This window comes from Thunnus thynnus, chromosome 20 (genome assembly GCF_963924715.1).
Source record: "Thunnus thynnus chromosome 20, fThuThy2.1, whole genome shotgun sequence".
NCBI classification, from domain to species: Eukaryota; Metazoa; Chordata; class Actinopteri; order Scombriformes; family Scombridae; genus Thunnus; species Thunnus thynnus.
The window spans coordinates 10,820,937-10,893,025 of NC_089536.1; the positions used below are offsets into that span (position 1 = coordinate 10,820,937).

General features: G+C 40.0%; 2 protein-coding genes across 4 annotated transcripts; one reads left to right on the forward strand and one right to left on the reverse strand.

Annotated features, from left to right (window-relative positions):
- Positions 1-614: 614 nt before the first annotated feature.
- On the reverse strand, positions 615-26,156 carry lhpp (phospholysine phosphohistidine inorganic pyrophosphate phosphatase). 2 transcript variants are annotated; one of them, XM_067576391.1, is made up of 7 exons: positions 25,998-26,156; positions 25,532-25,719; positions 24,233-24,386; positions 23,788-23,851; positions 23,589-23,681; positions 21,031-21,122; positions 615-1,414 (listed from the first exon to the last, which is right to left on the reverse strand). In XM_067576391.1, exons 1-7 carry the CDS (start codon positions 26,126-26,128, stop codon positions 1,318-1,320), a joined length of 819 nt encoding a protein of 272 aa, XP_067432492.1. In that variant the 5' UTR covers positions 26,129-26,156; the 3' UTR covers positions 615-1,317. The 2 variants fall into 2 exon arrangements, 1 of the variants encoding a protein (XP_067432492.1); XR_010924892.1 differs by lacking the exon at positions 615-1,414 and adding an exon at positions 21,512-21,651 and having other exon boundaries at positions 21,033-21,122.
- A 357-nt stretch (positions 26,157-26,513) lies between these two features.
- On the forward strand, positions 26,514-36,533 carry oat (ornithine aminotransferase). Of its 2 annotated transcripts, none has more exons than XM_067576388.1 (10): positions 26,514-26,645; positions 29,462-29,687; positions 29,837-30,061; positions 30,166-30,261; positions 30,565-30,692; positions 31,859-31,981; positions 33,799-33,927; positions 34,098-34,211; positions 34,482-34,626; positions 35,121-36,533. In XM_067576388.1, the coding sequence occupies exons 2-10, from the start codon at positions 29,474-29,476 to the stop codon at positions 35,279-35,281; spliced, it is 1,335 nt and encodes a 444-aa protein (XP_067432489.1). In that variant the 5' UTR covers positions 26,514-26,645; positions 29,462-29,473; the 3' UTR covers positions 35,282-36,533. The 2 variants fall into 2 exon arrangements, with proteins under 2 accessions (XP_067432489.1, XP_067432490.1); XM_067576389.1 differs by having other exon boundaries at positions 26,537-26,645; positions 29,456-29,687.
- Positions 36,534-72,089: the final 35,556 nt, after the last annotated feature.

The following is a 72,089-nucleotide window of genomic DNA, read 5'->3' on the forward strand; positions in this document are numbered from 1 at the left end:
TGAATCACTTGGCAATGGGCTTTTGTTCTTGCTGAATCTATTTGGTACATTGAAACCTTGGGGGCAGCGATGGAGAATCATTTGTTTTACGCCCCACTTCCAGAGGCCTTAATGATCCAGCTGGCACACTGAAGCCCAATATCCAATCCCCCCCAACCCCCCAATCATTTTATTTTAAATCACTGTAGATACTGCAGTGATTGTTAATGAGTAGCAGTTAATGATGTAACACTGACAGGACAGTCGCCAGCAGGAGCTTACTGTGACACAAATAAAGATAAGCAGCTGCAGATTTGCGATGCTTCACTCCGATGATGGAGAGCTCATTTCATTTTTGTTTACAGAGGGGGAAATGTGAGCTTGAGCACCAGCGTAATTCATCACACTCGGCTGGGTTCTGCATTTATCATCTCTCAGACCAGCTCACTTCCCATTTCCAACGATTTTGTTTTTGTAAAACAAAAGCTGCTCCGATATGAATTCCAGTTTCAACCAGAGCCAAGGCTATATTTTCCCCAGAGTTTAGAGACCTTGAGCCCTTGTTAAACTAAAAAAGTTCACAGACAATGGCTCAGATTTGCAAAACAAATCAACAAATTCAAGGAGACAAATGCTTTCAACAGATCAAACACAACTAAAATAGCTTTATTCATAATAATCAAAGTCAAATGCTTGACTTCTGTCTACATTAATAAGGCTTTGTGTAAAGGGATTACATTACCCACATATGAGAGTTTACTTACATCCATTAATATATGTTAAAATACTCTACAGCTACGTTTCAATCGTGCATTTCCAGTTGGACCGTCTTCATGCACAGTAGCTCCTAAAATTATCTGACTGTGTAACATTAGCAGGGAGTCTGAACACAGCGTTACTTATCCCCTCTAACTGTCAGTCAGCAGCTGGTTACAGACACATTCATGTTAGCTTGAGGTATCTTATCTATGCCAATCATGTACTGGCAAATCCACAGTACAGCTCTACAGTGTTCAAGTCTCTCTTGCAGACCTTGGTAGCAGTTCTGCAATTTTCATTTTAGTTTGTTTTACACTACAATATGTGGAACAGCAGATGGCTGGGTGTTTCCCATATTTGGCACTACAATGAGTTGTGACAGTTACAGGATATACAGTATTTGGACACTATTTCAGTATACAGTATATTTGTACTGTTTTGACATGTTACTTGAATTACCTCAATGTGGTACACCCTTCCCACTGGAAACAACTAAATGGAAATACTACTGGGCACCAGCCTGTATCACCTAGGGTGACAGTAAATGTGTCAGAGGTTCCACTGTCTGCTGCCTTGTTCTCAGTGCTTCCTCTGATTGAGGATCATGTCCGCAGCCTGGGCCAGGTTGTCTACAGTGCCGTCAGCTGTCACCGTTGGGTGCCTCTCATCACTGGGCCTGAGGGAGGAGAAGCAAAAATCACACGCTTTAGGACAAGTAGCACAGGTACAAACGGGAACAAAACACCAGCCACACAAGGGTCGGTAAACGAGAAAGACCAGCAGCTTGATGCTGTCAGAACAGAGCAGAACATGATGGTCTAAGAGGATTCAGTGTGAAGAGAACTGAGCAGAATTACTTTACAGGCTTGTCTTGTTTAGCTTAAGGGCAAAGCTTTGATAATAAATAGGCTCTATGTCTTCTCAGAATGATCATAAGAGCTCACTTATGATCAACAGAGTATGCATCATACTAGAAAAAAAAGAAGAGGTTTTCCACTGAATATTTGCTGTGTTGCTATCTCCTCACTTAAAAGGTGTCTGTGCTGCTGCTTGCCAAAAGCCCCTGCGGGGTAGTGCATGGTTTTTGTCTCTATCACCAGCTGTCACACAGTGTTCCAGACTTTTCTAATATATCTGTAGGCAACTAAAACAGACCAAAGGGGGCCTTTAATGAGAACTTCTAATGCCAAAAATACCCCTTTCTAAAAATAAAAGCGAAAGAATAATTTGAGTGACTTAGGCCAGTGGTGTACAAGCTGGGCGTTGGGACTCAGAAAGGACCCAACTGCAAGATACAGTGGGTCTAATAGGTTTTACAATATATCTGCTACTCAAAATTAAGTCTATTTTTACTAACATTTAGCTGGTCTGCTGGTCCAGCACTTTGGTCCAGACTGACTGGACCTACGACTATTGGATGGATTGGTGTGAAATTTGGTACACATATTCATGTGCCCTCAGGATGAATTACACTCCCTTTGGGTTTTCCCCTGACTATTCATGTCGTGCCAATATCACATCAAAATTTTAGTTTGTCCAATACATTTGGTTTGGTTTACGACCAAATACGGGCAAAACTACTTACATTTAATGCTAATTAGCAAATGTTAGCATGCTTATATGCTAAACTAAGATGATGTACATGGCAGATATCTGTCATTGTGAGCATTTTAGCAAGCTGATGTTAGCATTTAGCTCAAAGTACCACTGTGCCTGTGTACAGCCTCACAGAGCTGCTAGCATGGCTGAAGACTCCTAGCCTTGTTCTTTGTTGAATATTAGGACATTTTACCTCTTCAGGCATCAGAAAATTATTCAAATGATCTGAGAAGGGAAAAAGTTAAATATGACGAGGGGTTGCCAGTAGACATTTTTTCTTGTTAAAGGGTCACAGGCCATTATGTGTATTATAATTAGTGCTGGGTATAGGTTATGAGATATACAGTTTCAAGTATAAATTATCAAGCAGACTGTTGTGTTTCTACACAAGAAAGAAATAATCACAACAAAAACATAGGACACAAGCCAAAAACATCAGGGTCCACTGACCAAGCCTTCCTAGTGGAAAATCTTTAGGAGGCATTAGGCAGCCTTGCCTATGTGCCCTTCTTTGGCTCAGGGCCCAGTGATGGATGCAGATATGGCTGTTTAATCAGCTGGTAGGGAAATGTGATCCATTTGGCGTGGCACCAGGCCCAGGCCGGCATGCAGGACCCTTTTCCTCCCCATTACATCAAAAGACGGAGACGCCCCCTTCATTCATCTGCAGGTCTGCCCAGGACTCCTGCTCATTTATGAAGTGGTGCCTATAGATCCCCCCCCCCTCCCTGGCTGTCTTGACCAGCCTCTGTGTGCTGCCTCTGTTCCCCAGTCACGGGTTGGAGCGCCAGATGGGGAGGCTTTGTCTGGTCCGGGGTGTGCGGCACACACCACCATTAATCCTGCCCTCTCAGAGCTTGCAGAGGACCATGGCAAATATTTGTGAGCCGCCCAAGTGTAGCGACAGAAAGAAGAGGCCAGTGGGGGGGGTGAAGAGGTGTTGAATACTGAAGCCGCGGTGAATACGGGGAAGCGGTGCCATGTGTTTACGCATGTCTGTCAGCCGCCAGCTCTTGGGTTATGTGAGCTGGTCCGCTAATGGTCGGGGTGTTATGTCTCCTGTGCTGGATTGCTCCTGCACTCTTTTCTGACCGAGGACTGATTGGGTTCACATAAGCACGCACAGGCACAAGTACACAAGCAAGTAACCGCATGGTTCTTATGTTTCAAGCACTGAGTCCAACAGCGTCGACCACAGTGTCCCTCCAACCTGATGCTCCTTTAAATCTCCTGTGGCCTCTACCTTTTAGATATGCACGCATACATGCATGTGTGTATTCATTTTACTGCTTTCCTCCCATTGCCATGAATAATGGAGGAGTAACCAGGTCAATGTGACCATGCAAAATTCAGCACAATGCAGCTAGTGTTACCGATGAGGTAATGTACGGCTTGCTGCGTGTCCTTCAGGTCAATGCAATATCAATACACGTGAAGAGATAGGTTTGGTCCCCGAGTCTGATTGACACTGCACAGCCTTCACGTGGTAATGAGGTCAGCTATGAGGTAGGAGGTGGGAAGCAGCCAAGAAATTAGTTCAACACAGCTGCCACCACGGTGAAAGACCTAACAACTTCACTGGAAAGTTGGTAAATGATCACAAGTATGTAAGCAGAAGGGAAATGTAGATGGATTTTGGGCAGAAGTAAAACAATAAGTTGAGTCCTGGATTCACCATTTGACAGAAATAAATCAACATCAGTTTTTGGTGTGGTTTCATGTGAAGCAATCTCAAACATTATTCCATATACTTTAAAAACAGGTACATAGACCTCTAATCCCCTATAAAAGCTATGACATGACGGTGGATTAAACAGTTGTGCAAGCTGGACACGAGGACATGGGTATTATGTTTATACTGCTCAAGTAATATAAGATTATTGTGGCTTAAGGAGTGTCATATGGACAGATATATAACATGATACTTAGCACTATAAAACATGGAGATACATTTTTATAAGGACACACTGTGCCACCATGAAACGAAAGTGGATACGAATGACTCATACAGAAAGTGTGCTTGTGTGAAAGTCAGCTGTGCATCAAAGATAAGAGCGCAATGAGGTATGATACAGAAATAGAGTGGTTCAGCATCAGCATTTGAGAGTTTTTACTCCTTTGTTTTGTTCAGGTAAATCCGGTTCATTGTCAAGGTAGCTGACCGTGGGGTGAAAGGCACAACAACCTTCCCATCAGTTAATACTTAACACACTGGCACATACACAAAGACACACACGTGCACACAAAAGGAAGCAAAAGTGTCACATATGCCCAATTTAGATTTACACTTCTCCCTTAACCTCTTCACCCTTGCTGAGTAGGCATTTTGCTTGAAACTGTGCAGATAAAGCAGATAAGGCATACATGAGAACAGAGAAGCCAACAGTACGTGACACTCAGTGTTTTGGTCTAAAATCTGTGACATGCAGAACAGCTTTTGGGAAACCGGGCATCAGTCTGCTTCCCAGCAGCTGGATTTCAACACAGATAAATATTTTGTTTTCAGGAAACCTTGAAGCTTTGAAATGATTTGAATGCCTTTGACAGTGTGGATCATCAACTGGGTGTAGACAACATATTGTAAACTCCTCATGGAAAATGATTTACATCACAAACACTACTACAAAGATGGATCCTATAAGACTGAAGCTAGCATTTATGAGCAATGAAAGAGTTATAGCAATAAATTCTGTGAGGTTTAAAAGTAATAAACAAGTAACCAAAGAGCTCTTAAAAAGACAGATCACCCTGAACTGCAAATTGGCTAAAACGAAAGCAAAAGTTTTTAATATGTGAAAAGAAACAGTTTGAAAGTCACGACTACTTATGCAAAACACAGATCAACCGCATAAAAAAGAGGAACACTGATAACAAGTGTGAGATAACCAACATGGACACTGATAAATTCAAGTGGGCGTGCAACTAAGTAGGTTTACTTTAAAGCTTAAATCTTATTGTTTTTCAGGTTTTTAGTGTTCATGTTATTTCTTCTGTCCAAAATCCTCTTCCTCAAATAAATCAAAACTTTGACAGCCTAAGTTTTTTGTAAATATATGCTGTCACCTGGGTTTGCAGTGGGGAATCATATTTATTAGAACTACGACAACACTGAAAAGAAAAGAGTCAGCCTGCCAGCAAGGGACGGAAAAACACTCAAACCAGTTCATTGTGTAGAAGTACGTTTTTCATACCAGACGAGTGAAGGCACCATCAGGCAAAACACTGCCTCTTCTCACACACAAGAATACGATATAACCATAACCTGAAGCAGAACACATTCTGATGATGACTATAGCCTTTATGTTCAGTCAAGCCTTGTGGGCGACATAAGATACTAACACAAGACAAAAGGTTTCTCCCTTTGCCCTGGGGGAAAAGGGAAGGTAAGGCAACGTTATGCACAAGGAAGGTGTGTAACCATTTGTGTTTTCTGGTCCTCTGTGACATTGCAAGAATCTTAGCCTTAGGGGTGTAATCACAGTTTGACTGGCTCTGTTAATAAAAGGTCATGGGAGAGATTGATGGTGCATCAGGATCCTCAGAGAGAGAGAAAGAGAAGAGCCAGTTGAGATGTTCCAGCCTGGTTTTATCATCACCATCACCTTCAGCTTCACTTTTCCTCTCTTTTCTCTTCTACCTGATATTTACAGAACCCAACAAGACACAGATAACACCCTTGAAATTATACAGCTGCAGCCTCTTATGAAAAACAGCCCAACTGAACTGTGGAAACCACCATGTTACGTGCATGTTATGGCAACAGAAATGACAGATGCTACGCTGGAGCCTTCACATCCTTTACTGAGTTTGTCGACATGCAGCAGCCGTTATCACTTTACTGTACAAAGGCTGTATAATGTAGAGTCATGATCTGCAAACAGCTGCGGTATGGTTTTCGCACTTTACACAGATCAACGGTTCTTTCCAATCGAGAAAGACTCAAAGGGGATTCCCTTGTTGCAGCACCAAGAGCCACTTGATTTTTTCCATCCTGTAGCACTCTGAAAACCTCCAGTGAGAAACAAAGAGAGTATCCTGAACTGTCAAAACCACCCACTGGAAACTTTCTACTCTTCTCAACCACAAATACATCCGAAGCTAAACAAACAGGACATAAACCATAAACCTTCACTTTCTGTCTCTCAGAGACATTCAAAAAAGGACCATAGCAGTGTTTTTGCAGGTTCAACTAGAATACAATTAGAAGTAGCCGTTGCTTTCCATTCATACATGTGTAACTTAGCACAGAGAACATCAAGTCTGTATTCATTTTTGTCAGAGTTCTGTTATTGTTGCGGTAATGCAGTGCAGAGAAGACTGATTTGAAAAGTCTGTATTGCATTACTTTGCGACCATAATGTCACTTTGAGGGAAATAAACGCAGATTTAATAATCACTGAGATGGATTGCATAACTCAAGCAAGTTTTAAGAGTGGACTGATAGATTTTCAAGCATAAAAAAAGTGGGAAAAATCTATTAAAGGGGACCCATTATGCTCATTTCCAAGTCTATATTTTTATTCTGGGACTCCATTACAGTAGTTTTGCATGACTCACAGCTTGAAAAACTCCTTTTTTACCCTATACTGACCCTTTATGCAGCCCCTCAGTTCAGCCTCTGTCTCTAACAGGCAGTCCTGTCTCTTTAAGCCCCCATCCCGATGAGCTCACTCTGTTCTGATTGGCCATCTTTCCGGAGGCCTGCTGATGGGGCAGCTGTAACAGAGTTGTGTTAAGTTACCACCGATTTTCCTGCCAACATTTCCTGCTTTACTGCTTAATATTGAAAGCTTTTAAATGACTAAATACGGGAGAGAAAATTATTGTGAAGAATTTACAGGAAATTGTTCCTCACCGAATTAGCAGAGTTTCATAAGCTGCGCTAAAATCAGTCAAAACAACAACATGTGGAGATATTTGGAGCTCTTTGTTCAGCGGATCAATTAGTAATAATGCAGGGAGTAATAGTACAAACAAAAACAGCCCCAGTGATGATGTTTTTTGATGAAGAGCTGCAGATGACCAGCACACCTCCAACAGGTAAACAACTTTTTTTTACTTTGCTGTGCTGTGTGATGGCACTCACAGCGTGCCAGCTCGAGTCGAGTCATGGCTCAGCGTAACTACCCCCAAAACAACAGAAAAAGCCATAAGGTTAGCAGAGTGGAGCAGTGAACTGGCCATATAGAGAAATACAACGTTGGCTCGGGCTGAAAGTAGAGAAAACTGGTGGAAACCGAGCATTCAGAGCAGTCTGAAGCCGGTGCTTTTTGCTCACAGGGATTACGTCTACATACATTACCTCATTATTTGACACTTTGGCCATGTTTAATATGAACGTCTGATATTGAAACACTATATATATATATATATATAATGACATTAAGGAAAAGCATGTTAGATCTCCTTTAAACAATCTGAAACACAGCACAATGATTTGCAAAATGTTACAAAAAGAAAACAGTTTGTAGCAAACATGCCAAAATATGCAAAACCACTTATGTGGTCCAAAAGAGTGACTTCACACTCACACACTTTTATGGAGGAAAAGTATTGCTGCATTGACAGGTATAAATTTGACCAAAGCTACTGCAGGTGTGGTCAGTTGTGGTCTGTTCTGAAAAACATAACTGCATTGGCTTCTATGGGTTAAGACTTATAAGTGAACCTTCATGTAGAACGGTTAGGGAGGTGTCTGTGTGCTGATTGGCAATCAAGGGTCTAAAGATAGGTAGGTGTGGTACGCTCTACAGATTGTAAAGCCAGATTGTAAAGCAAATTAATGATTTGTGATGTTGATCTATATAAATAAAACTGACTGGACTTATGGAAAAAGCATGGTGTCGCAACTAGTTGGCATTGAAAGCAAGTTTATTAGAGTGGGTGCAGTTACTCTTTAATGCTCACTGTGATAGATTGCAATGATTTTCATGCTGTATAAAAAGGAACGAGAACCAATGGCTGCCTGGAAAAATACATTGAAAATATCTCAAATACAGCAACAAGATTTGCAAAACCAGTTAGCTGTAAAATTGTAAAATTGCTGGTGCGCCTTTAAAGCTCTATATGATTAATGAACTTGGCTCAAAAGTGGGGCACTAGATGATGGTGAGAGGTCACAACTGCAATTGATGACACTGCATAATAAATGTATGCTGCAGATTACGATGGATCAAGAAATGTGGATTAGTAAGAACACGAAATTCATATATATATATATATATATATATATATATATGCAATATTAGTGTGCTAGCCGCAGATTACAATAGTTCAACAATATGTTTAGCTAAATGCATTGTCACATTCTGTTGAAGTCGACTACATGACAGGTAAAAATTTAATAAAGTTGATAGTTCACTATTAAAAAAGTCATCACAGAAGTTCAAACAATTTCACCTGATGAGAATAATCCCTGTTTATTTGACAAAATTCACAGAATAGTAAACTCTCACTATCACTTCAAAGCTGTCCTGTCAGTGTTGTGCTCAATAAGCAGAGATCCATGTGACCCAGATCTAACCACACTCTTTTCATCAGCATGTTATTATTAGCAGTGCTGCTGATGACTTGCTGAGCCTTCGTTTGTGTGTGGGTATGTGTGTGTCTATATCTCACTGTGTATGAGTGTTTTGTTCGCACTAAGGGACTGCTGAGTCACCTGCTTCTGGTACAGAAGATGCAAACGCACATTTGCACCCACACACAAACACAAGAACAAACCATTAGGAGAAAAAAACTGTTCTAGCAGAAACCAGGCAAGGGCCCAATTCCCCCCCAGCAAAGAAGCCTGTCTATTGGTAATTGCAAGAGGGATTGGATCCCCATTGAAACGGCTAAGGGCCTGTGTTCATGTATTTAAGAGGCAGTGCTATGTTTCAGCCTGCCATCTGTGGGCTTTAGCTCTCCGATTCTCTCCTACTCTCACTTCTTTTTCTTTCTCTTTCGCTCTCTCTCATGGGTGGAAAAGTACTGTCGAAAGGCTCGGTGGCCAAGACCCGGCCAGCTCCTTTTGTCTCGCCGTGGGAGTCTAGTCTCACTGTGAAAAAAGCTCTGGTTAATTATTAATATCTCATTGACTTATAACGCACGGCAGGCTTTAGAGGAGCCTGCAGGCAGGGGAAGCTGTCACCCCGGGGTGGTGACGGATGGTAGGCCAAGCTCGGGCACCCAGCAGAGTTTCGCCGGGCTCTTTAACCTCTTTGTGCAGCTACTGACACATTCATCTTGGATCTGGACTCCATTACGATCTGATTTCTCTTCTTTTATAAACAGAATGTTAAAAAAATAGCTTGAGGAAAGACAGCAAGATACTCCAGATACAGATGGAAACAACTCCCACTTTACCCTTTTTACTCTCCCAAATTCTAGCTTTGTTGTCCCTCGCACAGATTCATTACTAGGTAGCCTGGGAAGACACACGTTTAAGGATTACTCCACTGAAAACCTATGTTTTTATTATTAAATACTAACCTCTGGTTGGCTTGAAAGGTGTTGTACCTTGCCCCATTGCAAAAAGTAGCAGTTCTTGTCAGCTTGGATTAACAGTAGTTACAATGGAGAACCATTTTTCTCAACTTTTCAAACTACTGCTGCAGCACAGTCCACTTTTCCACTGTACATTTGTATGCTCAGTTTGTTCTAAATACATTTTTGCCAACAGATGGCAAAATACTGAGCTTCTGTTTGTCACTAGTGCAATTAGATGTTTATCTTTGTTGAACACAACCGCATTTACTAGCGTTTGTCACAAATGATAAATGTTAAAAAGGCTAAATATGGATGTGTACTGTATGTAGCAGTATTTTGGTAAAAAATTGTGTTGGCAATGGAGAGGCATATTATGCTGCAAGAGTGGATACAGAAGTTTCTATGATTTTTTTTTTTGCCATGAGTATGGGTCACCACTGGAATCAATTGCAACTGTTTTGAATCCGAGCTGCCATCCTCTGTGAAAGCGCAATCAAACAAGCCTACAGGCAGTGAGGCCTGGATAATCCAAACTCACGTTTTCACTAATATTCTATTAAACGCATTGAAATACAAATGTAAATGTTAGGAACAGAGAGATGGAGGGAAAGAATGACAAAGCAGTGTTGGGTCCGTAGCCAACAACAGAGTGCTTCACTGGATGAGGAAATCATTCCCAGAATTGATTGTGTTTACATTCTCATCAAAGCTGCCGATTTCAATCCATGGGAATGGGATGAAAGATAGATTAATCTCTAAGTTAATTAGTGTGACCGCATGGAGTTGTGGTAAATGCCTCTCTTGACCACAACTCTTATGTAATCAAAGATATATGTTTACAGTGTAGAGAACTATAAAACATTGTTTTGTTTCTAAATTCATATGCATTTTAAACTCTACAAATATGATTTTAAAAAATGCTGCAGGCACTCTAAAAAGTGTTGAAACAAAGCTGAACAACTCAACAACCTCTGGATACAAAAGGATAATGTGTGAACATTTAGCCAGGAAAGACATCTCCAACCAACAAAACAACAGCTTTCATGTGTTATCTGTTAAAAAGAAGGGAAATCCAGTAATGGAAATAGAAACCTTATGCAACATGTACTTTTATGCAATGCATTCATGCAAATATCCTGCCAAGGCTCTCATGCTGACTGACAAAGGAGATGCAGAGAACTGTGAGAGGCTGGTCAGAAATTATTGGACAAGACTAAAATGAGTGATTAAACCATTGGAAAGATGAGTACACTTTAGCCTGCAAGATGTTATGCTACTATGACAATATGAGCAACACATCTCTAGAATATGTTATTCATTTCCTTCTTTTATTGAGCACTTTTTATCCATACACTAGATTTTTGTTTTGGACTTTTGATTCTGAAATCTGCTTCTGCTCTTTTGTATTTTCATTACATACTTATGTGCTAATTTATTATAATGTAAAATGTTATCAGCACTCTGGTATTTCTTGCCAGTATATCCTGTTTTGACATTGTATGCGCACTTAGAGTGTATTGTTTTGTGAGACACAATGAGCACATGGATTTATATGTATTGATGATCATGTGCGTACAGTATGTATATTGTGGCATCTCTATATTGCTCTGGGCCTTAAGTATTTCATTTTGGGGAACAGAAACACACCACACACTGTTTATTGAACCTTGCTGTTTGCCACAAAACAAACAAAATGCAACAGGTCACAACGCTCTTGATTTCAGTTCCTCTGATGATCTGGGGGGGACCTGAGCACAAAAGAGGATCCCTGTGGATTCTGCTTCAGTTCAAAGGCCATGTTGTGCACGTAGTGTGATTCCTTGGTTAAGGGTTTTTGTGGTGGCACAGAGGCAAACAGACCTCAGTGACACAATCAGAAAAAAAAACTGTTGCTGTAGGGTTTACAAGCTGTTAAGCTCACAGCCTCAGTGGAGAACGGTGAAATGAAATAACTTCACTTCCTTCCCCCCCACAATGACAAAACTAATGTCCTAACAGTGGTTAACAGGACAGGGTGTGGGTGTGCTGTTGTGCTCGACACTATAAAATGACTGCACACTTGCCCATAGTGAAAAACAGCTCATAAAGGTCAAGGCAGAGCAAAAGCACAGGGAAACTGCAACTTAAGTATAACCTGCTCAGGCACGATCACACATTGAAACTAGGTCTACAAAAGCGTGCTCCAAAAAGAGAATGAAAGGCATTATCATGTGTGACATCCTCTGGGCGATACATGCAAACAAGGCCTTAAAATATAGTAAGACATATACGTTCCAGACTATCACTCCCTGGCTGATGGGCACACACCTGAAACCATGCACATTATCACAGCCATTGAGGCTATAGGACACTAGTCGAGGACTGAAAGATAAGCTAGGGCTGAAATACAGTATGTACTTGAGAGGCAACCCAGGGACAGTGCTCAGTTTATAAAGGAGATTAAGCTGCAACCACAGCCATGCACTGAATACACAGTCGCCCTGTCAAGGTTCAATGTCACAGACCTGAAGAGGACAAAGCCCGTGCATACACCTAACACTGCTGTGCTGTGTTCAGTCTACTGTCTGTTTGCTTCACGAGAATGGAGATCTGATAGGTTGTTTATGTCAGAGGGGAAGAGCATCACCTTTCTGTAGGCTCACATAATGCAGAGAAATGTTCACACTTTCCTATGAAGCGTTCCGTTCAACTATTTATTCAGGGTGGAAAGTTGTGAACTCTGAAATAACTCTCCACAACAAGCTAATTTTGAAATGTTACGTAGCAGTATGATTTCCTGTAGAAGTGTACAAACAATGTATGGTGCATTCAAGATGTATGTGCAGTTTTCAGAAGCAGAAGAGCCTGTAGAAACTGAAGTACTGGGAAAACAAATATGAAAATATCATATTTTGACACAACATATTACACAAATTATTACACAAACCTGACAACTATATTACATTAAGCTGAAGATCTTCCCATTGTGGGAGCTGCCTCTCACTCTTAAAATCTGTTTGCTCAGGCTGATGGGCCGTTTGCTTTCCTAATGAGCAGTCCTTCCTTCTATTCGTTGTACTGATAATGGCTGCATTTGCATGACTTCATTATAGGAACCAGTGGAAATCTCTTCTGGATATCCCTACTAATCACAAGTTATGTCCGTCACCCAATCATCTCAGTCTAGCCCATGCTAAGCTGTGGATACTGGCAACTGATTCCTCTGGACCTGACCTGAACTTGACTAACAAGGACAATATTATACTTCCTTAGTACCAGGAAATATTAAAAAGGATCTATCTCTCTCCGTCTTACTGTCAACATAGTACTCTTAGCATTTGTGAGAAACGCACTGTACCATGCAATACCATGTCTGTAAAAAGAATTAATAGGTCACATTAATGGCTTTTAATATAGCATCAAGCCACATCCTTTTCACTCTCATTTCATATCTGTCTCAGGCCTGCTGGTTCTGATGACTCTGATTGCAAGAGTAGCAGTTACAGTGATAGCTATGAGCATTTGCATACCAACCATCTGGTGAGAACTGTGTGTTCTAACTGCTGCACACAACTGTGCACTGTTATTCAGTGCACAATGCTGTATGTGTGCATATGTGCATGTGTTTTTGCATGCATATAACAGCTTCTTTGATAAGGTGTGTTAACCACCGTACTTGATACTACATGTTGCACAGTTCACAGCAGTCATGAGATGAAAAAAATATGACTATGCACCAGAAAATGAAAGTGTTGGATTGATAAAAAAAAATGGAGAGAAGATTTATTCTAGCTCTTCTTAGATTCTTACTATGAGTGGGGCAAAAAAGTAATGTTTATAATGTGTGAAGTTTGGCTTAAGGATGGCGCCAGAGGAATCTCTCCTCTTGTCCTCTGTACTGTGGCCATTTTAAGACATTTTTGGATGTTTCAGGCTACACCATCAGGCTTCACTCAGCATTGAGCTCAAACCTGAGACTAATGAAAGCTATCTGTCACATGCCAACATTAGCATGCTAAAGCCACATTCATGTCACACTGTTGAGACCACAATTATGAGCACCAGAGTGGGAAAAACTGTTCATGTCAGCCTGCTAGTTGTAAGGTGTAGTCAAAGCCAAAGATTTCTGTCAGCTACGATATCTCCCAGTTAGCAAAATGAACAACAGAAAAGTCTACAAATCAGAGACAAAATGGCTGCAAATACTCAACTGCTAGTAGTTACATCAAAAGAAAAAAAACAATATTAACACATATACAATCAATTCAGCTAATTAAAAAGAAGCTACTGTTTGTTTATCTCTTCTCTGACTTGTTAATGAACTTCCACAAATGTGTAACATGATATGAAACAGCTAATTTAGGCTTGGCTTACATTATCTGGTGTGCCTACAAAGCTCAGAATGGAGGCATTTTGAAATAATGTGTGAAAGCTACCAAGGTGAGGTTTTCATGTTCTTTCTATTCTGGCGACATGGCATGAATGCAGCATTACACTAACCCTTGCATGTTCTCTCACATGTTTCTAAATGGTGTGAGCTTGGAGTAGCAAGTGCAAATGCATCCCACTCAGCACAGTAAAAATACTTAAGGAAAACTAATCTGCATGGTAATCACATGGCTACTGACCCCCTCTCCCCCCCCCCCCACAATGCTCACTTCCCGTCGAGTCCCTCAGTGACAGCCACAGACAGAAAGGGCATGAACCAGGGTGCGGTTTCGGCAAACTAGTTCATAGTTTGTACCATCAGGGAGTAGTTTTCTCTGGAGAGGTATAATCTGGCTCAGCCTGCTTGGAAAACAGTTTCCTCAACACTCACATTAGCAGTCAAGCGTTGGCCACAGGGAGAGGTTTACAATGTAAACCATTTTGAAGATGGTTGCTGCTGTGTGAAAATGTTTGCTGTGTGCTCTCTGCCAGATTCCAACGGGAATCCAGAAGGGCTTCCTCTAACTCTCTGGCCCTCATTCAAAATACCAATCAATACAGCGTTGCAATCTGACACATCATTACACTATTTTCTCTTCACTAGAAATACAAATGTCAATACAGAGGGTGTGTATGTTTAAATCAAACGCCTGAAATCCAACTTCAATGATTAGGTTCAGAAAGTAATTCTGTCAGCTACCTAGCAGTAGCAATTAAACCGGTTTACACGTAGTGCATGAAGAAACAGCACGATGTTAACCTGCACATCTGAAGCTTCAAAGCTGCTCGGTTGTGTGTTGATGTAGTTCCTTTATGATAACAGAACAGAAACAAGAACAGAGAACCAGTCAGTTCTAAGGCCACAGACCGCAGGAGATTACTATTTAAAAAGACAACATACAAGTGTGAGCCGCAGGACAAAATAGAAGCATCCTTGTAATATGACTGCTCAGTATCATACACTGCTAACATTTTAAACATTAAGGTGAAATAACGCAGTGCTGTAGGGCTTAGTATCATTGCATATTTTCTGATACTGCTACCAAAGTTGATACCATTTCTATACCCCGTCCAAAAAACACAATATTAAGCTGCACTAATCATTAGTTTTATATTAACAATGGATCAACTGACTATGTGAAAAGGGTTGCTCATAGTGACAAACTGTACCTCGTTTTTCTTTCCATAGTTTTTGGGCATTTTATGTCTTTATTATAGCGACAGTAGAGAAATGACAGGAAAGGAAGGGAGAAAGAGATGTAGGGGTGACATGCCACAAAGGTCTGCTGCCAGATTCGAAGCACGGATGTTGTGGTTGTGTGGCGTGTGTCTTAGCCAGTAGGCTACTGTGGCACATCAGAAATAGAGTTATCAACATATTCTGTAGTTCCGCTCAGCGTTACAGAGTATTTTTGGCAACTTTGAGCATATTATTTTGGTTTTACAACCCACAGTGTTCACCACTGTCATCAACCTCATTACCACTTGCAACAGGCAGCTATTTTCAGCAAAAAAGCCCTGATAAACCCACTGTTGTTACACTACCTGCACAGCACCAAACAGCTGACAAGTTAGCAACCAGTTGGTGAACATACTATAGTGCTGTAGTACTGTACTGTACTGTGAGAGGTCCTGGGTTCATTCTCCGGCATCTCCACTCTTTATTTTTGTGATGTGCTATTGTGTGTAGCTTAACAATTTTGTATTATGTGTCCTGTGTGGGTTTTTTTTATTTGTACTGTTTGTTACTGTGCTGTTATATGTTTTAATTGTGACTTGCCTAAGGGACTGCAGATGAAGCTACTGTATGTACTGGTACAGTACATCAAATGGTAACATTTATGTTTAACACTGTACATGGTCCCAATAAACACATATATAAATAAATAAATATTGTACTGTACTGCAGTATTTAGTGGCTAAAAAGCTGGACTTCCCTCTGGAGTTTAGACCAAAACAGAACTAAGAAGGAGAGTGAATACTGGATTTACATTTGTCAGGTGGCCAGAGACTTCATTCCAAATGTCCAAATGGATGCTAATGTTGCTCCTCGTCTGCTAGATGTGTAAATAAGCAACTGTTTGCTAACAAGTTTGCCATATCACAAGGATATAATATGTTAATGTTGTGCATACAGCTTGTTCCACTGCCTGAAGTGGCCAAAATGTATTAATAAAGCTTTGATACAAAGATTTTGCTTACTATAAACACGTTTCTACAGAAACCTTCCATTTTTGTTTCATGAATTTCTGTTTTTCTGTTTAATTCAATCTTAAAACTAACATCTGTCCAAGAGCAATATAAATGAAGAAATATCTGATCAAAGATTAAGCAAAGACCACAATCTGACCAAGCATTTGGTACTAATTGTTGGTACACAACAGCTTTCAATACTATGGTATTTACGCACTGAGATTTTTATATGCAGCTCTACTGCTATGACTACCATTCAACACATAACTACAGAGCTGAAAGTGCGAGCAGGGTTTGGACCAGAGCTCAGCGTCGGCAGATTGTTCCTATGCAGCTGATCAACATCTGCAGTCAGAACTCCATACTGCCAGTCTAATTTCCAACCACTTCTTGGTGCAGGCCCCTCTTTGGAAACCTGTTCTACATTAAAGAGCAATGGGATCTCCGGCTCCCCTGAGGAAACAGTGCTAACTTTCGCTCATTATTCTGAACAAGGGAAGGCTGACTGCTAGCAGAACACTCCCCTATTACAGTTACCCCTATATAATGCCTATACTGTATTCTCAACAGCCATAATTGGTATTCACTGTAATATCACTTTGCTTGGTCCACACTTTTGAATTTAAACTGTGGGAGCTATCAAAGTATAATAACAAGCACATTCGTACAGTGCGAAAAAGTAGTGTGAGCATATACATGTGAAACCCTCCTACATGATTAGGACAATAGGTATCCATTTACCCATTTATCCTAACACATAGTATTTTTTTTTACCTTTCTTTTTGGAGAAACAAAGGTGAGAAAACTAACAGTAGAAACACACACAAGACAAAACCCCAACTTTAAAGGACTTAAATCAAGCTTAAAGATTTTAAGCTCTAATGGGACACTAAGTAACAGTATGTCAAGTCAAAATCCTTTAAATACAGGTTGATATGATTAGATTTGTCTGTGATTTGTATCTTTTTCCTTTCCTGTCTTGTCACCGGACCTGGGGTATTTGAAGCAGTCTTTTCTCCGAGCCTGATGGGAACTGGAGGCCTGCGCAGCATCTGGTTGACTTGGAAACAGCTGTGTTTTCACAGATCTGACTGAGGGTTTATAGCTGCTCCCAGCAAGCTTGGGTTCACGGGGCCTGTTTGGCTAAACAATGTTAAATCTCACGTCTCCCCCTCACTCACAGTCCCACAGAAACGTTAAGGTTACTGTCACTGCTTCTCTTCTTGTTCTTGGGGAACGTATATAGTCTAATAAATCGGGAGAGGGATCTGGAATATTATGGAGGTGTCTAATGAGTGAATGACAGTTCATTTTAGAAACATAAATTCTAATTTGATGCACAACTTTTATTGCTTGTTATTGGCAGTCATTCAGAGGCAAAGTTTCTTCTGTTACTATTCCTACACAAACGTGAACCACCAGTTATTCAAAGCAGGTATTGCAGCAATAAATTCAAAAACACGACAGCTTCTTCAGCATCATCATAATATCAAAAGGTTCTTTGTTTTTGGTACAAACTGGTAATCTTGTGCTACCCTTAAAAAAAAATCATACAGTGTGACTAAAAGTATGAAACTAAAAAAACTGACAAAAACTGACAAAGGATGATGTAACTTCAATGCTTTGAGCACAGTCCTCAAAATACTACTTTAGGCTTGATACAGGGTCTACAGGGTCATTTTAATGTATTGTTCTGAAAAAAAAAGGATCTTGTTATGTAATATCTCTTAATACACTATGCTGTAGTATGTCTGTATATGCATGTGTTTCACTATATAAACTCCATTCAGCAATCAGTCCATAAATCTAGACCCCCACAGCTGAAACACAACACGTCATGTAACACTATACTGATTCCACATATGTGCCTCTAGTCTAACCAGTTGCTCTCTCCTCTGGGATGAGCAGTGATATCATTCAATCAGCTTTATCCTGTGTTTAGTTGACTATCTCAGACACTGCTCATAGTGTCAGCACGCTGGAGCCGAACTGAGCTGCTGGGAAAAGATTGTGAAGTCACATAAACAAGATGGATTCTGTTCAGTCTACTGAGAATCTGCATTAGATGAAGTTCAGTCTCCTATATTTGTGCTGACTGAAACACTGCATGCTGTTGGCTTCAGAACACAAATACCAGCACATATACAGTATGTACAGGCTACACATACATGCACATATATGCCAGCAACATGCAAATAAGCACACATGAGTGCACACACACACACACATACTGTATCTCTGTCACACACGGGGGAATAATTCCACACAGACAGAGAAGAGGTTTTACAGTGGGTGACTGTGCTCTTAACGACAGGATTAGAGCTGACTGATGCTCAAGAAGATTACTCAGCGTTCTCTGGTCACATGACCACGACCTCCATGCCAGTCCACAGCAGTGGAGCAGGTCATCATGTGTGGTACAGACTAATCGCTGATTCATAGCCAAACCAAATGGTAGCGATATTAGCAAAGAGAGGTTTCATGTCCTACACAGCAGAGGCGGAAAATAATAGTTTGTTCTGTTCCGTGAAGTACTATTTTTAAGTACTCTACTAAATTCTGGGGAGAAATATTGCACCTTTTACTCCACTACATGTATAGAAGAAGTTAGTAGTTATTGAGGTTTTGCATGCTACACATATCAAAACTCAGATAATACAACGCAATGCATTACTTTAATGTACTTAAAATTACAAAGCAGTACAGAGAAGCAGTTTGTAGATGAAGACGAGTTTAATGGAACACCACCAGGACCAGCTATAACATTCAAATGCCCCTTATGAAGTATGAATAATTTATGATACAATTGTAAATGAGCAGATTTTGCTGATAATACTTTGGACTTTTATTTAAATATGTATGTATGTATGCAAGACTGGTGGTAGTGCTACTTTTAAATATTTAAATAAAGAATTTGAATACTTCTCTTCACCACTACTTCATAGTAATTTGTGCTGTGCTTGAGATGAGAAAATTGAAAAGTGGTTGTCTAGACCATCAGGATTCCCCTTTCATTTCTAAAAGGATTTACATACACATATAAGACTTAAGGCAAAGTAGTATTACATATAGAAACACCATTTAAAACATCAGTTACCATGTGACTATGAACATACATTATCATGAATAGTATATACTGTATATGATATATCGTGTAGTTCCATAAAAGCTTCCCCTCCTACTCCCAGTCACTCTTCTCTCTTCTTCTAGCCATAAGCACCACATATTTCTTCTAAAATAATCAACCATATGTTTCTGTAATTACACCATAAGAAAAGGCGCCCCAGCAATCTCCAGATACAAGATCGTAAATCCTTCGGTGACTACGACCTTGTGGGCGACTAGCATTCAACATGTGGAGAGAATAAAGCTATTTTCAGCAGATTCTCAATCAAATAAACAAATCTGGAGAGCTGAAAAATGAGGTGGTAGGCTCACAGGAAGCCTGTGCATTATGGTGGAAACTTTGAATCACAATCCTGGTGTAAGGGCGCCCTCTCCTGACAAGAAGTTGAATAGATTTTCCTGATTTCACTATAAACTATAAATGTATATAAAATGTGGGAATTTCTTTGGTAACAAATATGTAACATGGATTTTTTTCTTCGAAAGAGCTAAACCTTAAGTAAAAAAAATAATTAAATAATGATATACAGTATGATTTATGTGCTACTTCATGTTATCCTCTAAGGAGGCTGTCTTCACATGTTTAAAATTCCAGGTCTAAAAGAAGAGATTAGCTAGAGAACAACCGAGTAGGGAGTTGGTATCACTGCAGATGGGCAGATACTGACATGGTTAACCTCTTCCACTCTCCCCTCCAATCATAGACCCATTTTTGTCTTTTTTTAGGGGGGCGGGGATATTTAGAGGGAGATAGCAGGTCAACAGTACATGCCACATAGAAGTGGTACACATCATCTGAAAGCTGGGAACTTGAAGATTAATTTGAGACGCAGCTCGGCACTGTGTGTCAAGTTTGGCTACTATGGGGACTAACATCATCACACATGAACACAATTGGGCTCTTTGAATGCACAAGATTCTCAGTTTTCCAGTTATACCCAATTTATGCAATACCAAGACTGTTTAGGGACTGTTTATGAAGAAATACTCAAATACACCTCTTTTAAAATAGGCGAAAATAACACATTTATACTGCATTCAAAAAACTGCATGGGAATTTGAATAAAGTGGGCATGTCTATAAAGGGGAGACTCATGGGTACCCATAGAACACATTTTCATTCAGATATCTTGAGGTGAGAGGTCAAGGTACCCCTTTGAAAATGGCCATGCCAGTTTTTCCCTCGCCGAAATTTAGCCTAACTTGACAAGCTATCATGACATGGTACCAATGGATGCCTTAGGTCTTCTAGTTTCATATGATACCAGAATCATCACTCTCACTTTAAAACTTTAAAACTTAGTGGCTACAGCCTCTCAAAGACAGCAATGTTGGCTGGCGTCCTTGTGGGAGTTGGGAGTAAGAGGTTAAAGGATACTTTACTAACAACCTGTTGCCCGGTGGCGACCAATAAGAAGTCATGTTCAGGTTTGAGTAGATAGACACAAGGAGGCCATAGTTCACTCGGAGTACTTGTGGATTCAGCATGTCACTGACCTGTATTTGCCAGTTCTGACTTGTACGCCTTTCATTCCACAATGTTGGGCCCCACCTACATCATTCACCAAATCGTCCCCAATCATCACTACCTGCAAATGAGGAGAGAGGAAAAAAAAGAAAGAGAGAACATTATAATTTAGTTGAGGATTTTTTTAGATAATCTTGTGCAGGTGGAGTTACAAAAATGCTTCAGAACTGAAATATCTTCCTTCATCACTTGTAAATGTATTCGCATTGGTTTTATATATACTGGGGATACATACTGTGGGACATGAACCCTTGTTTGCTAAAGGGGTTGTGATTGGGGTTGCCATAAAATATACTTGTGGTTTGTGTGAAGGGTCAAAATTGGCGTGGGATGTTAAGTTGTGGTACCTGGTGGAAGAAGACTTCGCCACTGGTGACAGTCTACTAACTTTATCAGTCGGTGACACCAGTATATTATGTGGCTGCATAATTTTTTAAAAATATGACATACATCTTTACTGAGTATAGTGGCTATCTTCCTGCTTCTTTCCTCAACATCATTAGCACTTGGTGGATCCATTTCAGCCTGCTCTCCTGTCTCCTCATGTTTCTTTTTAAATCTGCTCAGCTGTCCTCTCCACTGACCTGGAGCTTGTTGTTACACAACCATGAGTTCGCACCATTGCCTGTTAGAATGAACTTCTTTTTTTTTTTCAAAGAAATTGTAAAAATGTAAACAAGTGGCAGACAGGACAAAGACATGACCCATAATAAGATATTTCATGCATGACTATACAGTGAAGAACAAAGCGTTATCAGAGAGTTATAGGAAACTGGGATTATTAAAAATGAACTCAATAGGCTGCATTATTCATGGTAAGCTGCAAGACTGAATGCAAGGAGGTTAGTGATATGATAAGAAGACAGGATGGCGCTCCTAGCATACCACAGAATTAACAGGAAGCATTCACCATTTTTTTATACACTTGTTAGCATTATGAGATTATAAGAAAGCACAAATTAGTTTTAAGCACAACTAGAGAGCAAACAGGATTGTGTTTTCTCTCAGTGTGATTGTGTCAAGTGTGCATGGTTAGGTAGTAAGAGATCCATGGGAGGTTGATTTTATTAATGCAACAGGCACATAAGCAGGAAGAGGATCATAGTCAGAGAGACAGCGACAGAGTGCAGTATGAATTAAGTGTGCCAGACTGAATCCTCTGACTCGGGTCCAGCCAGTTGTTGTGATAGAACTCAGACCTCCGATTAGAGAAGATATTCTCAAGTATTTGGTAGATGAATGAAAGGAATGACATTGGTCTGCAAGAGGGAGCAGACTCATTTTGATTATAATCAAATGACTCAATGAACAAGAAAGTTCTACTTTGAGAAAAAAATCTTATCCCTGCATGAAAGCCCGGGTGAGTGACTGAAGGCTTTGGAAAGGGCAGCAGTTATAGCTCAGGATACATCCATGTCAGTGAAAGGAAGGAAATCCAGAGAATGGAGAGAGGCTTAAACTGAGATGAACCCGTCGTTCTTGGAGTGACAACTGCCTGGTTCAAAAATAGATAAGCTTAGCGAGACTGTGGTGATGGAGTGGATTCCTTGGTCTTGGGATACACGAGATGTGCAGATAGCATGGAAAGACATTAAAACACATGTTCAGTCACCTGCTGGGGAAATAAAGAGCATGCAACCAAACAGGCACTGTTTTGGCTTTCTTCTATGATAGGTTCCAACACATAGACTTTATTATGAACAGTTTGGCTGTTACAGCTGCTGGTGGCTAAATACATCCATCTAACAACAGGGAGGTGCATCAAGCTAATTAGGTATGTCTCTTAAGTAGTAGTAGTTGAGCTAGGAAACTGGGAGGAAAACAAATTAATATCTTGAAACAGTAAAAAGCCACAAGAATTGAATATAATCTGTACAACATACTGGACGGTCAGTCTGTTTATATTGACATGTGGCCGGAAATTGAATTTTCTGGCACATATACTGTATATTTATAGTGTATACTTGTACTTCTACGCAAGGGAAGTGCAATTACACAGGACAAAGCCTAAGGGCATTTAGACATGTGGTCTTATTCTAAAGAAGGATTTGACAACCTGATTAAAATTAAGTTAAGGGTTTGTATGTGGGGAGAATGGCAGAAATATCTTTCAGAAAACTATAACTGTGTCCTTGGTTATTTAACACAACACAATCCCTTTGAAGCTATCATGTCACAGTGCTTCTCTGCCTTCAGAAGTCTGTAAAAATGTTGTGATTGCTGCAACTTCTGAGTATGGCAAAAAAAAGTGCATACCCTCTGTATGAACTGGCCTGTTGAAAACCGAGCAACCACATGCCTTCTATCTTAACAAGAGCATTTCTGAGTTCCCTAATTTACTTCCAAGTCCAGTCACAAGGTCAAAACAGACTCAAACCACAAAAGAATTCCCAAAGCAAAGCTAAAAATGTTGTATTTTAGCCAAGATCAAATAACTGAATAAGAATCTTCATTATCACACATTACACTTGCGTGTCCCGGATAAGCCTGTATTATAGATTGACGCAGCACATCTGTTGTTATGTACCTCATGTGGTTGAAGCCCCATATCATTGAGAACACTCTGGAAAAATGTTCGGGATGGTTTTCCAATGACTTCAGCCTCTAAATCACAAGCATACTGGGGGAACAAAAAGGTAACAATAATAAGTGATTGTTCATTTGTGCACAATGCCAGTTATCAATTCTTAATCTATATATCAATGCAAATTATGCACCTACTGTACCTCTAGAGCCTTCATGAAAACTCCTACATCTAATTTCAAACCATCCGTCTCCTTGTAGTACCTCCTATAAAGAAAGCACATCACCACAAGTATTTTGTCTGGTTCTGTCAAGAAATTTTACATTTCATGGTTATTACTCTTATCTACTTGTCAATGCAGTTAGCAAACGTATGTATAATGTAGATAAAATGCCTGATTAAGCAGTTGAGTGTCTTTCTGCATGGATATGTTAGGTCAGGGTTAGAGAATGCTGTCAGGGCTCAGTAGATTTATGACAGCACAGCCTCATACCCACAAGTCAAAACGTCATTTAACATTAGTACTGGGCTCCTATAGGAATGTTTACCCAACTTTTGGCACATTTCACCATATGTATAGATAATAAGTGGAATAAACAATATAGGAATTACTTTTAACTTGAAGGACAAAGAGAATATCTTCATACCCTTGGCCAAGAGAGAACAGCACTGGTTTCTCCAGGCCTATAAGGACCCTGAATGCCTCGTTCAGGTTCTGGTAGGAAAACTTTTCAGATGCATCTCCAATGACCACACAGTTTGGTTTGGACTTGTCAACACTGTCAAACTCGGGGAGAAGTGCTGCAAAAGAGTAAGCACAGAGTTCATAATGCAACACCTTAAGGTGTCAAAGAAATCAGAGTTAATACTTTTTATGCATGGGTCATTTAAAGCAGTGGTTCTCAAACTTTTTCAGGTCAAGGACCCCTAAACTGACATGAATTAGACCAAGGAACCCTATTTGATAAGATTTTGTCCCAGGGTCCCTCATTTGATAAGATTTTTGCTTTTAGATGTTTTATTATAGAAAGTGTATGAAACCCATGACAAAAACAGTCATACATTCTGTCATTGTGTTACTTATGGGTGGAATTATAGTGAAAATAAATTATTCCCCTTTTTGCTAAGGAACCCCTGGAAGCCCCTCAAGGACCCCTGGGGGTCCCCGGACCCCACTTTGAGAACCAGTGATTTCAAGGATTAGTCTGGTGATGTGCTATATTTTAATATTGTCAACAAATCCCATGAAAAGACCAAAAACAAGTAGTGTACTTACTGTGTGGCCAAAGTCTGATATAACTTATTATTCTGTTTCATAGACATCCATTGTTGTCAAAAAACTATTAAAAACACATCAACAAGCCACAATAATGTGCTGGGTGATATGCTGCTTTATTACAATGAACATAGGAACTAGTTTATTTTGAGTCCATTGCACATACTACTTCCTGCTGCTGGAAATACTCACTTGTGCACTACATCTGCGCCTGAAAATAGCCTCAAATTAACTATTTAATCCTGTTTATATAATTTTTGCTAAAAACTATTGTGCTCAGATTAGTTTTATTATGTTAGTATTGAGAGATGGACTAACATATTGTTGGTTTAAGTCTTTTGTGGACAATAACAAAAACACAAAATATCACCATCCTTATCCTTTAACAGATCCAAGGAATATACATTAATGTAAAATGTTTTTACGTAACTTCTGCTGTGTCACACATTTTACAGCTATTTTACAGAGGATTTGTAGACATTTCCTAACAGTTTCTTGATCATAGAAATGTGGTCATTTTCTGTAGGTACATTCCTGTAAAAAATGCCAAACTAAGTGAGTAGCTGCATAAAATCATCATCATCAAAGTCATCCAGCTGAATATTTTTAGATGCAATACTTATAGAGTCACACACTGATGACAACCCAGAGATATTGCCAAAAGCATTACCATCATACACCAGCAGGTGAGGCCGCAAGCCTCTCTCCTTGAGGACAGCTACGGCTGCAGGTGCAGGAGAGAAGACCTCAGATACAGAGATGTCAAAGCCCAGTCTTTGCAGCTTGGCAACAAACTTCTCTCTTGTGGCCTGGGTCTCATTGGTGCAGAATCTCAGCTTCAGGTCAGATGCCTTGAGCCTTTAAAAAAAAGGTCAGGAGGTCAGACTGACTGAGGGTGGAACCCACAGTTTATGGCAACACAGTAAGGCTGAGATATTGACAGTTCTCAACTTGCTCTAAAACATACATGCACAGAGACACTTTAGGAGTCTTGCAATAAACTTCTATTATCCATACTGTGTTTGTTAGCAGCACACTGCATAACCGAGTGCATGCACTTTGCTCTTTCACTGTCATGCAAACTGAACATGCAACTCGTTAAAATCTGACACTGTCTCGCTCATTTTTTCACTCACTTTTTCACAGCTTCAATCGACCCTTGAATGGCAACCCCGTCTCCCTCGCCGCTGTCATACAAAACGCCACACATGTCCAATATGACACCTTTCAAACTCTTCGCGCAGCCCGGCCATCCTGAGTCGGCCATGACGAAGTGGTATGTGTTCACAGCGCATGCGCGTAACATGAAGCGGCCTGTCAAGCATTTTATTTATTTCGTTCGTGTTAAGTTACATGTAGTTATATAATATTTACAGTCGTGGTTGTAATGTAATGTTGTGATGTAATTGTAAAAATCCAGCAGTTGAATTAATTCGAATTAATAGTTATTTTTCAAATAACACATATACTCGAGTTATGGATTTGATGACAGATAACAGAATAACAGTGTGGCTGACACCCGGTGGCCGTTTATATCAGAATGATTTTGTTTACTTATGAGTGTTTACTGATGATGGGATGATTCAGACACACGAGCCCTGCAATCACTGAAAGAGTTGCAACATGGAGGCGTGTCCTCTGACGCAACCACGTAGGAAACCAACCGCCACGCCTGCCTGCCAGACACATCGCATACCTCCCGGGAACCTTCCGCTTCAAGCAACGAACAGGACAGCCATCACCGGCGTTTCAAGAGGGTTTTAACTACACTTCACTTCTTTCTGGTACTGTTCGACTTTCCCTTATGTGTCTTCTCTCCTTTTCGAAAACGGCTTGCGAGATAAGTAGGTGATGGATAGTAAAAAAAAAAAAAATCTGACAGCAAGGACCTGCTAATGTTAGCTAGCCGGCGGGTATTAGCAACTAAACGAAGCGAAGCATTACATTCTGTGGGTATGACGAGTTAAGCCCATACTGGTGATAGTATAGTATCATAATTAACCAGTAAATTACACCGTTTTAGACTTCCATGTGTTGGTGGTGCTTGGCAGTGTGTATCACCTGATAGAAACTCATACTTTTGGTCTTTATTTAGCTCTGGGCTGCAGTTGGAGGGGGGTGTGCCGTGGAGGCAGCTCCCCACCAACCTATCATCTCTCAGGAGCAGGTTTAATGGTGACAATGAGTGACATGTCAGTGGCCCAGGTCCACCCTGTCCTTGATGTAAACCAGTCCAGGTGCTGTCTGTTTGTCGGGTGTGTTTATTCACTGAACAAGGTTATTGATTATCTCGAGCCAAGTACTGATTATCTAGCTCTCTTGTATCAGATGATTCATATGTTGTTTTTTCTGACTTAATGTGAATTCAATTATGCAAATTGGCCTGTTTTCCCATTGGAAATAGGTACATTTCAAGATATCACTGTCCAGGTCACAAAGTTTGAAGGGAATAACAGCTATTATCTATACTTTTTAGGCATAAGCAATTAGGAAATAACACTTACCACTCAGGAACAAAAAACAAGTAAAAATGTGTTACACGGTGTATTCATTCTCCTACATCAGTATATCTAGTCAGAACTCAGATAACTCTCCAACTAACATAAGTGCCAAAAGGAGGGGTAAAAGAGAGTGTGAGTCATCTTAAAAACCTTCAGCCACACAGTGGGGATTGTGCCATGTCATAATGAATGTTACATTCTTTTTTATAGGGATTTTAACATTTAGAAGGTAGCAATGAAAAGTGGTGGAAGAAGTATTCGGATCCTGTTTTGTAAAAGTACCAATACAGCAATGTTAAAATACTCCATTATGAGTAAAAGTCATGCATGAAAAATCCTAGTACATAAGTATTAGCAGTACAATGTATTTAAAGAATTAAAGTAAAAGTACTAATTTCTTCCCTCTGACTGATATATTATTATATATGACGTCATTAGATTATTAATACTGAAGCATCATTGTGTAAGCAGCGTGTTACTGTTGTAGCTGCTGGGGGTGGCGCTAGTTTCAACTACTTTATATACAGTTAGCTAGTTTAATCCAGTGGTTCCCAATCTAGAAACCCCTCTAAAACCCTCTAAAGGGTCACCAGATAAATCTGATGGGTCATGAGATGATTAATGGGAGAGGAAAGAAGAAACAACAAAGTTCTGATACATAAATCTGTTTTCATTTTTTTGGAATTTTTCTCTAATCTTTGATTTTTGGTGAAATATTTGATCATTTGAACATTTATTGAAATGAAACCATGTGAGAAGTTAACAGTTAACAACTCATAGACATCTGAAATGTGACCCCGATTACACACTGCTGTTTGTAAAATGTCAAAAGCCAAAAAGCTTGTTTTATTATCCACTGTGTCGAATATTAATCTTAAAAGTAACTAAAGATGTCAAATAAATATAGTAGAGTAGAAAGTACAATATTTCCCCCTGAAATATAGTGGAGTGGAAGTATCAAGTAGCATAAAATGGAAATACTCAAGTAAAGTACAAGTACCTCAAAATTGTACTTAAGTAGAAGATATTACAATAGTGAGCATATTTTGATCTCGACCAAATAGAAAAGTCTGGAACATCACAGATGAGTTGCCATGCTGCTGTGGGATTATCTTTTGTTAACCCAAACCCAGCCAAGGTCTGTTCATCTATTGTGTTGGGTGTGAAAGGGAAGCGATGTTCAGCAGACCTGTAAAGCCTGCACGCCGTGTGGAATCTCACATAGCAGTGTGCTAGTTTATTAAGCCTGACCATTGTAGCTACAGTGAGGTTTTTTTGAGGGGTACCTCTTTGTCTTATATTGTGGTATCTTGGGCTAACAGTATTGCTGTCAATCATAGGAACAGGATTAACAAATTTATTTAAAAGCTGGTTCTATAGTTGCTTTAATTCCCCCTTCTTGTTGTGTCTTTCATATGTTATTTGCCTTGGCTTGAGGGTCTTGTAAGAAAGGAGGAAAGGGTAAGATAGCAGATCTTGTGGTCAGGTAAAACAAGTTAAACCAAATGTTATAACAAAACAGACAAAACAAACAGTAGTTTTTATATAAATTACAAACAGACAAAATAGACTTCAGAGTCCTGGAAAACACTTTCAAAGAGCTGCAGCAGTGTATAAAAATAGAACTCCTAAATCAAAATGAAATAACATAAGTTGTTGTTGTCTTGTTGTTGGAGCTGTACTAAACTTAATTTGAGTAATTCTTCATTTCACTGTAAGAAAATTTAAATTTGAGTAGGTCTAAATGTATAAGGGGGGGTATTTTAATAGGTAATAGAGATATCTTATATAATAAGCTTATTTTGAGAAGTCTTTCATTTCTGTTTGATAGATGTATTTGACAATAATAAAGCACACAGTATACATACAATTTTAAAATGGTCAAGCATAAAAACACAAAGCTAAAAGCTTGTTTACATTATGGTCCTCCTTTGGTTCTTTGTATGTACAGCTTATTAAGCACTTGTGGCAGTCTTGTAAAACCACAGAACTAAGAAACATTATGATTATAAATTTGGAACTTGACTGATACCATCACAATGACTTTTTGTGTGTGTGTGTGTGTGTGTGTGTGTGTGTGCCTTGCTGTATAGTTGTAGCAACATACCACCATGAAAGGAATGATTCTCCAGCTCAGCCGCAGCCTGAGTCGTACTGCCCCTCTCCTCCGTCGCAGCGTCCACTCTGGTACACGCCCCGCCTCCACCGCCGCCTCCAAACAGAGGGCCGAACGCCCGCTCACCTCAGAGGAAATCTATGCCCGTGAGGACAAGTATGGAGCGCACAACTACCATCCCCTGCCTGTGGCCTTAGAGAGGGGGGAGGGTGAGTTCAGAGTGTCATATGACTACTAAAAATAATATTGCAGTTAACAGATATGCATTACACAGCATTTTTTGGAAAATGTTGCAAAACACTCATCATTAAATTATCACCAACACTTCCTAAGAACCTGGTTTCTGTCTTTACTCCAGGCATCTATATGTGGGACGTGGAAGGAAACCGGTATTATGACTTTCTGAGCGCTTACAGTGCAGTGAATCAGGGTCACTGTCACCCCAAGATCATTGCTGCACTGACCGCCCAGGCCTCCAAACTCACCCTGACTTCCAGAGCCTTCTACAATGATGTGCTGGGAGCTTATGAGGAGTACATCACCAGGATGTTTGGTTATGACAAAGTTTTACCCATGAATACAGGTAAGGAAAACACCTGACGAAAACTGTATAAAACATCTTCAGAGGTTATTATCATGAATATATTTGTTGACGTGTTTTTTTTTTTTTGTTTGTAACAAATTAAGGTGTGGAAGGAGGGGAGACTGCCTGCAAGCTTGCCCGTAAGTGGGCTTATAATGTAAAGGGCGTTCCCAAAAACAAAGCCAAAATCATTTTTGCAGGTAAGTATCCTTTGTATGTTGTAAAAAACACTACATCAGGTTTTTTCATTTGCCATCTTACCCAAGAAAATTGTCACCAAACTAATGTCTATTTCATTGGATCATTCTGTCTGGGAGCTCAAGCTGTGAGAAAACATCTCCTCTGCAAAACATTTCAATAACCTGCATGCACACCAATGCTCTTTTACCGCTATAGGATACGGTGACCAATGGGCCAAACCCCAGTTTAGTGTCAGGTTTTGCAATGTTGTATGTTGTTGAGAACAATATGACAAATGTATCTCATTCACTCTTGTTGATTAGAGGGTAACTTCTGGGGCCGCACCATGGCAGCCATCTCCAGCTCCACTGACCCCAGTAGTTATGAAGGTTTTGGTCCCTTCATGCCAGGCTTTGAGCTTGTCCCATACAACGACATTCCTGCACTGGAGGTACAGTTTTTGATTCTATCTTCAAGAAATACACTGTCTTCTTTGTTTTCATATTTTTTCAGTCGTAGAGAGACAGTACATTTCTGAGCGGTATAACGACAAGCAGCCTTCCTTCACCTTTAGTCCAAACCAGCTGTCAGAGTGCCTTGTGAAATGTCAAAATTATAGGGAGTAGTTAATGTTTCAGTCACTACATCATTAGACTTAGTTTGGGTTATTTTATACGGCAACATATGTACATAAATGCGCTGCACGTACTAGTTTTGATTAGGGATGCCACAGTGAGGAAATTTTTTCACCAACTAATAAACTTGTGACAACACTGGTGTTAGCGGTTACACCGGACATTTTACAAAAAAGCAGATATTCGCCAATGACGCTCATCCGCAGAGGGCTTACTTTGATCTTTAACATTATATTTTTAGTTCAAATCTCCCCCTCTTCTCACTCTGCTACTTTTTGCTGCGACTCTGTTGCTGCTGCAGACACTCCCGGAGCAGACACTGTCAGTTTATAGTTGTAGCGTCCGTCATCCGTCTAAGTATTGATAACACACTTGTTACTTAACAAATTAGAGTTTTTTTTTATTTGATGAACATGGGCGCTGATAGGCAAAAATGAAGTAAATAAAACTGCCGCCCAAAACTACAGTATAGGCGGTGGGCAAGTTTTGTAATCGGTGTATGTACCAACGCCGTGTAACACCGCTAACATCGACCACTGCAGCAAGGCTAGTTTTGATCTCATCAAGATTCATGATTAACTCTATTACTGGGGTTTTTCTGGCAAGACTAACCTGGAGGACAAACAAAAAATATATCAGCTGTAACAGAGGCTACAGCTTTAGAATTTTGCATTTTAATCAGCTATGTGGTTGAAGATTGTCCATATTTTAACTTTGTGTTCTTAAGTTCAATAATGTGTGTATTTCATAACATCCTCCAAAACTAGCTGAGTTGTTTTCTATGTAAACATAGGCTTGAATGGCTGGCTACAGTTGCATGTCTGCTGATACTGTAGGGTTATCTTGGAAACTGCTGCTTTTCTGTGTAAACACAAGAACCTAATGATTGACCGAGGTAGCTTGGATGTATCAGCGGGGTTATCTTGGACACAGATAAAAATGTCTGACTAGTATCTTTTTTTTTTTTCCTTCTTTAATCCAGAAAGCCCTTCAAGACCCAAATGTTGCAGCATTCATGGTGGAGCCCATCCAGGGGGAGGCTGGTGTGGTGGTGCCTGACCAGGGCTACCTGACCAAAGTCAGAGAACTTTGCACCAAGTACAAAGTGAGTCTTGATAAATAAATAAATTAAGAAATATCATGAATAGGCTTTAGTGGTATCTATTTTTTCATACCTTCCTGACATTTCACCAGGCTTTACGGTATAAGGCGGTATGTGTGTAAAAAAAAAAAAAACAACAACATAAAAGCTGAGCTGCTGGTGATTGAAGTTATTGTAGCATGTATAACATTGTCTAGCCTAAAATGCTGTGTGTCTAATATGCAATTAGCCCACTTAGACAAGTCTTGCTGGGTTTAAATACTTACGGCCCAAAGAATAATGAATAGATAGGAAATAAGTGCCGTTCTTAAACAGATTCTTGTTGGAGGACCTGTTGACACTTGTTGGGCAGATACCAACATTTCAGTGGGCTGAACGGAGATGATGTGTGGGTGGTGGTGACAGACTGGCAGTTAAATAAAATCATGTGAGTAATAAACTGCTTTTGTGGTTACAAGAAGTCATCTCAAGATAAAGTTATATGTGGTATTCAGGACTAAAACCCAAATACTCCCAAACAGGGACGGAGGCGTTTTTCTTTTTCACTAGATGCCATCTGTCTCAGCTCAGCTTCCTGTTCCACCAGTAGAGACTGACCTCTGGTGGTGTGTACTGTTCACTACAACACATCACCTCAGTACAGCATCTCTCTATCAGTTTAATAGAAAGAGTAACGTCTGTATTTTGCATTTTTGACGATATTGAAAATCATACCTTTGGGATTTCTAAATACCCTTGTTTACCGTAATACCTTGATACCGCCCAAGCCTAATCATGAATGACTCTGAATGTTTTGACTGCATGAAAACACAGATATTGGTCATCCTCTAACTGAGGTACTGTTTATTAGCAATAAAAGATTATATTTAGCATCATTTCCACTAACCAACTGCTTCAACGATTAAGTCTGACATTTGCTCCATGCTGTTTTCTGTGTGTAAGGACATGTATGTTGACATCAAATAGCCAGCAGGCATTCAGGTTTGACACTGAAGCTCGAGTTAAACAAAAATAGTGTGCTTTTTGTGTTGCGTGAGAAGAGAGGTAGAGGTTGGAGTGAGACTACACTGAACTTAAAACTCCTATTACAATGTGATTGATGTTGTTGCTGTACAACACATCAATCTAGAAACAACATATTGTTCTTCTATCATGCTGCTTGGAGTACAAATGCACATTCCACATGTGCGTGGCTCTTTTTTGGCTCTAAACAGTACATATTTTAATGTTACTAGGTTATACAAGTATTCTTATTTAGTATGAAGGGTAACAAAAGCATTCTAGATGATCTGTGCTATAAAAAGAGAGAAAGCTTTTAAGCAATTAAGTCAATCACTGTTAACTCCAGACTTCCATGCTAACCTTTAATCATACACTGTTTATGAGAATATGAAAATTTGTTTAATTCAGTCTTTTATGCTTTATGTGGTGAACTGTTGTTCAGGTCTTGTATGTAGAACATTGGTAAATTACACATGTTTTCATCAAGACTGGTTTGACTAAGAAGTCACACCCTCTTTTTTAAAATGTCAGACTTATTTTCTTGTTGGAAGATCTCTCCTCCAACAAGACTGTGAGCAATACTATGTTAACATAGGAAACAGTGATTAACTTTGCAAAGCCGTGTCCAACATTGCACAACCCCTGAATGTGTAGTGGCTCACCTGCAACGGCTGTGAAAATAATGCTTTATGAGTTTGCTTTTTAAATTTATGAATATAGAGGTCATAAAAAAACTTTGGGATGTGGTGGTGACTGTAGTTAAACCAATATGTCTCAGGGATTTTGAGAATACTATTGCAAAATGTGTTTTTTTCCAGGTGTTGTGGATTGCTGACGAGGTGCAGACAGGTTTGGCAAGGACCGGCCGGCGGCTGGCTGTGGATCACGAGAATGCGCGTCCAGATGTGGTGATTCTCGGCAAGGCTCTTTCTGGAGGAGTTTACCCTGTAAGCACCTTTTTATCTGTTCTCTCGTCATATCACATTATAGATTTGTTTTGCAGGAGTCAAAGACTCAAACTTTATGGACTTTTGTCCAGTTTTGTTGTGTTGGAGCATTGATCATAGTAGTTATGCAACTTTGACCTTCTGTTTTAACTGTCATTTGTGTGTCTCAGGTATCTGCAGTGCTGTGTGATGATGAGATAATGCTGACAATTAAGCCTGGGGAACACGGGTCCACATATGGAGGTAACCCCGTGGCCTGTCGGGTTGCTATCGCTGCACTGCAGGTCAGTATTTGAAGTGGCTTTCAATGATCTTTTTTTTTGTTTGTCTACCCTTTAAGAACTCATTACTTTTATCTTGTTTTTGCCTCTGTTTGAATTGATTAAACTGAGAGAACTTTTAAGTTAATATGCAACACGTCATTAAGTTTAAACCACTTTAAAGCATCTTACAGCTACCTACAAAGACAATTTAACATCAGAAGAAAAATATGCATGTTACTTTAATCAACAGTGTCATACGTTCACTTAAATAAACCCTCTTCTTATTTGCAGGTGATGGAGGAGGAGAAGCTGTCAGAGAACGCTGAAAGGATGGGGCAGCTGCTGCGGTCTGAGCTGAATAGACTGCCAAAAGACATTGTGACTACAGTCAGAGGAAAAGGCCTCCTCAACGCAGTCGTCATCAAAGAGACCAAAGGTACAGTGTTGCGTTAAAAGGGCAGACCTGTTTGTGAACATTATTTTCAAAACTAAAAAGCTTCAATCTAGGTCAACTTTTATTTTACCCGAGTGCATTCCTCAGGATACAAAATAAATCCAAGCTCACATTAATCCATCCTAAATCATATTTCGGACAGTTAATTCAGTTGAATGTCCCTGTGCTGGAAAACAGGGCGTCTTACTTTTTAAATTCATGATGTCATTTTTGAGACAGAATGGGTTCATTTACATTTAAATCGGTGACTGGAACAACATTTCCCAGGAGCTGAGGTTTTATTTCTAGATAACATCACTAAAGTCTGTCTCTGTGCTATTAAGCTCAAGGACAGACTAGTTTTAGAGTGTGTTTTTCCTTTTAAGGCCGCTTCACAATAATTTGCTTGTGCTACATATATGATAAGACTCGTTTTAAGACAAATGAAGAGTAAAAGAGTAAAATCTGACCTATACTAAAATGACCCCCCCCCCCAGACTACGATGCCTGGAAGGTGTGCTTGCGTCTTCGTGACAATGGACTGCTGGCCAAACCCACCCATGGTGACATCATCCGCTTGGCCCCTCCCCTCGTCATCAAAGAGGACGAGCTGCGCGAATGTATCGATATCATCCAGAAAACCATCATGTCCTTCTAAACTACAAGAATTCAACTGTTCAGCAACACACAGACAACCTTCGACAGATAATCCACATTAGCTGGAGTTGTGGCCTGTTAAAACATAACTTTTTTTAAAAATCTTTCATAAGTGGGGGTATTACTGTAGAAATACAGTATACAGAGACTGTATGGAGAGTGCTTCTGTGAGGCTAGACTGACGATTTTGTACAGAAAAACTGCTGTAAAGGAAAAGGTTGTGTTAGACTGCCTCAGGAAAGACTGCAGCAAAGATAGAGGTTTATTTTAAGTGTTCTAAATTTGTATGTACATTTTATTGCATAATTCATCTATTGAGATGAATGGTGGAGTGGTCAATTTACGTTTTCAGTGGTAATGAGTGATGTAAATAATGAATGTGCTGTCTTTAATGAAACCTTTTTAATTTTCAAAAAGGAAAAGTGGTTTTACCAGTGAAGCATGAAGGAGTCTGGAGTTACAAAGGCTTTATTTGAATTGATTATGCGGTTAAATCTGACCTGACTATTGTACTATTGTTCTGTGCTACAAGTTACAAATCCAAGTTGCTGAATGGAAATCTTGTCTACAGTATCCAATATAACGTAGTTTCCTGGTATCGTATAGATTGCAAACTACATTTCTAATAGACAGCAGTTAGTCTGTCAAGCTACTGATGCCTACTAATATAAACCTTGTGGATCCAGTCTTGTTACACACCAGCTAGTCTGGGTATTTTAAAACTTCAAGAGCAGAGCTTCTGCACATCCTTAAAAAGCCTTGAAATGTATATGATGTTCTAGGTGTTGAAATTGTTTTTATAAAAAATTTAAAAAAAAAATCATAATTGCACTTTCTGACAACTCTAAAAGTTTAAGTGGCTTTAATTTCCAATACAAATATGACCACATGTTATTGTTGTAGCTGCCTGATTTCATTTTACACAGGTTATATGTTTTACTGTGGAAGAAATATTTTCTGGCAACTGTTGAAACTGAACAAATAAGTTTTTGCTCTTTATACTCAATAATTTGGTATATATGATTTCTGCAAGAACACACTGTGTAAGGATTAACAAGTGTTGGGAGGACTCACGCTGGTAGCAAAGGCTGTTTGGTTTGAGATATTTACAGTATCTGTACTTTGTTTCATTGAACTTTCTGATGAATGTTTTATCTATAATAAAACGATGTAAATATTGTCTTTTCAAAGGCGATATCATCTTTAAGTTGTTACATAATACATTTTTCTTTAAATAAATTATTGCAGTCTTATCTGTTTTGCTGTTTTTCTGAACCAAACACATCATACTTGAAATTTTGAAATTTGAGGATGCAGGTTCACCGAGTTATTCAGATAATTGCTGATTAAATTCTGCAACTTATCTGATGTAGAACAGGTCTGTAAACTTACTTTTCTTGGGACGTGGCGTATGATAACTGAGTAAAACCCAAAGTAGGTCTTATTACACCAGACTTCCATATTTAAATGAGTGAAACTTCCTGCAAGTTGCAAGATATGCTTGTGTTTTGCTTTGATGTCATTATTTACCCCACAGAGCACAGCATACAGATAATATCCTGTGTCACACTGTCAAATGCTGTATATAGTAGAGTTATGCATTTAACAATAATAACAATAATAATAATAACAATGCATTTAATTTGTACTGCACTTTTCATTTGCAGTGAATCTGCTACAGCATTAGTTAAGATGAAAAAGCCTTTCTGAATAAAAAGGTTTTAGAGGTTCTGGAGGCGATGGTCTGTGCTGTCCTCAGATGGTTCCAAAAGCAGAAGGCTCGATCCCTAATGGTGCGGAGCTTAGTACTGGGGGCATGGAACAAGCTGTTGGCAGATCTGAGGGTGCAGGTGGAGTTTTGTGGTGTGATCAGTTCCTGTAGGTAGAGAGGTGCATGTCTGTTAGATGTGTCTGTATGTGAGTAGCAGGACTTTGTAGTCAAGTCTTTTGAAGGAGACAGAGAGCCATGTGTTCATGTTTTCACACTCTCATCAGGATCCTGGCAGCGCTGTTCTGAATGTACTGGAGCTTCTGGATGCTCCTGCCAGGGATGTCTGTCTGTGGAGAGTGCATTGCAGTAGTTCAGTCTTGAGGGAATAAGAGGCATGGACAAGTTTCTCTGCATCTGACAGAGTTCGAGAGGAGTGGAATTTAGAGATGTTTTTGAGATGGTAGAAAGAGGTTTTGCACAGATGTCTCATATGGTCATCAAAAGTCAAGTACTTAGTAATTTAGTCCATTATTTTGCAATGATGATAGCACAAACACTAGATGGCGCTGTGCCCTTACTGAACTGAAAAGGATTGGTGGGCACTTGAACAAGCATATACAGACAAATGTTGGGCAGGTGCTGGATGCAAAGCTAAAAATAACAGCAATAAAAAAGAAAATAAGATACTAACAGTAGACTACAGATGCATGTAGACTTACCAAAAATGTAGGTATATACTGTAGTCCTAGAATAACACCGCTAAACCCACATGACACAACCCTGATGATCCATCTTTCAGCCTGTCTCACAATCCTCCATACCAGTGGTGCACTGGGACCTTCACTGACAGAGATTTTACATATTTGACACTTGTCTTACCCATAAGACAAGCTATTCAGTGGCTGACTGAACCGCGTATTGAGGCTACAATCTTAAGCTAGTTGACCGAGACAGTCGAAGGCTCTCTGCCCCCTGAGTGCTGACCTTCAGGCAGCACAAATCCTGCTGCATACATTTCTCCATCTGTAATTTTTCTTACGTCACAACCACATAAACAGCAGCAGCAAAAATTAATACTGCAGTACAGGTCTGAAATATGGTGTCAACATAGGATTTCATCACTGATACTGTGTGTTGGTATGTGTAACATGTAACCTTTATGTAGGTTAATTTGCACTTTTAGTAATTTGATGTGAATTAAGAACTTGTTGGCAAGCCCTCACTGAATCATTGTAGTATAACAAACTCATTGTGAGACCAACAGACCCTGACAAATTCTCATTAGTAAGGAGCAATTAACAAACCACATGGTCTCCCATTTTCTCAATCCCTGCTTATTTAAAACTAGGAAAACTGTTTCGAAAATGTTGTGCAACAGGCGGCAGGATCTTCATTTTGAAACAGATGTACAAGAAAACATATTGCATGCTGTTAAGGATCAATAAAACCCACTCTAATTAGTTTAATGCTTCGCACTTTAAATGGTGTACTTCAGGCCAACTCTTGAAAGGCTCTGTATTTGAGTGCATTTTTGGGGTTGGGCAGGGGGATGCTTTATTTAATCGGCGTAATCTATTACAGCACGCCACATTTTATAACTAATTATATGTGTTGTATATGTGAATCCACAACATCACACGTGAAGTGCATCAGTTCACATGTGAAATATCTTGCTGAAAGCTGAAAATATGTCGTCTTTTGCACACGTCATTTCCAAATGTTAAACTTTGGTTCACATTGGATGTGCTTTTTTCATAAGTGTTGTAACACTAATTTAACATATATTGTGACAGATATTTACAAATATATTTACATATGAAGATTAATTGTTTTAAGCTTTTTCTGAAAATATATGTATGTATGTTACCAAAATGTGTCATATTGTCCCACATGTTATGAGCCAAATGTTTGGCATAGAAATAAAAACTAATTAACTAAATATTGTTTATACTCAAGAACAGTGCAATACTTGAATAAATGTACCACAAGCACAAACCTTCTCTAATCTTCAGGCCACCATCTATTGATCAGACTTTTGTTTTATCAGTTGCACTCCCAATACAGGCCTCATAGTTCAGGGTGAAAGTGCACACAGCCTACAATCTAGGACAGATCATTATTTCATATGAAGCGAAGCAGAGAGATGAGCAAGGCCCGGAGTTTGCTTGTGAAATATGAGTGGAATCCAGCCTGGCAGGAGAAATGAGGGTTATCACCAGGTGACACAGAGCAATGTGCTTGCGTCCTGTGCAGGCTTTGATCCTACACTCTGGGGAGACCTGCATCCCACTCAGCCAAGCTTAGGGAGGCGGACTGTATTCCACAAATGAGCTCCAGTTTTGGCAGGGGAGTGACAGGCCACAGGCTCTGTGAAGATCTGGGAACGCTGAGGCCGAGGCTCAGGCTCCGGCAGGGCTTTGACAGCCTCAGCCAAACCGAAAGATGCTCCTGTAAAGCTACTTGATTTTCCCTGCCACAGACTCAGTGCCAACAGTCAGCCTGGTCCATTCAAGCATGTGGCGCAAGGCTGGCTTCAAAGACTGGTGTGTGTTCCACCACTATTCCTCAGACCAAGAAGGTCAAGAGGAGCTCATCCCGGCTGGATGGCTGCTCTCATTCCACTCTTTCAGCTCTGTGTTTCTCCCCTCCTTTTTTGTCTTTCCTTTTTTTTCCCTCTCTCTGTTGGCTTTCTTCTTATTTGTTATCTCTCCCTGTGTCCCCTCTCTCTCTTCCTGCCCCTTTGTCTCTCTCTCAGCCAGCCCATTTGTATTCATTCCTTACATAATGGAGAAATCAGATTGTGGTACTTAGCAAGGATGTAATCAAAGTACTGTGCCTGAAATTTAATTCAGGTAAAGTTGCAGTTAAGAAGAGGATAAATTATACTGTAAAGCTCTGTATCCATTAAATGTGTGGAGAACAAGGTGCCATTTGGAGAATTATGACTGATGCAGTGCTGGAATAGGATAAGCTATTCATTTTTTTCTTGTACCACCACAGATAAATCAGAGAAAAATGTTGGGCTTGCCTGCCAGTGCTCATATTAATGGGGCTTTTGCATTAAGTTTATGACATCTGAGTGCACTGATAAAATACATGTGCATCTTAAAGGGCAAATGACACATAATCCTCAAAGAGTAATGTGCACTGACCATTTTTCTCTTCCTCCATGTGCCTCTCAATACACACCAGAGGGAATATATATTGATTAAGCACACCAAGGTCCTCAGAAGGACGCTTCCCTCCCTGCAGATCTAAGGCACACTTGCCAAGTGTGACTCTCACACCAATCGTTGTAGTTGTCACACCCTGCCCTGATTTATTTCTGGGTTGTAGACACATTTGCAGACCTTTTGAATTTTTAAAAAGGAAAACGACACATTCACAGTTCTAAAAGTTCAAATCTATACATATTTAATCTTAAAATGTTAATTTTTTTATTGCTTTTATTGCAGTTTTCTCAAGCAAACATCACATGTGCAACAAATTATGCATAATAATTATAATTCCTTTCTAGAAAGCATGTGTGTAGCAGCTCAATGCAACAAAAAGAATATGGATACGAAAACTTTTTTTTTGCCTTCAGTTTCACCATAAGACATGTCATAAAAACATAAAACATACATACGACAATACATCGTCTCAGCATACACATTCATACTCCTACCGGATCCTAGTTTCATTTATTACCTTGACAGCACTCGTGACAAAGGATTTCTTGTAGATATTTCCATTAGCCATCAGTAATCTATAACGTCTCCCTGAGGGTAAAAGTTCAAATTCACTGTACAGAGGGTGAGAAGAGTTGTTTATAATTCTGTCAGCTTTACTTCTTAAGAGTTCATCATACATACTTTGATACACACAAAAAATATGAACACAACAAATATCAGAATCAATCAACAGGACAAATCATTAGAGACATACACAAATGATAAATAGAGAGATTCCATCATTTATACTGTACAAAAATAAGAAGAGAAAAAAGTGCAAAAATATATGAATACAAAGTATGAATCATGATTCTCAGTATAACACCTGACATGTGGTGCAGACATGATGCATTCAAATGCAATTTAATTATCACTTTAATGTATCAAACTGTTAATTTTCTCATTTTATTCCCATGGTGCAAAAAAAACACCACAGAGGTGATTTTTCAGTCTCCAATTCCACTGCAGCTTCACCTGTTCAATCAAGTGACACGGCAGAATTAATTTACATAATTTTAGTGTTTTAGTGATTATTTCAGTGAGATAATGTCACATATTGGCCAACTGAGTGTTATCACACTGCTTTGATCATGCAGGAAACAGCATGAATCACTGTAAATATTATCGGATGCATTACGTTTCTGTGTGCATCTCTGGCCCCTATGGTGCTGAATGCAAAATGCCTGGCAGTAACTCGGCTATATGCAAGAGGAGGATGACTCATCTACCTGTTGTTCATGTGTCTGGGCATCCTCTCTTCACTTTCCATTAGTAAATAAACTCAATTACAAATTTATTTAATTTTATTATCCACAGCCGGGAACATCGCTGTCCGAGTTTCTGATTGGAAAGATATATGTAATTAGAGTCAATGAACTACCAGTGGTAGAGCTTTGCTCGATGAGGAAAGATTCACAGCAGATGTGGCTAAAACCAAGACCTTGAGTGGTGAGTGGGTTGCATGTTGAGTTGTGTTGAGTGTGATTCATTCAACTGACTTTCAAATTCATGTGAGCCAGTTCGCTGCTATCAACATTTCCAAAAAAGCCTGAAGAAAATGAAAGATGCACATAGCATAGCTGAGAGGCTAGGAGAGATACTTGAGTGAATGTCCACCTCAAAACCATCAGTGAATATTATCATACTCAGGGTAAGTTGCACCAACCAAGATTACCTTTAAAGGAACATTTTAGGAGGAAATACGCTTTCTTGCTAAGAGTTAGGTGAGAAGATTGATAGTGTGCTTGTATTTGTCCTATAAATATGAAGCTACAGCCAGCAGGTGGGTTAGCTTAGCTTAGCAGGCCTGGCTCTGTCCAAAGGCAAGAAGGGATTCTTCTTCTGGGCTTCCTCAGTGTGTCAGCTTGTGGAGTTTTAAAAGAAAATGGAAAAAGCAATTATTTAAACTAATTTAAAACTATGATTCACCTTAATCTGGATTTATATTGGTTCCAATTGGTGCAACCCATCCCTAATGTGGCTGGGGTTTTAAATTCCATTGATTTCAGTGAGTTACGAGTGCTGCTGCTGTTCAGTAGGAGGTACAAGACTCACATGTGGCAACCACGACACTCAGACTGCAGTAAAAAAATGAGGACACACCACCACTTGTGGCCATAAAATATGCCTATGGGTATTTGGAGGAAACATAAGCCGCAGACAACACCAGTCACCGTGGCTTTGCTTTTTCACCGCCCTCTTGTCTCTTTAAGTCACCCAAAGTGGCTGTCCACTAACTTGGGCGATGCCCTACACAAAGTGATACTCTGTAAGGGCTTGTCTTTACGCTACAGACTGACCACAACAGCTGCAGACAAAGCCTCAGTGTTAAGAGAGTTCAAGGCTGAGGCTAGGGAGGAGGAGGAGGCAGCAGAGGGGCAGAGATGTGGGACAGAAAAAAAAATTGACCAGGGGAAATGGGACCATGGCCCACAGGAATTCCTAAAAACATGGAGCAGTCATTCTGCACGCCCTAGGAGAGGATTCAGACACAGTTTAAGTAACAAAGGAAAAACCGTATGACACCTGGGGGAGAGTGGAAGAAAGGGGAGGTGAAGGATAAATTGTCCCTGTGCATACGGTGCTTGTTCCTTCAACAATGGGATGGGATGCACTAAGCCGTGTGTAGCTGGATTCTGAGGTGGTGAATCATAAGAAAAATGTGTTGTAAGTGTAGCCATTCTGGCCTGACACTTAATTTTGTTACAAACTCTGCACAGTGTTTATAAATGATGGGGAATGAGAGGAGGACAACTGCTGTCTTGCAAGCTGAAGGGGATTTATTCTCTGAGGAATAAAAAAAAAGTAATATCAGTACAGCAACTTCACATGACCTGGTTTCAACATGCACACTTCTCCTCAGCAGGGCCCGCAGCTGACTGACCATATGACTTGTGTACTACTACATTTACCACATTCATACATATCATCTCATTCTGATCATATAGTTACAATTACAATATCTGTTTTTCCTACCCAGCAGAATGAATTAATTTTAAATTTAAAATGTGAACATGAAAAAATGGTGGCTCACATACCTGCGTAAAACAGTCAGTAGTCAGTACAGCAACTTCACATGACCGGGTTTCTACATGCACACCTTCAAAGAGAACAGTGGACCACATGAGAAACCGCGTTATATTTTTTTCACACCCGCATTCTTTGAAGACACGTCCCTGCTCTGCCTCTGATTGGCTCTGACTCTGATATTCTTACAATAACCATCTCATTCTTCATGCCTAAACCTAACAACCCTAACCTAACATCGCCACATGTCAAAGGTCACATGACAAAAATACAATTAACAACATAAAATCTCCCTAAGAAAACTCCCCAAAAGAAATATATACAGAAACAGGTATATACATGAAAGACAACAACAAAATGTGAACAGTGGAAAATGGATTATTGTTGAAATATAAACCTATTACATTAATACATCAGTTACATAAGAAAGCAGAGGCACGAGGATTCTTCGAAAGACTGGCAACCTAAAGTATCATGCAGAGACTTCCTGTGACAAGGAGACTACAAGCTTGGGTTGGGCAAGCTGCCACAGAAGCTCTCACTGTCATAAAGGATAAATCACGACACTAAGCATCACTGTGGCACTTTCCGTCTGATGCAGCACTACGTCTCTGTGAACAGCAGAGCTCGGCAAACATGAAATGTCACTTCTCAACTACAGCAGTTTCTGTCAACGTCTTTCACAATGGAAGCTATCAGAGGTACATTAAAGTGGCGCAATAATGCACGGTGCCAGTGTTTTCAATACTGGCATGGTGCAATATCATGTAAAACAGGCTGCCCTTGACCCAAGGACGAAAGGATTCTCTTCTCATCAAGAGGCTAAAGTGAAATGCAGTAGTGCAGCTGTGTTGCTCCTGTTAGTTGTCTGAGCAAATGAATTACTAATGAGTGATGTCAAATTTCATTTCATAAAGTGCAGTGGAAATAATGAGTGGACCGTTTGGTGTTTTGGTCAGAGACAGTAAATAAACTGAGGCCAGTTGCTCATTTATTTCCACAACCTCAGGCCTTTCAATAAATTTTACCATGTGGGATCTACACTGAAACACCTGTATAATGTAACATTTAACAACTCAACAATAACAAGTGCTTTACTTAAAGGGGAACTTCACCACTGTGAATATAATGATTTCTTAAAACTAGGTCACTTATGTAGTAGAAATGTGCAATTATTTTTGAAATTGGTGCCCTAAAATTAGAGAAAACTGAGAATGAGGCTGTAGATTCCCCATATCACTTGTAAGAGAGTCCTAGGGGGAATGCATTGCACACGTCCTGTCCTATCGGCTACTGATGGTGTGTTTACAGAACACAGGAGGCAAATACGTTTCTGGTTAGCAGAGACAAAGGTATATCTCTTTACTGAGGCTTATTTTCATTTACAAAACAGTTTTCCTCATCAAGTATGGATACATTGATATGTAGATGCCACTCTGCTGAGTGGCACCTTGCCAATCAGAACAGTGTGCTCAGATAGAAGGGGGCCTTAAAGAGACAGGAGCTAAAACGGCCTGTTTCAGACAGAGGCTGAACTGAGGGGCTGCATAAAGGGCCAGTATAAGATAAATAAGGAGTTTTTAAATCATACAAAGATATTCCAGTAGAGCCCTACAATATAAATATAGACCCAGATGTGCATCATATGCTCCCTTTAAAATGTTCATTTTTTTGTTCAGACAGGTTGTTTGTGTTGATGTGAAGTATGGTGCTTTGAAGCTTTTTAATATTATTATGCTGAACTGAATTTATATGGAAAGTGTCAATATTTGCAAGGAACTAAATATTGAATACACATTCTGACACAGTGTCAAACAAATGGAGTTGAACACCCCCATTTATATCAATGAGGGTAGACTACATATAAGGAACACTGTAAAATACCTCTAAAATGACCCTTTTATTGAATCAACATCTCTCTAAAACAGTTTCAACCTATCAATTAAAGATTAGAACCATCATGAAGATAGCTTTTAGTAGACAGCAAACATTCTAGCTTAGTGCACATAATAAATGAGTGTACAGTATACTCTTTCTTTATGTATTCCTGCACCAGTTTAATATAATTTTAGTGATGGTGTTATTCATTTATCAAATAAGATGTAATACTTTTGTAATGTTGGTTCCACTAGACCATATTTGTCAGAGTTTTCTAGCTGAGAAGGATGTAAAATGAGCAGTGACATCTGCAGCAGACAGCAACAGCCAGAGAGTGATGCCTTAATTAAAAGCTATATGCCATTTTCTCCAAAGCAATCGTTCCTGACACATGGTAGGTGGGCAGGAACACACACACACTGGAAAATGATTACAAGAGCGTTTGACATGCAAATGACGACTGAGTCTCCTTCTCAGTTTGTCAGAACATGACAAAGTGTGTGACATTCCTTATACATGTGTGTGAATGTGTGGGACTTCATTTGAAGACCGCAGAGGAAGTTGCCAGTTATTGTTAGACTGGAGCACATTCACATTTTTTTTTATTCTATATTTATTCTCAGTATTAAAATCAAATATGTCACAGGGAACCACTAATGAATACGATCACACAGTCACTCAAAAAATTCTGTCATTTCAGCTTTCTCAGACTTTTAACTTTCAGACTTGTGCACCTCCAGAATTCAAAGACGTTCTGCAGAGCTTTGATCCTTAAGTGTCCTCCGCAATCCTGCTGATACTGCACATTCAGACCTCATGGTATGTTAGCTACACACTTGCCTTCCAATGGGGAAAATTTAAAGCAGCCCCTCCGCCTCCATACCACAGCTCCGTTCCCCCCAAGGCTATGTGCACACTGGCTCTGACAGCACTAGACCTGGTGATGCTACAGGACGACAACACAATATCCGCCTGTCTTTGCAGCCGCCTGGGGAGGGATTACCCACTATGCAGTATGTTGACTCTTCAGGGTTCATAAAAATCCTTCCATTTTCTTTAGAAATGACCCTATGAGGTGGGGTTTAAGCCTTTGATTTGGTCAAATCACGACTGAGAGTGAAGTTGAAACGGGGCTAAATTTGCCTGAAAATTGAAATCAAAAGCTTTTAAATTACTTTACTTAATTGTGAAACAGATTCTATCAGCCACAATTGAAATATAGTTGAAATACAGCTGAAAAATGGTTAAATGCAGACATTTAGATGCTTATTCCGGGGCTTCATGCATCATATTTAGCCCAGTTGTCTAGACGTCTTTTGACCTACAAAATCACCATACCAATGCTCTCTGGGGTGCCACCAGGCTTTCTCTCTCAGACTCCCTTAATGCTCCTCCACTGGAACTGGTTAGAACATGTCTAGCTTGAAATCACTGACCTTTTTGTTAACTGCAATTTAATGGGGTGATTAGGTCTACTTCGCTCTATTTTCAAAGTATACATCCATCTTCCTAAAAGTGTTGACACTGCAGTAACCCTGCCTTTCAGCAGGTTCCTCACAATGCCGGTTTGCTTGCCACTGAAACACCAAACAAGCACGCCCTTGACATTTTTGCGCACTACTTTATGAAATCCATAAATTCTGTGTATTTATGATTGGGCTGCCTGGTGCTCATAATGAGAGTCATGAAAGGTTTACCTGGCAATACTTTGACCTGCTGACCAAAGGAAAACAAACAGTAGGTTGTGGTTATTCAAGGGGTGATGTCACGCACAGATTTTGACTCGGATTGGTTCTTTCCATGTGCGTTGGCTTTATGTAAGACTCAATGAAACTGTCACTCTAAAAACATAAAACCTTGACAGTACAAGGACAGATCTGTGCGTGTTTGATTTTAGTAGCGTTCCTGAAGCAAACATAACTATTTAATGACTGTCCTCACCATAAAAATGAATGACAGCATTGGTCATTTGTTCAAACACTTAAAGCTGCATGAATCAGTAGTTACTAAATTAAGAATTGATTAAAAGCTTACATGTAATGTGAAAGTTGTCACTCAGAGAGGAAGCCATGGAAATAATTGTCAAACTCTTCAGCCCCCCTAGGCAGAAATTAGCCTCTTTAAGCTCATAGATGGTTTTTGATGGATCAACAAAACATATGACGCATACGAAGACTGGTTTGTTTGAACCAAAAATGTCAATCTTTCCTTTACCTTAACCAAATAGTTGTAGTTGTCCACACCTAAACAGACCTTAATGATAGAGATATCAGATCAGAAAACATTTATATGATTTGGTTTTTGGAATGGTCAAATGGGTCATTTTAGAGGGCAATGACTAACTACCTAAAGTATTTTGTTCTACAATTATGAGGAATTGTCACCTTAAACGCAGTGTTTCACAGCAGTGTCTGATTGAAAGTTTAAAGTCTGTGATATCAAGATGTAGTGACACACACTAGAGAACACCTCTACATCACTGCAACAAGGAGATAAGTTAAACCACTGGGGATCAGCAAAAACAAGATTTTTACAGGGTGTATTAAGTTATGTAGGTGTGTTCAGACTAGAGTCGATGGAAGAAGCATGCTCTAGGTGGCACAAATTGAGCTGAAAATGCATCTGTGCAACTTGAAAAAATGTGCGTTTATCCCATGCAGGTAGCTCCGGGTCTGAAAAGTCAAGCCAATGCGGAAGTGACTTAAACCTGCATTCTCTCTAATGGCCAGCAGGCGGAGACTCCACTGGCTCCAATAAGAAGTCCGATTGTAAAATGACCCTACTTCTCACTTGATTATATTTATTAACAGTTTCCTATTGAGTTTATGGTCTCAATCGCTAGTTTCAAGTCTTCTTCGATACAAGATGATATTGTTTTTGTAAATTATGTTCCCATTTAATGTAATTTAGATGATAAAGCAGAGTACGCTTTAGGGTGTGGCTACCTTGTGATTGACAAGTTACTACCATGCCGACACCGTTGGTTAGGTAATGTAACCATGATGTAACGCCAGATTCACAGAGCATAGGCGTAGCTGTAGCCGTCACTATATTAGTGTGTTTTCAGTTCATGAAAGTTAATTGTTACATTTTGGTTGCAAATGCTGAACAAGAAAAGTCTTGTTCAGCATTTGGTTGTACTTAAAGTTGGATATTCAGTTTTTCCAGTAAGTGCATTTTGTTTTAATGGTTTTAAGTCTGTTTTATGCTAGCATTATCACATAGACTGTAAATGCATTGTGTTAACCAAGCTAGCAGCTAGTGTTATAGTTAGCTCCACTCTCATACAAATACAGTCACTTCTGGCTCCAAAAATCCAAGATGCCGACGGTCAAAACGCCGAACTCGAGGCTTCAAAATGGGAGTCCATAAACCAATGGGTGATGTCGGTGGCCAGTCCATTACCTTTTTTTTTTTTTTTCCGTCTGTGGTTTATCCTAAGGCTGTAGGACTCCAAATGAAAGTATGGAGAGGGAAAAGTAGAGAGGACTGGAGGAAGTTCCTCATAAATTTTAAGATTAATCATAGCCTGAGCTATGACACAAACATTAATCTGCACACACAATAGCTACAGCTAATGTCTGCACAGTTAGATCATTGGCTGTTTGAGCAGACCAGCAGCCAAATTTGCCCAAATAAACAAAAGCACTATTTCGCTCTAAAGGCACCTTCAGCCTCCTCTCAGCCCTTGGTGGAGTAATAAGCAATCAGACATGGAGGAGACAGAATTCTACACTATTGCATATTAGCCAGTCATCTCGCTGCATAGTGGCCAGTCACCTTTCTGACACACAGTTCAGTGGTTTGTCTCGGCAGAGAGGGAGGATCTGTAATGTTTCATAATCAAGCTTATCCATCCAAGCGTGGAGAGCAGCTGGACTGAGCTGATATTAGTATGCCCCTGGTGTGGCATGGTGACAGAAGCTGGAGCTCTCCTTCTCCCACTCTCTCCCTCTCATTGCATGGTGTCAGATGGAGAATTTTATGTGACAGAGGGTGGAATGAAATGTGCTGGCGCTCTCCCGCAAACTTAGATTGGCTTTGTAGCTTTTACTGTTTTCAGATAACTGCTGGTCAAAGCCCACATCAGTCTGAGCCGGGGAATACTCTTTCAGACAGCTTGTTTGCAGATGCAAATGTAATCTGATTTGTGGGAAGCTGAACACAAAATTGGACCACAGGTTTGGCTATAAAAGATGGACAGAGATTTCAAATGAAAATGTGTGTTAGGATTTTAAATCTAGTCCTCGACACTGAGTTTGGGGAAGCAGGTGGGCTGCTGGTGTGGAGCCTTGCTGCAATCTGACAGACTGTGATAAAATCAGGTTTGGCATTTGGATTGCTGTACCTGGAACAGGTTTCCATCCCCTCCACCATGACAGATGCTGCAATTAGTGATTGTGAAAACTGCCAACTGCTGACATGGCTTTGTATCACCTACCCATCTCTACTCTGTTTGTTCCTTTTTTTGGAGGTGGCAATTAGCTTATCTCGATACCACGTTTCCAGCAGAGAACAGCCAATCACAGAGGCATCTCGTGCTCAGACAGGCATTCTCACCCAGTGGGCAACAGCTTGACACTGGTCGATTTTTTAGAGCTGGACTCAGGTGCTTTATACAAGGCTAGTAACTCTTCTTCTGAATGCAGTCTGTACCACAGCCATGGAAAATACTTGTTTCCGCTTGACTAGCAGGTGTGTGTTAAAACTGTATTACATGACGCCTCAAACAAAGATCCAAGAAGCAGTTTAACTGCCATTCTAAGACAATGTACAAGATATATTAATCTGCAGGTAGCTATCACAACAGCCTCTGCTTTCTGCTATCAGTCACCTCTCAGTGGTGAAATAGACCTATAAACATGAATGACAATTTTAACACAACCTATCTTTTAGCTTGTGTTAAGGGGTAGTATACGACTAATCATATACTACAAGATGTCCCATTTCAATAGCAGACCTGCTTTGGGACATTCTTCCCCGCTTCATCTGGTATTTTCATATTTTGTCCTGTATTATTGCTTCAATAACTCAAACTTCCATTATATTAAAGAGCTCTAATGTTATCTGTCCACTAATGCTTAGTTTGGAGGGTCAAGTAACGATAATAAAGCCAAAATGGTGCAATTTAAGAAAGATGAGAATCTTTGTTTTCAGGTGTTTTGTTTTTAAATGTGATTCTGTGAATTTTGCACAGAGCATAACTTTTGCTTTTGTGGATTTTTACTGAAGCAGTTCTGTTGACAAAGGAAAAGCAAACAAAAATGTTTCCACACCTTTTCTAACCTGACACCAGTAATTTACAGGAAAAGTCAGCGTCTGAGACAGAAAACAAAACAAACAAAGGGAGACCAGTGGTCGTAAAATCTTCCACAAAAATCTTGTTGTTGTCCCAAAAGGACTGTGGTTGAATTTGCATATATATCTGCTGCCAGAAACTGTTCAGCCAAGGATATCAGTTTTAAGAGCAATGTGCTTGCCTTTTTACAATGTTGTTTAAGTTACATCAGGGACTTCCAATTTGTTTATCAAATTTCATCAGATTGACAACTAAGACAGAACAATATATCAACAAACACCATGGTGGGAAGATATTACACATTACAAAATTATGTTTTTTTTTCCACATCACCCACAGCCACATTAAGTAGGGGTACTTGGGGTGCTGCAGCCTCCAGGTGTCTGCCAGCCTATAGGCCCATTTGTGTTGCTGCAATAATTCTTTTTTTTCTGTCATGTGTGTGCCAGTCCAGCAAAAATAGACCCTGCGTGTAAAGATAGTGGAGTGATAAAAATAAATATGAGAAGCATGGACCCGATTGACACATGCCAGTAGCCCGACTACTAAAAACTGTAGTTATCAACTTGACAGGACAAAGGAAACTCTCCAGAGGAAACAGAATTAAACTTTTAGCTTCTGAAATAATTTTTTTAGACAGCTCTGATAGAGCTCAGGATTTATCAGGAGGACGGCTGCTTTACTCTAAACAATTTCACTGTATGAATCTGGACTGTATGTGTGACCTTATAGATGTGTAGAAGAGCACAGAACATTAATTAACATTAGATCCTGACTGACTGTATCAGGAGATTTAAATAATCAATTATTTAAATAATCAAAAACATTTTTTTGGGGAAGGGTCATTTGCCTAATAGACAGCACCCCCGCACCCCCAACTAAAATCATGTTCTTGTGGCTATGCCATCACCATGCTGAATCAATGCTAATTAGGATTTGTGGACTAATTTGCACACAATCTGCTTTGTAATGGATTATTTTTTCCCTAGCAGCTGGGAACACATCCTTATAACCTTGCAGATTCACTCACACAACAAAAAAAGTATCATTTGAATTCCACAGCAGTTTTACAAAAGAAACCAAAATACATTTTCTAGAAATTACGCAGACCATTTCACAACACTGTGTAACAATTATTGTTGTGAATATTATGGTGAAAAAGCAGGAAAACCTAACAGTGTGGAGTTAAGAACAAACGTACTTTTGTGTCTCACAAAGCTCACTTTCAAGTTGATACACTGAATCTGAACACATTCCAAGAGCTGGGGGAAAAAAAACACAGGACCAAAATGGTCTTTCAGTGGAAAACCTTTTTTTTTCCACCTCTCTTCTTGTCCATCCATTAATAGTGAATTCATTGGTTGCCAAGTCTGGGCCTGAACCCCAGATAGATAACAGGTAATGTTATCCACCTTGACATTTCCCCAGTAAAATGTAATCTCTGGAATTTAAGCTACATTTCTGCAGACACACAGACTCTCCCCTGGTTCTGTTTTTCTCCTCTTTTGTATTGATTTAATTCCGAGACAAGGGTGGTAAAGGCGGCGACCGAGGAGCGAAAAACACCATCACAGCAGCATTGCTCTCTAAAACACATTTTCACCGTGTTTGGCCCACATTTCTGATGACAGAACGTAAATGGGTTGCATTTACAGTGGCTTTCCAACTCATCTCTACATGATATTTTTTTGGTGTTGTGTTGGTGAGAGAGAGGCTGAGTGACAGAGAGAGGACAAGGTCAATGACTGAGAGAACATCATTGTCTGCCATGATGAGCTGTAGAGATGGAGAGACAACAATGACTAGTGTTCCTATGACTCAGTCCTTTTTCAGGAAAACACAATGAGTAGGACTGAGGAGCAACTTGCACATCTTTCACATCTGACCTTGTAAATATTTAGTCATATCAGTCAAAGAAAATGCTAGTATTTTTGTTCTTTTGCAAGGTGTAATTCCTGTTGGACCGGTGCTTATCTCCTCTTTTTTAACAGAACATGGGAATAGAAGGTATACAATTTCCAAGAGTACAAAGAACTTGTCAAAGTCCTTGAGGCAGAGAGTAGAGAAAGCTGCCAGGCTTGTGTGGGCAGAATTAGTGCAACATCCATCCCTAGTGAGGGGGGGTGTACCATGGAGGACCCCGGCTCTTTGTTGGGATCTGAAAGATGGACAATGCCACTACTGTGTGCTGAGAGCAGGAGCAATGCCACTGCTGGTTCCAAAAGACAGCCAAAGCTTGTCACAATTATGCCTTTCTTTTGTTATAGACTCTCTTTTTCTATAATCTTCCCCTGCCTCGCCTATTTTTTTCCTTCTCCCTCTTTCCCACCTCCAGTCTCTTTGCCCTTTTGAAATCTCCTCCATTACAGAGGAGATGTGCTTATGTCTTGCTGTAATTCACTGGGGACATCTGCAAACAATCCAATCATCCCACACTAATTGCCAATATTGTTTTTTACATTAAAGAGTGAGACACTGTGCTTTAGGAGCTGGTGGTGTGATTCTGAGTGTAAACTAGCTGAGTAATTTCTCTTATAATATGTTTTAACTCAGCAGAGCTGCAGATCTGCGACTTGAATCCAAGTCAGACTTGAATGCTCACTGAACACTTCAGGCCTGATTTTGACTTAACTGATGAACCTGATAGACTTGCATCTTGATTTGCAATTTGCTTATTTATTTGGACTTAGCCTGAAGGACATGAGACTTGACTTGGATGTTTTTAACTCATTTTATACCAACTTCTGCCCTCAAATAGGTGATTTAGAGTCCTTCAATTTGAACGCAACAGGCTGAAGAATTCTCTTATACGTCAGTCTATCCCGTTGCATGACCAGGTGTGCTGCCAACTGAGAAGATATGATGCGATATATATGATTATCATGACTGTTTGATGTGTTATGTATGGCTATGAAAAGTGTCATGTGTGTCTGGTGTGTGATTGGTGGTTTGTTTATATGTCTTCACTGAGCTTTTTTCTGATTTCTGGAAATACAACCTATTATTGTTTAATTCATGAACGGATTCTGCTGTCGCTCAACTGTGCTCCCCAACACTCAGACTGGGCTTTCCTGGCTTTGCTTGCGTTTGCCGATTCTTGCATTTGTACCGCTAGTGGAATCTGCTGCTAGCTAGCACTGGCTTGTTTTTAGCCAAAGTAGTTAGCTAGTTCCCCAAGATAGAGACTTTTGCCAGGCCGTATTTCTCCAAAATTCTGGAATTCTCTTGGCTGTGTCAGTTGTGGTCTGCCACTTGAGTGACTGACATCCATCTCCCTCACAAAAGTTGGATTGTATCTGGATCAGATATAATGCCCTGTGAAGACTGCAAACTGCTACAGAAAGCGAACAGAAGCATAACTAACCTCAAGGAGGATATCTGTAGACTCTTGCAGGGGCTGAAAAAGAAAGATAGTCTCTTGTCCAGCTTCCTGGACTGAGGTAGTGGTCAGGGGCTACAAGAAGAGTGGTCCCCAGGCAGTCTAACCACCTCCCCTTGATCTCTCAAATCGAGTTGCAATTTTGAAGAGTGAGGCACCGCTTCATCCAGCGGATCTCTTTGTAGATGCAGCCACCAACCTGCGCTCTGCTGCTGACCTGAGGTCTGGAAGAGCTGTGACCACAGCTGCTTGCGTCTTTCCAGCTCAGTCCACTGCTGGCTACGGTGGCTGCATCGGCTGTCTCCCATCCTGCCACCACTGATCTTCCTGCAGTCACCTTGACTGGCTCCTCTTCCACATCATGGCCTGGGAATTCCCAGTCTCATCGCCCTAGGCAAAATACTTGGAGCACAGAGGTGCATCCCAGGTTAGATCTCCTACCACCACTGCCACAATCCCCTTCTCTGCCTTGTCCCTCAACACTGATTCTTGGAAGCTCCATGGTAAGGAACACCAGAGCTAAAGGTGCCCATACGTACTGCTTTCCCGGAGCCCACGTTCTGGACATCCATGATAAACTGTCTTCTGTCCTAGAACGCCATCCAGACTGCTCCAACCTGGTCATTCATGGGCGATCAAATGATGTCAGCCATCAACAGTCGGAAATCCTTTGTGCGGACTTTCAACTACTCATCTCTGCCCTATAGGACACTGGGAAACATCCTCACTGTCACTGCACACCTGGCTGAAAGGAGAATCCAGTGCAGCACGAATGAACCTGGACTTTATTGACAATTTCAACCTATTCTGGAACCATAGCCAACTGTACAGACCCAACAGACTTCATCCAAATCTGCATGGGGTGAAGTTGCTCTCATACAATGCAAACGTTGACAATGCATTGGTTAACTTGCAAAATGCCTGTCAGACTGAGACAGTCCATGCCACCATGAGGTAATCCACACACAATCAAATTATTAATAACTTCCTCTGTAAATATACTGGTAGGATCCCTGTTACTGGTGAAATGTCTGCAACATCTTGCCAAATTCATCCCCTACCCCTCATGGGGCATGGACTGTCAAATTCACATTCAGCTTCTCTACATGTAAATCACATCCCAATCTATCTAACACTCAGACACTGTAATGTTGTCTCCAAAGTATCCCGTTCAGTAAATTATGACAATCTTATTACCATTACACACACTATAATTCCATCCTCACCTCCCCTTCCCCCCAAATTTGGTCTGCTAAATGTGACGAATCATTTATCTGTCAAGATTTTATTGTGTCCAGAAATCTTAATTGTTTCTTTATCGCTGAGTTGTGGCTTACCCTTGATAACCTCTCCACTCAAATTGAAGCCACTCCTTTAGGCTACTCTCACTTTCATCAACCCAGGTCACACGCACAAGTTGGTGGGGTTGCCGTAATTCGAAAAAATGCCCTCAAGTGCTCCATTATATCTATAGTCCCCTTTTCATCTTTTGAATTTCAGGCTTTTGTAATAGATGGCAACTTGCTGGTCCTCTGCTGACTAGTATACAGACCCCCTAAGCCCAATGTTTATTATTATTATTATTAATGTTATGATTATTATTTAAATATTTTCATTTTTTTATTTTATCAGTGAATAAACTGATCTCCTCTCCCACATTGCTCCAAAATACGGCAATATTCTCATTCTCAGTGATTTCGACGTCCACATTTGCTGTCTCTCTGAAGCCATCACCTGTGATTTTATAAATTTACTTGAATCCTTAGGTCTCCAACAATCTGTGAATGGTTCAACCCATGTTAAAGGCCATACCCTACATTTAGTTCTCTCCTCAGGCCTCCAACTCTATGATAGAGGATTTTCACTCATCTGATCACAGGGCAATCATTTTTGACCTTGATTTGCTACACACTTCTTTTGTTGGCCCTGCTCTTCTCTGCTCCCGCATTCTAAACTCTTCCACTGCAACTGGGTTTGCAGAAGCCAATAGAGACCAGTATCGAGGCTGCACCATCTCATATGAGCACAGAGGAACTTGTTTCACTATTCAACAATACTGTTTCAGCCACCTTTGACTCTGCTGCACTGGTCAAAACTAAAAAACATAAGTCTTTGGTTTCACCATGGCTTAATGACAGTAATACTTGAGAAATAAGGAGAGCATGCAATGACATGGGAATTGCAGATCTCATTTCAAAATCTGAAGGATCTCTTGGATAAATACCAGCTGGCTGTCAAAAATTCCAGGGCACTTTTTAGTGTGTTAAACTCCTCCACTCCCATTTCCTGCTTAGAAGTGTCTGTCTCTAAATGTGGGGATTTCCTAAACTTCTTTAGAGACAAAGTACTTGACATCAGAGCTAATATTAGTCCCTCTGTAAATAGCCTATCCATCTCCTCTGAGAACACTGCAGTTGTAATTTCCAAGACCAACTTTTTTCTCAACATTATTCCAACTAAACTCTTCAAAGAAGTTATTGGCTCCATCAGTCCCAGCATTCTTTCAATTATCAGTAGCTCTCTGGAAACCAGCCATGTTCCCCAATCTTTCAAACATGCCGTGGTCCAGCAACTTTTAAATGAGTTTAAATGAGAACAGAATCCAGATTTGGTCAGATTCAGTCCTCAATAATTACAGACCAATCTCCAAACTCCCCTTTCTTTCCAAAATCCTTGAAAAAGTAGTTTTTAACCAATTGCTGTCCCACCTGGCTCAAAACTGCATTTTGAAAAATTCTAATCTGGTTTCAGAGCACTTCACAGTACTGAATCTACATTACTGAGAATAACTAATGACCTCCTTCTAGCTGCTGACTCAGGTAACTGCTCCGTCCTCTTGCTCCTAGATCTAACTGCAGCCTTTGACACTATTCTCATTCCCAGGTTAAACCAATGGGTGGGGGTATCTTGTTCTGCCTTAAACTGGTTTTCTTCATATTTATCCAACAGATCTTCCAGTGTCTTTATTAGAAACTCATCTTCTTTCTCATCCCCCATGTCCTGTGGTGTCCCCCAAGGTTCCATACTTGGTCCAATCCTCTTCTCCGTCCATTTGCTTCCGCTAGACCATATTATTCAAAAACACTACATTTCTTTTCAGTAATGTGTGGGTGATACACAGATCTACCTCCCCCTAGAGCCTAATAACTACAATAAACTAACTGACCTCAGTAACTGTCTTCAAGACATTAAATCTTGGAAACTTTCTTCAGCTCAATGAGAATTAAACTGAGGTTATGTTACTTGGACAACAGCATTTGACCAACATTATTTCTCCTCATCTTGGCCCACTGGCCTCCTCTGTTAAATCACATGCAAAAAATCTTTGAGTCATATTCGATTCAGGATTGAAGTTTGACAAACAAATCAATCAGATGGTAAAAAATTAAGCTTCATGCAGCTCAGCATCATCTCCAAACTCAGATCGATTCTCTGTACTTCTGACCTAAAGAATTTCATCCATGCCTTCATATCTTTCCGCCTTGATTATTGCAACTTGTTATATCTTGGTATCACTCAGTCTCGTTTATCCTGTCTCCAACTAGTTCAAAATGCAGCAGCACGAGTTTTGACAAGGTCAAAAAAGAGAGAGCACATTACTCCCACTCTTGCCTCCCTACACTGGCTGCCTTTTAGCTACAGAAGCTTTTAAAATCCTGATGTTAATCTACAAGGTGTTAAATGGTTTCGTCCCCCTTATATTACAGAACTCCTATCCCTATATCACACTGTCAGAGAACTGTGATCATCTGACTAAAGACTTCTGTCTGTCCTGAGATCCAGGACTACATGTTATGGGGACAGGGGCTTCTCTATTGCTGCCCCAAAACTATGGATTTCTCTTCCTTCCATCTGATTCTCCCCCACTATTGAGCTCTTCAACAGTTATCTTAAAACACACTTATACTCATTAGCTCAAATACTCAAAGTATTTCTCCCGAAGTCACTGTTGGTCTATGTTGTCACTATAGGCTCTGCGTGACCATGCGCCTTTACTATTATTATTATTATTATTATTATTATTATTATTATTATTATTATTATCATCATTATCATTATCATTCATTATGAATCAGATTTTTCTTCTCTATTCTGTTTGTTTAATTCTTTTGTTTTTGTTTTCCTCTGTGTGTGCTATAAAGCACATTGGATCAACTGTGTTGTGTGTAAAGTGCTATATAACTAAATGGAGTTGAGTTGAGTAACTGTATGTTTAATCTGTGTTTCAACCTCTTAAACTGAAGTGCCTAAGGATGCAAAATGAATTTCATTCTAAGCTGACAATAAAGTTGTATTGTATTGTATTTAACTTTCTACAAATAACTTGAGCCTTGACTTGGACTTGTCTCAAATGACTTAAGACCTGACTTAAACTTGCCTCGAATGGCCTGACTTGGGGTTGTCTCAAATGACGTTAGCCTTGACTTGGCAGTTTCGTAAATGGAGTACAATCCATTTGGACTTGGTACAATCTTGAATGATGATTTGACTTGAGCTTGTCTCAGATGACTTGACTTGACTGCTGCAAAAGTCTTCCACAGCTCTGGACCACACAGTACTTAAGCTATGTACATCTTGATAACAGTTAGCCTGTGGATCTACTTACCACACACACGGCATTGATTCTCTGAAGATTCTCGCTAACAAGAGAAAAAACTAAAATAACATGTACAGTGTATAAAATGAGGGAGTGCTGCTGGTAATTTCAGATGCACTTGATGTGCTAATGAAAAAAGGATGCATAAAATGCTTCACATAAATGTAGAAGCAGCCAGCTGTGGAATATGGCAGCTGTTAAAGTGGAGAGAGTATTTTTTATTGAACAAAGCCAACCCTGCCCCTGAGGAGAGCGTGGTGACTTCGTTTTACTTCAAGCAACTTTTAGGAACAACCCTTGAGTCTCATATTCAGTACACTATAAAATGTGAATAGCTCTCCCAAAGAGGTACTGTGGGAATGAAAATGAGAATGGATTTGAGAAAGGCGTGCGCATGTGTGTGTGTTAGTACAGTATGTATCTATGTGAGAGACACACACACACACACACACACACACACACACACACACACACACACACACACAGAAAGTATAATGGCAGTGAGATCAATGACTTGTATATCTCCCTCTTGCAATCTAGAAAATAAGGTTCATTTAATTGAGTTAGTGAAATGAAGTGCTATTGCAATATGCACTATATTGATTTTATGCTGCTGTATTCAGCCTCAGTGGCTGTTTGTTTCAAATAAGAACAATACCAGGGAAACAGAGACTTATCTGCCAGATCCCTCAAAGAGAGAGAGCTGATTTGAACAGGGAATGGAGCTGTTGTCTTTGAGGCTGTGAATCTGCTTTGTCATCGCTAAGCACCATTTGAATAGAGCTGCAGGCAAATAGTTTGTTTTGATGACAAAAGGAAAAAAAAAAAGAGAATGAATGAGGGGTTGAGGACAGAGACAGAAGATTTGTTGTGAGGCTCAACCACAGCCACTTCTGAGTCTTTCATTTGTGTCAAGACTGCTGACCATTTACCAATACAGCTGTGTCACACAAGACATTTGCTCAAAGAGAGTTTGTGCAACGTTTTTTTCTTTTTGCTCCGCCGTGGTAAAGGAATCCGTGTTGCCTTCCAGACGCCTCAGGACATGAATACTGCATTTAGTACGACCCCAAACACTGACATTATTTATGAAGGCGATCATCATCAGCCCTGAAGTGAACCCTGTCTGCCTGTACCGAGCAGCTGACCTCTAACAGTCCTCTTTGTGTTTAAAACTGAAGCTCGCTGTGTGGTTAATAAGGGGGGGGGGGGATTCAATCAACATATCAGTATGTATTTTTACGTACAGAGTGTCAATGTGTGTAATTGTGCCTTCTGTGGTGGTTAATGACCTGCAAGATGTACATTTTCCCATTTCTGTGCTGTTTCTTACTTCAGCAGTTTGACGGAGATCTCGCCTCCTTCTTCACCCCCAGACTGTCTCTGTATCTTCATTGTGTGGTTGATGAGGCTGTCAAAGAGACAGTGTCTGGCCAAGTGATGAGACGAGACAAGGGCGATGACTTGCTTCAATCAGACCCACCTGCAGCCGCTGGCAAAGTCAGAATGTGTGTGTGTGTGTATGACTCATGTGTGTAAATCTGTATGATGGAAACGTCAGGTGCTCGCTTTTATCTAAGCCCTCAACATTACTGTGGAGAACAATTACAGAACATTTGCTGTTAGTGGTGCTTAAAATACAGTCGGTAACAACATTTTCTGTTGTGTTGGCTCTGTGCTCCAGCACACTGGATTTTAAGTGAAGCAATGACTGTGAGGGTAAAGTACCAACTTTCAGCAATTGTTTGCATCTAATATAATGATAATAAGAAGACTACAAAGAAAAATAATTATTGCCTAGCTTAGTGCATATCTTGATCACAGCTCTTTAAAGTCTCCCTCCATTCAAAAATGTGTGTTGTTTATTGTTACTTTACTTGGATGCTTGACCACTAAAAGGCTGTTTTCATATCTGTTGAAGGGGGAAAGAGTCACCTTAAATCTGAGGTTAAAACATGCATGTATGAGCATAATTGGTGGCATTACAAGTAGTTTGGAAGCCAATCGTGATCCAATATGCAGTGTACACAAGTGTGATGTGGAAACTTCAAACTTCCTGTACACATACTGTACACTGAGAATGGACCTTTCAGTGGAGTAAGAGACATCTTGTGTCCAGCAGTTAAACTTTAGTAATATTCATACATTGCATATTCATAGATTCTGGATTTGTCAATGAGGTAGAAGGAGTACAGGTATAACTTTAAGATTTTTTTAACCAGGTAATAGTAAATTTGTTGTGGAAAAAACTTTTTTTATGTCTTGAAATATGTCTGGAGGGAATTTTTAGTAACCAAATTTAGGAATTCCTCATGAGAAATGTTTATGTTATGTTATCATGTATTAAAACTCGTATCAAAATTTCAAATATAATATTGATATTCCCCTCATACAGACATTTTTCGAGGGTATGGTTTAAATGATGTTAAATCTGCAATATCATATCCTGAGGCAGGATGTTCCAGACCTGAAGTGACCTTGACCACAAAAATATGGATATGAACACCTTTAAAAATGAAAGTCAGCTCTCAGTCATCATTTCATTTCTAATCTAATATATCGGTGCACAGAACCATAACAACAGAAAATGTGTTTCTGTCTAAATTCTTACGGACTGCGCTGCATGTGTAAAAGTAGGTCAGGAGAAATGAAAAGTGGAGTTGAAGATGATGGTTGGTGTGAAGTGATGAATAGATGAGAGTTCAGCTCAGTATGAGTCATCATAGGTGGTGAGGTGGTAGGCAAACAACCTTCCTGTGTCAATAATAAAGGAGGAACTCTGTGAACAGGAGAGGCATCACGTGGCAAACTGAATTATCAAGTCACGGCTGCTCACAAATTAAATGGAAAATTTAACGCTTTCACCTTCAGAGTGGCGTGAGTGACACTGAGAGAAAAAGATGAATTCCAATTCATTTCCACAACTTGAAAGTACAAAAGCATCTGGCTCAAAACTCCTTATTGACTTAAGGTTGTTAAGGTACCACACTAGCTTTCAGTGTAAATAGCCCACCAGGGTTGAACGCCTTTCCTAATGAGCATCTGAAGCACTGTGAGCACCACAGTGCATGTTTGATGGCAAACATTGTAATGCATTATTCTGTTCAAGTGAGAAACAACAAACAATGGAGGAAAAAAAAAACGTCCAGGACACGCAATCAGGCCCTGCAAATGCAGAGCATGAATAAAACATTAGTAGAACAGGAAGGTTTTACATTGTGAAGTCTCTCCATGGACTTTTTACTGTACACAGAGAAATTCTGCCAGGCGATAATGCACAATGGGAGACTTTATCAACTGTTCATTTTTGCCCAGCAGGTATTCTGCCATACATGCAGGCTCGGAGCTATAGTTACACAGGAATTTGGAGATTTTGATTATAAATATGGAATATGAGAGATTATGTTACTGCACTGTCTTAAGCTCAGCATTCTGTGGATGTGACTATTAAATATTCTTTAAATCTGACCTTTATTTAACCAGTATGGTCTCTTAAGCTATAAATTGTTTTTTAAGAGAGTCTTGGATGAAATGGCAGCACAATAATGTTGCAGGAACCAACGCAAAGAAGAAGGAGAGGAGGAAAAAGTGGGAAAATTTACAAGGAATTTAACCACATATTAAACAGGAAAGTGGAGAAACTTAAAAAGCCTTTAAACATTTTAAAACACATCATTTCCACAAAAAGAAAGAGCTAGCTTTTGCTAGTTTCAATCCTTAAAATGTAAATTTATGTCTCTTCATCCAACTGCATGTGGATAAAGCTGGTTGGTGCCCAGACGATGTGGAATTTCAGCCACAATGCTCATCCAAGACATACAAAATTTAATTCGGACATGTTATGTCCTCTGGCATGATAAACACGATAAACATGATGACATGATGAAATATGAAAGTGTAACTGTAGCCCACGGGTACTCTCCTGACCCGACTAGCTCCGTGAAGGTGCCACGATTCTATCTGCAATTTACCTCCAGCCCTGTGAAATCTGTGAGAAGTTTGCTTTTCCACTCAGCTTGCCTGCACCTCAGTGACAGGCCCTGCCAGAGTTTACATCCATGAGAGGCCCCCCGGTTTTCATATTACAACATCAGAAATTCCTGTGGCCTTGTTGCACAGTACTCTGACTGTTTGGAGCTCCCGCCAAGTCCATAGTAACAGACAAGCCTATATTTAGGTGTGTTTACGGCCTGTTGGAAAACGCTTAAAATAGTTTGGAGGGAGACACTTCCATAATGCTGCCCCACAGGGGTCCATCAGGCTTGGGAATATATCAAAACTGCATAAACACAGCTCTTATAGTACCACGACTGAATCTTGGCACTTGAACATGGACATGATTGTTTACCTGTTTGAAAAGAAGTCCAAAAACTGAACTGAAAAGTCTCTAAAACCTCATTGATTCACTTACTCCCTCAAGGTTGTCGAATAGAATTTTTCCTGGTTTGCTAGTGGGTACAGGAGCTTTTTCGCCCCGGGCTATGAACTCAGCTCAAGCCAAAACATTGTGGACTTATAATGCAGTCTTTTCCCTGGTCCTCTCATCTAACAGGTTCAGCTCTCCAACATTGTCCACAGGGAAACCTGCAGCTTTAAAAATCTGGAACCAGCTTCATACCTACAGGAAACAATGACTGACAGGCCTCAACATCAAAGGTTGAACCCCTAGTCTGCATGATGCAGGAGGTTCAGAGACACAAGCAGAAGCACATCAAAACTCCAGAGACTCCAGCCTGAAGTGCACACACACACATACTTTGCAGAGACGCACAGCTCAGATGGATGTCAACTATCTTTCTACATTTTAAATGAGTCTTTGAACAGCCTGCACAATCAAATGCTCAAAGGGAATTATAATATCATGAAAGACACATGGGCTACACCTTCAACAGCATGTGTTTTTGTTGAATTTTTTACTCTCATATACAAAAGCTTTGAGAGGAAAACTTCTTTTAAGACTTCTGTGTGACACACAACACGCTATTGTCTCCATCACTTTCGTGCATGATCCTAAGTATATGTTTACAGCCTGTCGTGAAAAGATCCATCTAATGAAGCATTACATACACTGTTGTGCAAACAGAGCCCTGTGCAAAAGATGTTGGAACTTGCAAACGAGTGCGTGATAAAAACCTAGATCAGACGGCAAAGGCAATTGCTGTTTAAGCGTGTAAGGCATCAGAAGATTGCTGGAAGCTGAGATAATGATGTGGCATCAACAGATAAACTGGTGGTATGAGCCAATAACAGAAATTCCCAGTATTGTTAACATAGGAGCATATCAACACTATATTTAGACCCAATTCCATAGACCCTGTTTGGATAATGCCATCTCTTTGTTGATATTATGGATACATATCACAGCCAGATTCCCCACCACTGGACAGAAAAATGTAATCAATCCATCCATGTGCAGGCAATTTTCCTGACAATCCACTCCAGTCCACTAATCCACGCCTAAATAAAGCATCCCTCCCAGTCTAAGCAGAGGAATCCCAAGGCTGCGTAACACCTGCTTCATACACTCGGCAATAACCTTTAACCAGCTGCAAAATCCACAACTAGTAAACATCGAAATTCAGTCTGAAAATTGTTTTTCCACCTGGGAGAACTATAAGGTGGTGGACATTCAGGCTTGCACAGATATTGGGAGCAGAAAGGTGGAATAGTTCTTTGGTAGCGCAGTGGGCTCGGAGCGGCATGGTGGTCCGGGCTTTGTGACCCATGTGTGTGATGGTGTGATGGTATGAGGGGACGTTTCAGACGGCGCCTAATATCTAGCCAGCTGGAACAAGTTCCTAGAGTGTTCTTGGCTTGTTCACTGTGCTGTTGACAGTGAAGCCAGCGCCCTGATTGCCTCCCTCCCTACCCTCCCTCCCTCCTTATAACTCTCTGGGCCTGAATAGCTGCTCCCGTGGAGCACAGAGATGCTGATTATGCTGAGCAACGCGTGCTGGGAGAGCACCAATTACCCTGATGTGCCTTTTCATGTTTGCATGTTGTTGAGCAGCACATCAGCTGGTATCCCAGGTGTACACTACGGCACACACGTCTGGAGAGGCAGCAGCAGTGACAGCAGAGGTGACCCTCTCTGAAGGATGACACGGAAAGATAGAGGGCACAGCCATGGTTGTCACTGAAAACATCATGCATATGAATATATGCAGAGTGTAACGCAGGGAAAGAGGTTTTGGCCAACTGCTGTCGCCCTTCATTATTGAGTCAGAGTGATAACTGAGGGAAAAGGAGTCTTAAAACACCTTAATTTCCCAAATATTTCATAATCCATTAAATACTTTCAAGGCTACAACTACTGATTATTTTTAATATCAATTGACTTGTTGATTACTTTTGATTAATCCGTTTATCGTGCAGTCTATAAAATGTGAATGTGCCCATTACAATTTCCCACAGCCAAAAATGACATCTTCAACTTGCTTTTCTTGTCCTACCAATTCTCCAAAATTAATTTATGCTAATATAAAAACAGAGAAAAGCAGTCAATACTCACGTTTGAGAAGCTGAAATCAGCAAACATTTGGCATAATTTCATGATAAATAACTTTAAATGGATACTTCAGAGATTTATTATTGCAGCTCAAGTTGTGAGAGACATATTTAAAAATAATTTTTAAAATCGATGTAACTGAGACCAGGATATCTTGACTATTAGTTCATAGTTGGGGTCACTCTCCAGCCAAAATTGCTGCAACTCATTTTCATTCTATCATGCAGTTAAATATCTTGCCTGAAGAACAAACTTCATCTTTCCACATTAGCATCCACCCCACATCACAATCTCTAACTCAGCATTCACAAAGTTGTTGTTTGACGTGAAGGACTGCAATAAATAGATGACCCTGTGTCAACTGTGCCAGCACCCTGACCTTTGAGATCCTCTGTGCTGTTAATAGCCTCATTGGCACCGAGCTGCTGTCGCTTCTCACATTCCCTATAACACCAGGAGAAGAAGAAGAAGAAAAAGAAGAAGAAGTAAACTGTGCCATTTAAATTCAGACTTGGTAAGCTGTAATGTGTTGCAGCTGTATGATAAGCTGCAGGATAACAGCATCCTATTTTGCGCATTAAATCGTTTAGCATCCATATCAGGAAAACAGCAAACTTTTATAAACAGCAATGCTTTTATGTGAAATTACAAGTATCCGTTGAATGCTGATGTGTACATTAGGCTGAATGAGAAACAGTTAGTCATATGTTTGTCCCGGTTAAAGCTTATGCTGACTCACGGTATGCATTTGTGAAATTACTGGGGTAATCATATTCCCATTTGGCAGAATAAACAAAAAGAGCATATACTGTGTGTCTGACAGGATTTTCTATAACAAGGTCCAAACCAGTGATGCTGCTGTTCATATCTGATAACAACTCTGCAGGAAATTCATCTCAAAAAGTGATTTGTTATTGTCTCCAGAGGTAACAATTTCAGTCAACTAGTTGAGGTGTTCAGCGAGTGAAGCAGGTCCACAGTGACAATTTTACTTTGTGTTACAAAGCCACTGATTTGCTTCTGGGCTTGCTTGAAAAAATATCAATTTAATTTTCGAGGTTGCTGGAGGATATATAGCTAAATCTCTGGGGTGCTTCCCAGAGGGATCCAGCCTATAATGCCTCCTGGTGCTGAAAAACAATCATGTGTGAGCTGTAGGTCTCTCCCAGCGTCTGCCTTCAATCATAGCACCTGCCTCTGTCTGCTAGAGGCATGTGAGTGGCGGCCATGTTGGAGGGCTTAACAGTAGCACCTTTTGTCATCGTCAGTCCTGGCCCTGAAAAAGGCTGAAACGCTCAAGCAGAACCAGAATCTCAGGTGGAGTTATAACAGTCTGAAAGTATGAAAAAGATACAAAGACCATGATCCATTTAACGACAAGGACACTGAAGCAGATGTTCTGAAGAAAGTAATGTGTCCATTAAAATTCTGTACAAGTTTTAAATGAATTTCTGAAATTTCTGTGAAATAAAAAGTGAATCAGTGCATGTTTCCTTCAACTACTTTTAAAGGAAAGTATTCAAAAGGAGGTGAATTACAAAATAAATGAAGAACTCTGACACATGTTGGCATTTTATTGCTACTTCCCGGCTAAGATGACATTTGTATTTTTTGTTAATGAGTGCATTTGTCTCTTCTTAAATCCAACAAGTCCTCCAAATGAAACAACCAAATACCATTTGACCATCTGCACCCCAGAATGACACATAGGAATGTTTTCTAATCTGGCGTCCCTATCAGCTGTAGTCGGCAAGATGACATCATTTGTCTGTGCTTCCCAAAACCATTACAAATCGCTATTAAAAAATAATAATGTTTTATGATGTGACAATGCTATTAGTTAAGGTCTGGTTAGATTTAGGCAAAAAAAACACTAAGAAAAGATCATGATTTGGGTTAAAATGACATTTAAAAAAAAACTGTTCTGGCTTGCAGTTGGAAATGTGTCACTCTCGGATAGAAATGGGAAATGAATAGCGGTCTCCTGTGGCAAAATTCACTGTTAGGTTATAGCCCCCCATCCACCCCACCTCCTCCAAATTAGGAAATTTGTCAGCATACAAAGACATCATCTGAACTGCACCACTGCTCTAGGTCATAATTACTATGGCTGCTAGATGGCATCAACCCAAATGTAACTATATGTTGTTTTGGGGCGACTGACATTACGACCTATTGTGTCGTTGCTCTTGGGAGGACAGTCTCCTTAAACCACGTGTCCCCTGTGGTGTTTTTCTCAGTCACTATGGTAATAGAAAAGGGGGTTGACATGCAACAACGGCCTCTGTGTGGACGTGGACCGGGGATGCTCTTTGTATTCTTTTATTTGGGAAGTGGTGGAGTGGAGGTAACGATAAGTAGCAGCATGACATGAATCCTTTGTCCGGATTAGAAGAAGCAGAAGCAGATAACATCATTGTCTAGGTATATTCGAAAAATATGTCCACAAGCCTTTATTGCATATGGCAGCTTTTATTTTTTCAAATTTCTATTGAGGTTATTTAATGTATAAATTAAAAATGTGCACAGAAACTAGTGAACAGAAATGTATCTTCTGTACAGTCTTATTTCAGAACCTTCCCTTTGAAACAGAAAAACATGTTTGGTCTTTGCCATTTACCCACTGAATACAAATTGAAACTTTTTTTTTTATACGATTCAAGTATGAATGCAGTAAAAATGTAATAAAACACTTCTCACCACATTACCTTTTGAGATTCAAGGCTGCAGCCGCTCGCATGTAAAAGCTGGGAGTCTTGTTGCTGTTGAGGAGCATCTTGTAGTGTTCATTAAAGGTGAGAGGCAACATCTGAAGAATGTGAAATGAGGGTTTGGGCTTTAGACTGAGCCTCAGCACTGCTTTAAGAAAAATAAAAAACGCTATATGAGTTCATTTAGACTGCATCATTAATCAAATAAATTGGTTTGATTGAAGATTTCAAGTTCGGAGCGTGAGGCTGATTGATGATAGCTTTTTAAGGGTCCAATCCCACTTGTGATATTTCGCTATAAATGGAATATGCAAACACAAGGGATTATCCACAATTAGGGATGCATCCTCATGAATATTCACGAGCAGAGGTTGCAAGTGTAACAGAATCTGGCTCTTTATCAGCTCTATGCAGATACCTACCTTGGGCTTTTAAGGGACTCTCTTGATCCTCTGTGATATCTCCTTAGTCAACTTATCTTTCCTCAAACTTTGAGTTTAACAAAGATTCCATTGGAAGATTATTTTATTTTATAAATTACGTGGGTATTTGTGTGCAGCGAACAAACTCGAACCTACTTTAAGGTAATGTGTGAACAACGCTTCCCAGACTCATTGAGGTACTTTTTCAAAGGGTGCAGATGCATGAGAAACTACAGATATTGGCAGGAAGAGACGAATATCTGCCTCAATCTAATCTCGCTTCCTGTGTGTGTGTGTGTGTGCTAGTTTTAACCAAGCGTGTGACCTCCCCTTGGTTTCACTCAGTGGAAAAGTGTCCATATTTCAAACAACACTCAGCAGATGTTTTCCACCAGCAAGCTAGGCAGTAGGAGATGACCACGCAAACTTGATTCATAAACAAGCGAGCCTCTCTATCTTGCAATTTGTCACTTCTTCAAAATGCTTCTGTTGTCACATCCAGCAACTTTGTTTTTAGAAGCGCACAGATGCCGTACACTGACCTTTGCTAGGATAAATGAGCAGGAAACTCTGCATAGATGTTCTGAGACATTCTGTACTGACTGCTCAACAACTTGGCGACCTGCAAAAGGACATCAGCGCTGACCAGAAAGCAGTTTCCAGTGGAGTGTGGCCTTCATACTTTCCACATTAAAGAAACGCGAGCATAGAGAATTGTTCAAAACCACATCTCTCCTTATAGTTGAAATCGCACTGACAGGCAAGTGAGCCCCTCGCAGGATTGTATGCGGTCCCATGCGGTCGAGATGATATTTCCATTAACACACCATAACAGGCCACTGCAGCATAGCTGAAAACGCTGATCAACCTCACACTCTGATGTCCTTTATCAAAGGAAAAAGAGCTGTGGTGAAGACTGTGTCTATATTGTGCAATTATGTATAATTGCTTCACAGCAGCTATACATCTATAAACAAGAACTATAAACAAGTGCTGTTTTCTGGTAACACTACTGTCCATGGTTCACTTTGTTTGAAGTGTCAAAACTCGTTCTATGAGTGATGAAAGAAAAAGCTTCAGTCCCTTAAAGGATCTGCTGTCATTTGAAAAATGAAACTTTCCTCCTCCCTTTAGAAGTATTTCATATGTGTAACCGATGTTTAAATAGTCTGCCCTTTTTAAAAAATGGTTTTCATATGATTCATTTTCATTAAAGGATTTTGAGCTGCACTTCTTGAACGAAAGGTGCATTTAAATAAAGTTAATTACCACTTTTATAAAAACATTCATTTAAATGTGTGATTAAAACCAGTGAAGTTGCTGGTTTTAATCACTAAACACAAATCACACATATTGTACGTCCATGAAGCTGCTCAACAGCTACAAATAGGAGACTGGGAAGCTCTAAGGTGCTAATAATTTTAAGTTTATATCCTTCTCTGTGAAACCATTATATATACAACTCTTAGATGTTCCTGTCATGAGTAGAATTATTTATCTTTTAAGGAATATATTACAACATTTTTTCTTTTGAAATGTACTCCATCTTCCCCATTTCTCTTTTATTATTTTAAATTGTTGTACCTGATCTTGTTTAAAAGAAGCTGAACTGAGATAATCACTGAGTCTGCACAATGAAGAAGAAAAAGTTTGTGCAAGGCTTGACTGCCAGATGTGAGACGTCAAGAATGAAAGGGAAATTTCATAGTCGTTTTATCTCCTGTATTTTGTCATATTAGTTTATTGTCTCTCAACTAGTTTGACATCTATGACGTGTTCTGTGATGCTGACCAATGAGAGCGAGAGTTCCTGCAGTAATTTAAGGCCTTAGTCTTCTGCAGTCTAAACAAATAAATATGCAATGATTTAAAACTCTAAGAACTTTAAAAACCCTGACTGATTTTGAATTTCTTTAAGGTCTTAACAACCACCACCCTTTTATGATGAATATGAATATATTCAGCTTGACTCATTAATAAAGATTCTTCTAATAAAGATCTTTCACCAGATACAACATGACACATTCTTGTACCGGCTCTCTGCTTCGTCTCAGTTTCTTCTACACAAAGTGAAGCATATAAACTCTAGTCTGTGTAAAATGTGACTGTCTCTGTTCATCTTTTGAGACTGCAATTCTAGTTGCTGGTTAAACTTCTACTTCTACTTGTAAACAAAAAATAATTACTCCCAGTAGCTTTATCTATTGTATATGCATCAGGATAAGAGTCTCAGACAGATCAGCTGCTAAGCATACGGCGGAAATGAAACCTAAACCGACACTCGGAAAACCGAGAGGGTAACAGCACAGAGGCGGGACAAGGAGCATATGTGGTTTCAGTTTAAAGAGCAATGCATCAGATTTAATTCAATTAATATCAGTATAGAGTAACGACCCCACTTAAAACAACCGAAGTGCTGACAGCTTTTATGTGTATGTATATGTCAACCGAGCCACTCTGGCATGGAAAATATGACAGAGTTGAGGGCAGTCTGAGCCCACTCTGCTTGTGTTTTGGGACACAAAGCTGAGCCCATTTTGAACTTTATGCCCCAGTTTCTCACAGTCGGACACAGCAGGCATCATCCCACTGTTCCCCCATGAAAGCAGCTCGGACCGGCCATTATCCGCCAATAAAGCCTTTGGCTACACTGTGTGGTGGCCAAAGCCCCGGGGGATGAGATAAGACGTGAGGGTGGATTTGGCTCTCAAAGCTGTAAATCTTTTTTACATGCCCTCCTGCCGGCTCATGTTGGAGACTGTTACTGTCTGAGCTAATTGGTTGAAAGGACTCTCCCAGCTCGAAGCTATGAAAAGAAAACAACCGGCTTTGGCTGCACATAGAGGAATCCGGAAAATTACAAAGGGATGAATCGAGGGCGGAGAAATTAAGGAGAAAGAATGACGACAGGGGTGTAACTATATATTGTGATACACGGACGTGTAACATTGTGCAGCAGAACAATCCTCACAGTATTCAGCAAATCTGATCAGTTCTGACTCCCAAATGGTGCAAGTTTTTGTTTTCAATTAACTGCCATGAATCAATACTGTGATGTAAGACAGGTATTTGCTGTAGGTGGTGCCAATCGAGGCATCGACACGTCCTGTGTGACTGTAAAATATTTCAACTTGAGCAACAAATTTGTGTTTATTCTGAAGCTTTGTGACTGAACGTCTTGTACATAGATAAGAGAAAACAGGAGAGGAACTAGAGAAAATAACAGGAAGAACTGCAGTTCCTGGTAGGTTTTGAGTCTGAGCTGTCACGTAAACAAATACGTGACAGCACACACAGTGACTATGTTTGCATGCGCACTAATACTCCACTATTATTCCAAATATGACAATATTTGGAATTTGTTACTTGTAATGGAAACAGCATATTCTGTTGGGATATTCTGAATTAGACCATATTCTGAATATAGCATATTCCGATTAAGACACGTGGAATATGCTGATGTTATTGGGGGTTTAGGAGCATTCTTTGGACATGTATACAGCACATTCGGAATAAGCGTCTCAACTGGGGTTTTTACCGCGGTTTGCAACACATGGCCCTCTTTCCTGTTTACCCTTGAGCAGGCAAAATGACATATGCTGGAGCAGGAAGGCAGACAGAGGAGAGGAATGAAAGGAGAGTGGAGAGTTGGAAAAACAGAGCACACCTTCTCCACGGGGACGGAAGGGTTTGGTTATTATCCTGACATGCAGCCATGCACTTACGGTGACGGCTTGGTGTGATGCACCAAAAACACTCAGCGGTGTAGTAAACATCATGGGACAACCTAAGTATTGGATGTGCCTGTAACTATATATTTACATTATCAGTTATATCAATATCACTTATAAATATCAGGCAGCAGCTCATTTATGTTTTTCACCTCGCTGGTTTACGTCACTGCCTGCAGAGATCTTGTGATTCCAGTTCCCCCTGGAGCAGAGAGAAATCCTGAAAACCCTCTGCATGTAAATGGGAATATTAGTGGAATATTCATTTTCATTAGCCATGTAAACAGCTTAGTAGGAATATTTTGGAATAAGGGCAAAACCCAGAATATTTTGTG

Coding starts and splice junctions, on each gene's coding strand:
- lhpp (XM_067576391.1), bottom strand. CDS start 26,128: ATGGCCGACTCAGGATGGCCGGGCTGCGCGAAGAGTTTGAAAGGTGTC. Junction 24,387..25,531: donor TCACCTGCTGGTGTATGATG/GTAATGCTTTTG, acceptor ACTCTTTTGCAG/CACTTCTCCCCGAGTTTGAC. Junction 23,682..23,787: donor TTTTCATGAAGGCTCTAGAG/GTACAGTAGGTG, acceptor TTGTTCCCCCAG/TATGCTTGTGATTTAGAGGC.
- oat (XM_067576388.1), top strand. CDS start 29,474: ATGAAAGGAATGATTCTCCAGCTCAGCCGCAGCCTGAGTCGTACTGCC. Junction 30,262..30,564: donor AGCCAAAATCATTTTTGCAG/GTAAGTATCCTT, acceptor CTTGTTGATTAG/AGGGTAACTTCTGGGGCCGC. Junction 31,982..33,798: donor AACTTTGCACCAAGTACAAA/GTGAGTCTTGAT, acceptor GTTTTTTTCCAG/GTGTTGTGGATTGCTGACGA.